We start from the raw sequence: 59,437 nt of genomic DNA on the forward strand, positions 1-59,437 counted from the left end.
TAATGCTATAAGGAATGATTTAGGCCACTCTTGTTTTAGAAAATAATTTAAAAAAAGTTAAAATCCACGCGGACGAACTGCTAGTAACAGCTTAGAATAAAATATTTTACCTCCTATAAGTCAATTATTAAAATTTATTTTTTAAATTCTTAGATTATTCAGACGATGTAATCGCAAAATTTCTACTTGTTTATAAAGATGTATTATAAAATTTTATTACTCGAAAAAGTTTACTTTGCAATTATAGGAGTTATAAAACGGGCTACGCTCCCAATTCTATACATACATGATAAAATCTATAATGAGGAAGTTGGGAGATATCCAAAACACGGTTTAATCTTCATTGCCCCAACAATGTGTAAACCGAACTCAAAATAAAGAAGCGATTACATAAAAACGCCTGTTTTCCTTTGTGGTAGACTGCATGTTTAGAAATTCTGTACAATGAATGTTCTGCGTCACTTTGTCGCATGCTGGGTTTAAACGGATATGTGATGGTAAAATACGATGTTTGCGGGGATGTATGTGGATGGTATAACGAGGAATAAGGGTTGTTACATACGAAGATTTTAATTATATTTTTTCCTTTAAAATAGCTGCTAGATGGTAATTGTCTGAGTTCGCTTTTTAGTTGTGTTATGGAATGTTTGACTGTTTTGAGGCAATGGCATACAGATGATAAGATGTGATAAGTTCATGTCCTTTAGCCCGCTATGACAAATTCACTAATACATTATTAACAAACTTCCTTTGTCTTGACAAACTCACACATAAGGGTGAGAATGGTATTACTATACATATATTGACTGATAAACCCTTTGGTAATAATGTATCATGTCAGCTTGCCCTCCACATGGTTAAAATATTTTAATAAATTTCTAATAATTTGATACAATGGACTAACTGACTTAAGCTTATGTTTATGTTATCATATTTCATTGGTACCCTGTGCCAACGTAAACCATTAGCGCAGGCGGGTGCACTATTTTTTATTAATAATAATAATAGATAGCTACATTGATCAGATTTTTGGCATTTCTTTTTATAAACACTTTATGACAATCTTACTACTTAATGATTTGTTTTTTGCTTTTGTTTTATTAAATATTTTATCTTCGCTTATCACGTGTATTAGATTGAACATTGGATTTCATAGCTGTTTATTTAAAATATTTATGAAAGAAGAGATTTTTTTTTTTTATTTGTAGAATAATCGAGAATCATTCATGCCCTAATATCACTTGTCTTTTAATCAATGAAATAAAAATATAAATACCATTTTAAAATAAATTTGCTATTGTAATATAGTTCTCTAGACGAAGGATTTCGGTACAATGAACATGATCCTTCTTTGAAAGAGAAATTCTTTATACAAAAAGTGCAATCCATCTTGCAGTGGCACTCAAGATTAGTGCCATACAGTCATAAGCGGATGCGCGCTGAATATTTCTGTTTGTGTATCTCGTCTGAGAATACATTTATCTACAGCTCTATAAATAAAATTAAAGTTTATTTTTACTATACTAGCAATTACCCGTAATTTGATTTTTTTGAGATGTATTCACGTAGACCTACTGACCACTTAGGTGTTCTGAAATTTGACATGTTTTATAAATGTCAAATTTCAATAAAGTCAAATACCATTTTGTAGCTTATATATGAAATTGTAACAATCAAACAGATAGACACTGTCATTTATAATACTAGTATGGAATGTTAACCGGACCCAGCTTCAGATGGGATGCATATTAACAGATTAGAAACCTAACGTAGCTTCACAAGAATGGAAATTAACACGTAAAGGAGATACACCTACACAGATGCAAGATAAAAACTCAGAATAATTCCCTGTACCAAATCGATTATCCAGCATAATAACAGTATGCTAAATCTTTCTCTTATAAAAAAAACTCAGAAAACTCTAAATAAACAAATTCTATGCCAAGTCACCTGGTCAGCATAATAATAGTTTGTTAAACCTTTCTGTTATGGAGAAAATTTTTGGTCAGTAATAAAATATTAATGTGCTGTATTTATATATTATATATATTGTTATGATGACAAATCAAAGTTAAGTCAATATTAGATACATATCGAGATTATATTCTATAAAATCTACCACTTAATTATATTTATTACTATTACTATCCATCCTTTTAATACGCAAACAAATGGAAACATGCTAAGCCCAATGCTAGTTTCAAGTGGGACCGAACCGGGACGCCACAGTTTTCAGCACTGAAACGATTCTGACGGCTGCTTCCATAGGCGACGCACGCTTACCCGCATCAGAACTACACGCAAATACGTAGCACTAATACAACTGTAATAAAAGTATAATATATTATAATAAAACTAATTAAATAATACATGAGATAGTGATGTCCCTTTTAGAAAATTTTGTGTAAATGTGAGTTGTAGTGCTGTGTGGATACAATTGTAGTTAATTGACGAGAAAGTTTTCTACAAACTGTACTAGAGGATATTAAAAAACTTCTTCAGCTTTTATGTGAGTATTATTAAATTATTATAAATAATCATTCTTATATCAATAATACAACTGAAAGTTAATATAATCTTATAATGTGGTACTTAAATACATTATCTTCATAAACAATAAATTTAATTTAATTTATCTCACTGTTGTTTTTTAAATTTGGAGTTATATTTACATTGAATATAGGATATGTTAAGAACAAGAAAATAAATAAATCTTTTGTAGAACTTTATAAATTTTTTATAACTTTGCAAAAATCAGTAAAATATACTGAATTAATATAGTACTATTTTTATAGTAGATATCTCAATTATTTACTAAAAATGTTGATAAAATAACATGAATCGTAATATGAAATATTTAACATGATTAAAAATAATATAAATTTTTTAAATCGGTATTACTTTGCTCAACATTATATACCTTATTTTTATTTGAATTATTCGATGCCGTATTCCCATAAAAAATCTTAGACTGTATCATAACTTAATATCAGGTAAGATTGCTGTCAACACGCTTAAGTTTTAGATATATAACTATATGCATATTATTACGTAGTGGTAGATAAAAATCAAATTGTTATGACTATTCAAAAGTGCTTAAATTAAGTTTATTTGAACAAATGATTTTCTATTCTATTCTATGTTTTATATTTCTAGGAATACAATTGACTGATATGAATGAAATTCTAAATTTAAAATGCACGCACATGCAATCAGTCCCACAAAAACTAGTAATTTTAATATATTTTATTCCATTCCGCGTAAGTCCAAGAACCAATAACCCAGTTTTCTACTCATAAGTATCTATATTTGTATCTCAGCACGGGTTGACACAAGAGGATCTTGTTGGGGTTTTTGACTTGCAAAATTGGATCCCTCACGGGATATACTTACATTTGTGCGTCGACAAAGAGGAAAATTATGTTTATTGATACATTTCTTATTGGGTTTCCTATACATTTGGTATTATGATGTTCCGTTTGATTGTCTGCTCGGAAGGGACGGGTTGCAAAAAGAAATTGTTACTAGGAATAGTCCCAGCTGAATTAGATTTTTTTATAAAAGTACGGTTTTATAAATGTACGGACGGGAAAAACTATTTTTCTTTGTGTTTAAATTGTGTGAATATAGGACTGTATATATATGGGGCTGGTAAATATAATTATGCAAACACGGGTTTTAGGAAGCAATAATATAATATTATGTACAAAAGTATAATAATTCGCCGAACAAGAATGACAATGACAAAATATTTATTTTTCTATATAAAATAATAGACAAAATACATAAATAATAAACAAAGAGGTGCGTCGTGCACAAATTGTACAAAAACAAAGTCACTTTAGTCAAATTATTATGTAGGTACTCAGGTTGATTAGAAATGTTTCTTGAATTTAGTATATACTATTGTCCAACTCCACTACTTATGTACTACAATTATTTACAATAGATTATATACTAAATTTAATAAAATTATGTATTATATAAGAAGTATTTGGTAAATTTTTTGTTCCGGTCGATACATTCCGGTTAATTGGATGTAATAAGGTGTAAAAAATATTTTTTGAGTCAGTGCAAATTGTGTTATAAGAAAATAGAACTAACGCACCAATTTGATAAATTCTATCACCAGAGGTACTTTATTTCAGAGTACCATGTATATATATTGTGTTAATAATATATACAAAACACACTGTTATATAAAATCTTTAACCCGTTTTTATGGGTTTCAAGTTATTAATTAACTGATGAAATATAAAAAATAATTAAAAGAAGCTTTATTGTTCTTAGCGAAACACAAAATTACGTTAATAATTGTACACTTATATTTGGCAATATTAATAATAAAACAACTTTTTATTGCGTGCTAAAAAAATAAACACACAAAAAATTTGCATATAAATATCTTAAATAAAAGGCGACCTTATTGCTAAAACTAATTTCTTCAAGACTACTTTTATATTTTTAATAATACATTGCATAAATTTATTTATTTATTACAATCAATGCTGTGAGGATCTGGTGTCTGAAATAGTTATACGGTTAATACAGATCATTTTATATATAGTTTTAACTAATATGTCAACATTGTGTATAATAAAATAATTAACTAAAATAATATTATGTTTAAAACACAGAAGCAACATTTCCATTGGCTTAAGGCTTAAGTTATAATATAAATCGTGTAAATTGTACTTGTAAAAGGGAAATATTAGTCTCCACGCGGCCCATTTAAAGTAACGTTGGGAGTTAAAAATAATGTGTTGGCGCCTTAACAATGAAGACTTAACAAAACCTGCAATTTATATTACACGTTTTATATTTACAGTTTGCACTTATAAAATTATTACTTAATAACTGAGATATTTTTTAATAGTTTTTTATCTATTATTTTACATTCTATAATAAATATCTGTATAATACAGCTATAATGTCCATATAATAAAAATCTAAGCGATAGTCATACATATGAGAGATATATATATATATATATATATATATATGGCAAAACAATATTATTGAGGGATTTTTTGAAGGTGATTAAACCGAAAACAATATTTATTTGTATTATTTTCCTTTATGCGTGCTAATTTCAAAAAGGGCTTAATCGATTCGGGTTTGTAATTTTCCAATTTTGATAAACGTCGTTTAAAATTGTGTGTTTGTTTATACTAATTTGTTTATAACAAAAATAATTATACACATACGAAGTTGTGGGTTCAGCTAGTTTTAATTTTAGCCCTTAAGATTATATAAGATTAAATGAATACATAGACAGTTTCTTAATGTTGTTGAGATATATATCAAATAGCAAAATACTCTTTAAATAAAAAATATATTTTTAAATCTTACTTAAATTCAAATTCAAATTGAAATTCAACAATCATTTATTCATGAAGGACATTTTAGCCACTTATAAACGTCAAGTTTTTACATTATATTTTTTTTCCCTACCGTCCAGTTCGGTATATAGATCCAATTGAGAAGAACTGGCAAGAAACTCAATTGAATTACTTTTTTTTCAAAGCCAGTTTATTTACAATGTATAGGTATTTATGTCTAACATTAAGTGTAAATCCCGTACATGAACAACTATTGCCATGCACGCTCATCATTCAAGTAATCGTTTTTAGTGAGTAATAGGCTTTGCTCAGTAAATATGGTTTAACAGATGTTTTGAATTTATTTAAGGGTAATTCCAATATATCCTTTGGTATGTTATTGTAAATTTAAACAATTAAAAAACTTAAAAATTAATATTCTCCAAAGTTTGTAATTTTTTAATTAATCTATTATTGTATGGTATAATATGTTAATATATTATTCTATTTAAATATTACTATTTAATATGCTTGGTTTTAGTAATAATTTTCATTTATAAGTATATACAGATGAACAGCAGCATCTATATTTTAAGTAAAAATCTATATTTGTTACTAATTAATTGAATATCTTGAAATTTAGGTTCTTACTATAGATATAAAACACTCACTATAAAATATGTCATTTATTCTTTTTGACGTCTTCATAAATCTTTCATATCTTAAAAATCTGCTGAACAACATAATATATACCCATTCTTTTCCAGAATAAAAACTGCACAAATCAATATCATAAAATATGATAGTACGTATATTATTTCAGTAGAATTATTATGTAAGTAAGCAATTTTTTTATTGCGTTTGTGATAACTTTATTATTGCTTGTCTTGATTAAGTCATAACATGATATAAAAGATTTGTTTTACGTACTTACGCCCCATCGCATAAGACTGAGAAAGTCTAGAATAATGTAATGTATAATAACAATAATAAATAAATAATCTAGGACAATCACACAGCGCTATCTAGTCCCAGGGTAAGCAACTACACAACTGATATAAATACTTAGATACTTTCTTGTAAATACATACATCCATCCAGACCGATACAAACAAGCATACTCATAAATGTTTGCACCGTGCAATCAAACCCTCGACCATCCGAAGTAAAGCGGTGTCCTAAACCGCTAGACCACCGAACTCGTTGTATTTAATAAAATATACTATATATTCTTGTAACTGAAGGTGTTAGTGATACTGTTTATGAAAATAAATTATGATATTAACTTACGGTATATTTGAATTACTCTCATGTAACGTACATTTATCTTGAGTTAAGAAAGATCCCAACGTGAGGTGTCCGCAAGCGTATAAAATCTTAGCAATTATTTAGCAGGTTATGATAATGAATACAACATAGGTTAAATCTTACTTACAAATGCGGAAATTTGTGAGTGTGGATGAGTGTGCATGAATGTTTTTAATAAAACCTAAAGGTAATATAGATTACACATCAGAATAATACATAGGCTATAAATTTCACGCAGATGAAATCATGGGCACGGCTAGTAAAGAAAATTCTCTCACGATGAAATGATTCACCTCTACATTTTTTTATTGGTCACAAATTTCGTTACTGATCTGACTGATTATTTTATTTCTAATTTTAATGTTATTGCTCAGAATCAAAATAAGAATAGTAATAATAACAATTTATTAAGTTTTTGCACAATTACATTATTTTATTCGCCTACTGATAATCAGTATAAAAAATAAAAACGCGAAATATAGGTGATCTATTAAATATGTATATATGCCTGCCTAGGTGGTCTAGCGGTTTAACGGTCGTGAGTTCGATTCCTCGTATGGCATAAATATTTGTATTTATTATTATGATTGTTTGTATCGGTCTGGGTTTATGTATAATATGTATGGATTTACAAAAAAAATATGTATTTATATCAGTTATCTAGTACCCATAACACAAGCTTTAGCTAGCTAAACTTGGGTCTAGATAGCGTTGTGTGAATTGTCCTGAAATTATTATTATTATTATTATATATAATACTATTGTAACTCCGTATGATCAAATAATATTAGAATGTATTCACTGCGAAAGTTTTCCTAAGATTCCTAATATCTGTCTACATCACAAATTCCTTACGCAATCTTCTACCGATAGGTATTTGACAATAAGAAATTAATCTTCTAAAATCCTTAAATCGTTTAAAAATAATGCACGACTTTATGCTGCATGCTTTCATTCACTAACTTTATTAGCGTAAACCATTACCAATAAAATTGCGGGATATTTTCTATATAGACTATAAATAGACTTCATTGTACATTTTTAGCATTGAATAAATTAAACGAGAGCTCGCTATAGCTGTTTAAGCCATCAGACGTTTATCACGGAAAAGGATACGAATAGAAAGCAATCAAGACGGAGAATTCAATTTAAGTAGAAGTTGACCCTAAAATTAAGTTTGCTCGACAGCTGAACCCGACTTTGAGTGATAAAGTGTCTTTATCATTGCGCAAGTCTGAGTATTCTATGAGTTGAATGTTCTTTTTGAAGGTGATAATGAAGTAATTGTAATATATAGTTAAAATAAGGTAATTTATATAATTGTCATAGTTGTAACTTGTAATGGTATAAATAACTGTTGTGTGATGATCAACCGTTTGTCGGCTAATAAATGCGATGATGCTATGAAACACCTCTTGCTCAGAAACAAGAGGTGTTTCAATTATTACAATAATGGTCCCGCGTGTAGTAATGATATATCTGCCGGAGTCTCAGTGGAATATCATAGGATGAGAAAGAAGGTAGATCAAAGCAGTTGGTTCACCGTGACAGATTTACAGAAAATGATCATAAGGATTGCTAGGGATATGTTTATTTATTTATTAAAGCTTAATGCACAAATACAAAAATAAAGATGGATAAGGCGGACTTAACACCTTAAATCATTATCTCCCAGTCTACCGTAGGGCAAAGAGATTAGTGGGAGGTGCATTTAAGTAAATAATATAAAATAAAAATTAATGAAAATTGATCTGTGTTAGGCTTAAGTAGTAAATTTCATGGTAGTTTTATATGTTCCTTTATCCACGTTTAAAATAGAAGTGTTTTTTTTACTATTGTATTTATATCAACTTCTGTCAATGCGCTCTGATTCAGTAAACGTCTAAAGGCATATTTCTTTTTTTATCTATTATTACTACTATCATATAAAATAATCAATGAGTTAAACGTTAGATATACAGCCTATACTGTTATATATATTATATAAAAGAAGATAAATAGATCATAATACATTTGGAATTAAAAAGAGTTTTAAATTAAGTTTGAACTAAAAAAAGTTTTGATGTGTCAAACATGTTAGCGAACAACCGAAACCTGAGTGTTTAATGATTAAAATCGCACGACTGTGGGAATTAATTATAATATAATTCCTATAATTAAGTACCTAAGTGTACCTACACGCACAACGGCCCGAATGAGAGGCCAATTGCGGAAAATGGAGTCCAACCTACATCAAGTACCTAAGTGAAATTTCAAATTTTCAAGTCTTTAATAGATAAAATGAACATAGAATGAAACGTGATATAAAAACTTTCATATCAAGTACATATTCTTCAAACAACAAACATTAGATACAGTTCAAGACAATACAAATTCGCCGACAAATCTAAAAAGTCCGCGACAAGCATTTGAAACAACTTTTTCCCCTTCAAATAAACCTCATAACTAAGTTTCACAGATATTATAGCCGCGGCTCAGATATTATGGCATCGCTACCATAGACACAAACTTACTCCCATAACTGGAAACTTACATTAATGTGAATATTGCAGTTTCATAGGAACTTTCGCTCGCCTATGCTTGTGTTAAGGAAATGCCAAATTATCGCAACTGTAACACGATTTTTCTTAAAATTGGCGTAAAAGTGAGCCTAGCAGTTTATCAAAACCAAAATCGTCGGCGCGGCGGTTCGATTCTCACACCATACAAAATAATATATTCATCATTATATATTTGTGACTAGTCTAAATATTTTATATAAATATAGTGAGCGGAAACTAAACCCAAAACAACCCAAGTTAGCTCCTCATAAATAGGTAAAAATGTATCTTCATTCTTCTACACTCAGATGTTTTACAAAACTATATTTTTTAATATCTAACTTTTTTTTAATATCATTATTTCTCTGATATCTTCTGGTATCTGCCTAATTTGGAACAAGGTGGCGAGTACGCCACGGACCTCGAGATTGGGCTTCACATCAAGGAAAGTGTCTTGAAACTGAGGAGATACGATAAATGGAATCTTTTTAGCGGTAATCTAAGGGAACAGACAGATGAAGCGACAGCGTTTTACACCATGTGAAGTGGCTAAAATAGCCTCAGAAAAGCTTGGTGTGCTCAGTAAAGTGAGACGGTATTTCACGGCGGCCCATCGCTTGCAATTATACAAGGCGCAGATCCGGCCGCATATGGAATATTGTTCTCATCTCTGGGCGGGAGCACCACAATACCAGCTACTTCCATTTGACCGCATTCAGAACCGAGCAGCCAGAATCATTGATAATCAACGTCTATGTGACAGACTCGACCCATTGGCATTGCGGCGAGATATTGCATCTCTGTGCATTTTCTACCACATATATCACGGAGAGTGTTCTGAGGAATTGTTCGGATTAATACTAGCTGCTAAGTTTCACCACCGTACCACCCGCCAGAAACTGAAATACCATCCTGATCATCTCGATGAATGGCGGTCTTCCATAGTACGGTTTTCTAGAAACTTTTTGCCACGCACAACCACATTGTAGAATCACCTTCCAGCAATGGTATTTCTGAACCGATACGATATTGAAACCTTCAAGAAAAGAGCTTATTCCTTTTTAAAAGGCCGACAACATACTTGCAATTCCCCTGGTGTTGCGGGTGCTCATGGGCGGCGGTAATCACTTACCATCAGGTGAGCCGCATGCTCGTTTGTGTGTTATAAAAAAAAAGATCTCTTAATCTATGCAACGGATTTTAATGCTGTTTTTAGCAATAGATAGAGTGTTTCAAAAGGAATGTTTATATGTATTACATGTATACCCGTATGAAGCCGGGGAGGATAGCTAGTTAAATAATAAAAAAACAACCCCTAACAGACAATAATCCTCCTATTAAATAATAAATAACAACGAACTCAATGTATAGGACTATTTTAAAATGAACTTTTGGCATTTTACTTCTAATGGCGCTCGAAGCTGCCAAACGATCTGTTTAACGATTATTAACGTTTTGACATTCAAATGTAATATGAAAAATGCTATTGTGATGCACAAAGACAGTCACTGCCCACTACAATTATTATTAGATAAAACATTTCTATATATCACTAACTACGAATATACCTACATACTACCTACTAGCAAAAAAGTCATACTCATAAATACATATAAATGTTTGTGTAGTGCGAGAATAGAATCTACCACCATCGATAATGACATGCTAAACTACTTTAGCACTAAGGCTGAATGTAAGGCTGATTGTAAGTAAATAAAAAAAAAAAGTTCAAAGCTAGCTAATCACAACCAAGATTTGTATAAAAAAAACAAAATGATTATATCTTACGCTATACTTAAGTATGTCTGAATGTTATATACTATGCTATAATATACCTGTTAATTCATATTTCGTGTAATTTATACTTATTAATTATATAATTCAATAAAAACAATAACTTTCACATTTGGTCGAATTATATAGAAGAATAGATTGGAGATCTTTGCTCTGTAATGTTATATTCTCTTATCTGTGCAGTGAGAAGTTACATTTATAAAAAAATTACTAGTTTCTACCTCCATCCATACTCACGAACTTTCGTTCACGTTCACGTTTATGGTATAAATTTTACATAAGATAAAATTATCAATGCGAGTCTTAAGTCTACAAATTATATTATATTGCCTATATGGATACTATACAATCAAAATTCAGAACTATTAATATGTTTTCCGATCCATTCATAAGCTCCGCATCCTAATATTGGCAAAGATCCAGACATTTCCAAATTGTGGAGGTAAGAACAGGCTGTTATATATCCGTGTGAATAGTAAAATGATTAATAGAGAAACTCGGGATGCGAACTCTTTTCATGTTGATTTTAAAATGTTATAATTATACAGTAACGGTCGTGTGGATTAGTTACCCTGTCTATAATTACAATGTGAACATAAAAACGAATTTATTTGTTGAAATAAATACATTTATTTATGTCAAAAATGTTAAACCTTATAGATCTCAGATCGCACTCAGTGCCGATCTATTATCTGTTCCTGTCAGAACAGAAATTTAGATATTGTCTAATCAAATTGTTCAAAAATTTAATATTTCAAATTAATATTTAATATTTTTTGACGTGACTATATCGTATGAGAGAATTATTAATTGAGCAGTTAAAACAAACGCAGTGAAAGGCACCGTCCAGCTAAGTAGAAGGGGTTCTATAATTAGCAGTGGATTGCAAATATTTGAAATTACGATTATGATATTGCGGGAAACTAAAGAACAAACGACAACAGATACAAATATATGAGCTCAGTAAAATATCGAAATATTAATTTAATATATTGGCTGCAAACAAGCATTTCATTTATTTATGCAAATTAAAACAAATGTTCTCAAAATCCAATTTTGTTAGAACTACCAATTTAAAAAAAATGCATTAACTTTTTTAATTGAAATTATAAGAAATATTATTTACGACCAGTAATAACATTAATAAACAAAATAGATTTTAAAAATCGAACGAAAATAACAGGCATAGCTACTACCTATGCTGCTACCCTGCGTGTATTCATTATAGAACTTTTTAGTGATGCCCGGCAAGCCTTTATCCACAAGCATCCAATTAACAGAGATCTCTACATTCTACGTAACTTCATACGCAACCCATCCATCTATTATAAAATTTCACCGAAAAAATGACTTCGTTCATTATATTTTTCATGGGCTGTTACAAAGTAAGCCTTACTATTGTAAGTACGATTATTAGCACATGAGCACTTTTAATATAACATAATTTACCGTAGAATGAGTCATGGACGTCCACAACTAATCTTATAGATATAGGTAGATCATGGTATAACAGAGATTGTGAACAAACAAAAAATGAGAGGGTTTTTAAGAACGGCAGATTTTGCTTCCCATTTTTCAATAGATGAATATGGAATAGAGCGTTATAGAGTTGTGTGTTTCACGAACGAATTAATTCGGAAGCACTCCCAAAGATAAATTTTGCGATATAGTTTGCAGATATTCTGCTCTTTAGATAGTTATTTATAACGCAAAGTGTCTTGGTAATGAGTAAGAAGAACATAAATTTACGCGAAAATCACATATAGAGATTAGCTTACTATCTTTTTCAGATTCAAATAGGGAGCGAACGACCTAAAAGAATGAACTAGTTCGCGAAATAGTATAGAGTAAGCTGCGAACTAAATTCAACAATTACCTAGCGGTACCTAGTTTCAGCAATATATCAGCTACCATGTAATAAAGTATTCTGAATTTGTTTCAACCACTTGACCTAAAAATTCTTTATTTATTTTCTGCATTCAATTGTAATAACTCATCGCGCATGATTGTTCAGCTTAGAAAGTATATCGTAGTTGCAAATCCAATCTCTTTTTATTTGGAATTCGTATCTCACATGACGTATGTAAACTAATATTACGAATAGGGAACCATTCCTGTTTCTGTTGAAATAGATAAAAATAGATGTACTCAAAATTCGATATTGATTTAAAAAATATCTGTAAACAGTAGAAATTTGTTATCATCGTATTACATAAGCTCTATTTTATTTATTTTTGGGCCAAGCCAATTTCAGTAATTTATAATTGAACTATTTTTATTCCTAATTCAAATCTTGTGTTTTAATTTATTTTGAAGATATTGTGACATGACGAAATTTAGAATCCCTCCCAACTGCTGTCTCATAATGTCACACTTTATCGAATTTACGTGACGTAATTCCTGGATGGTCCCTATAAAAGGGCTCAAGCTATTTTTTATGACATATATATTTTTTTCGTACAATACGTTTTAAAATGATTGATTACTCTTTTTAGATTTTTAACGCCTTAGTTCATTAAATTTAGAATATACGTAATATTTCTCATATCTAAGTGTATAATAAATATAGTGTCTAGTGCACATTCTCTTCTTCTCTCTCTATGTAAATATTCTCTGTTAACACCAGGTTGTCTGTAAAAGATGCTAATAGCGATAAAACCGCCTTTTGTAAAACTTTTTTTTTTTCATTTTACTGTACTCATTGTTCTTTATTTATGAGTGTGCAATAAAGTTATTATTATGACGGACATACAAAAAGTATGTCTCTCCTTTTAATTCCGGCCAAATGTAGACATTAGTAGTGCTTAGAAAACAGCTCATAATTTACTTTACATTTAGTGTATATTGTACAAGGGTTTATAGGGTAGACCTTAATTAAATACATATGTATAATATAATTGCTAGATATGTTCATACATTGTTATACAAGTATATACGTACAATCTAACATTTCTTGTTCGAATATCGGAGTTAAGGTACACAGTACCGATAGTACTCGTATTAGGCATTATGTGGCTAAGACAAAACCATAAGTAGCTTAACAATGCTACATTTGAAACGTCTAAATTAGTAAGCAAGTTTCTCAAAGCTCTTTATATGAAACGGTTCATTGTATTAACCGCACACTGCGTAATTTTGTGCGTATGAAATTAGAGTATTATTCTAATTTGTCAGATTTGTATTGAAAATGTAATTATTTACTGTAATTACGTAATAACGAGATTCTAACTTGAATACAGTGTTTTTTTTAAAGACTATATTTATTTAGTGATCACACAAAATTCAAAATATTTTTATTCATGTTGGTCTATTACAGACTCTCATGCTATGTCAAATCTATTATTAGTTCGAAGTGATATTGATATGAAAAGAACTAACAAGAAACACAGTTTACATGAATACAGATTTATTATTAAATTAAAGATTGGGAGAATAGAGTGACCACCAGCATATACTATTGCAATTTTGTTAAGAGCAAATAGTCTCATCAGTGTTTGTAACCCAAACGGACTAGTCCATACAAGCAGCACCCATTCACGAGTATGACGGAGCAAGTTAATATTAGACATTGAACACTATGCGTTAGTACAGAATTAACAATACTTACAGAGACTTTTCTTTAAATACAAAATGAATAAAATTTAAATGCATATACATAATAATAATAATACTAAGTCTACTAAAAAATAATATTATCTTAATCATTTATATGGTCTTCAGTTAAAAGGTATATCCCAACGATGTGGTAAATCCCAAAGTTATTGCATCGTGTATTAACATGCAAAACGAATAACGTAAAATTAAAAACTCAATTTAAAACATGGCTACCGCATCGTATTAAATGCATATCCGTCATACCCTTCATAGATTGTATTTATTAATTTATTTCTTTTACCGAGGTAGACTTGGAAAAAATTGCCTCGTGACACTGAATTTGAAGGGTGAAATTAAGGGATATAGAGGCATCGTATCTTAATTCTCTAGAATGATAATGCTGACTGATATCACGAATGTCACAGGAAAACGTGATGTCACCACAGATGCTGCTGTTGTGATTGTAAGCCATAAGCCAGTTGTCATTACATTTACAAAAAAAAACAATTAGACAAAGTCGCAGGTAAGATTGAAAAACGGCTGAATTCGGTGAGACCGGTCTATTAGACGGGAGCTTAGTCGATATACATGACATTATATACACTCAAATAGCAATTATGGAATATTATTATATTATACATTTTATATTTATATTATCATCAATATCATGGCATGCCGTGTAATATAATATAATATAAATTGTTGTCACAAGTCAGAATATTCGAGCAGTGTCACTCACATAAAGTTCGCATGTTTGTATAGATCGCACTTTGCCGCTTCTGATTGCTCTCGGAGTTTGCCAAATATTTGCGTAACACAATAGTATTTGTTCGAAATCGAATTGCTATTATGTTAGCGTCTGGTTCAGATACCAGACCACACGTGTGACCTTTGGGTCACGTTTGACTCTTAGTAGGTTATATTTACTCTACACCAGAGTATCCGTATTAGACTACCGGATTATAAATATAGGTATGATATTTATACCAGAGTATAAATATAGGTACAGCAGGAAATCGTAAAACAAGCAATAGTCACAACAAAAGGAACTTTCCGAAGTAAAGTTGAAAATAACTTTTAAAACCCTTATATATACATTTCACCTACATGTTCATAACCAACTCTATGAGGAACAAGTTATCATAAGACATCCGTGATACCACTCATGCGTTTACATTCTATAGGACTAAGATGTCATACCTTTAAGGCTGAAATATTTTTTGTTATTATTTGGTGAAATTTTCAGAATATCCTGTTAGTTTTATGTATCCTATTAACTAACTTTGAGTATCCTTTTCCTACTACTACACTACGTCATATTAAAAATACTATTTTAAACGCTAGACTGATCTTAATAGAATTTGACTTAAAATATATAATGTTACCAAGTCATAACGTAGTGTACCAACCACCTCTATGAGGAACAAGTTATCATATGACATCCGTGATACCACTCATGCGTTTCCATTCCATAGGACTAAGATGTCATACCTTTAAGCCTGTAATATTGTTTGTTATTATTTGGTGAAATTTTCAGAATATTCTGTTATTTTAATGTATCCTATTAACTAACTTTGAGTATCCATTTACTACTCTATACTACGTCATATTATAAATACTATACTAAACGCTAAACTGATCTTAATAGAATTTGACTTAAAATATATAGTGTTACCAAGTCATAACGTAGTATAGGCACTATATTTTATCTCAAAAAAGCAAACGTAGTTATTGCTAATAGTTTTATTATAATTATCAATTGCGAAGTAAGAACTTTGCGAAGAAATGAGAGAACGTCTCGATACCTCCTAAAATAGTTCGCATTCACTTTCAGAATAACAATTGCTTATACCACAAGACACGCACATCTGGGCTTAATTTTACCAATAATTGTGTTCAAGCACTATCTATGCTTGAACACAATGTACATAGTATAGGTGATATAATACAGATATTAGAACTGTTAATAATCTTTTATGTAGTTTAGTTTATTGACGACCTCTGTGGTTTAGCTGTTTAGTACAATGCCTCACCTTTCAATATTTGCAGGCTCGATTATCCAATATAAACATTTGTAACCATATATAGGACTTATTGACTGCGTGATTTTTATACCATAATACCATACAATGTAGGTATAAAATGTTAACAACAAATCCATTTCAGTGCACGACCGAAAAATTTCGTTATGTGTAACCCAATTCTAATTTTATCTACGGTAATCTCAAATGTACTATTGTTCGGTACTATGTAAGTACCTAACTCTTTATGTATAGATTACCTTCTATACCTCTTTTTTTTTTGTCTTCACATATAATAAAAACGAAAAATCGTGACAACGCAAAAACATGTTTGTTTATCGGTTAAACTATGCTTAAAATATATGCTTGCTAAATACTAAAGGCGAAAAATTCTGTAAGAATCACAGTAAAATTTTCACATATTATAATACGTCATTGAGCCTAATAAAAGTTGGGAAAAATACCCCATAATTAGCAATATTTGTTGTTGTTAATTTAGTTAGTTATTTGTCACTTTATAATTACAAGCTATCAATAGATGGCGATCTACAAATGTTCACATTTGAGAAGTTGTGAGCATAAGTAAAGAGGCTGAGTCTTAAATGTAATAATTAAATTAGATTGTTACCAAACTCAGTTTCGTTAATATAAGAGTAAGCTTATGAACACGTACACATAATGTAGCTACTAAGTTTATGTAATACAATTCTACCGGTAGCACAAATTTTCCTCCGCAGGGATTAAGGTATTATAAAATATGACTCTGCAAATTGGGATGCCTGCATAATATCGTACCACCACAAATTTTAGCAAATTATTATATAAGGTGCAATCAAAAAGTATATTTATAGAAGTGTAGTCTAAGTTCTAAAATAATTTGAATATAAAAAAGAAAATCGAGTGGAAAATATAAAAATGGTAAAGTATGAATAATAACTTTATTGTAGATAGCAAAACATAGTTATTATGAATGAAACTAAGCACAACTTTCGATAATAGTACGTATTTTCAATATCACAATTTGTATTTTTTACAGAAAGTTGTTCAGATTTTTAATATACTACCGCTGGGTTTCAGACTACTATAACTTTTCTTTCTTTCGAGTCCGATATTTTATCTGTGTGGATTTTAATATAATATATTCTCACAATTGATATCAACATGTACGTAGTATTTACTTGTAGTTGAACGGTTTTATGTTTTTTTTTTATAATAATAAAATCATTAATGGCTATGAGTATTAGAACAATAGGATGAAAATTAACATTTTAATCAATTTTTATGAGTACATTCATGCCATTTTCCTTACTGAATAGACGTATACTATATCTATTGGCTAACCAGAAATGTATTTTTTATTCTAAATTTGTATTTAAATTCCTAATTTCTTTGTTGTACCTATTGTTTACACTTTAATGTTTAGACAATCGTTCCTAATATATTTCCGTATTCCAAGCCTTTTTGTGTATTTTCTTTTACCTACACATAAAATAAAACTGTAACACTTATAGAATAAAGTGCTACTTACCTTATCTTTATACTAATGTTTTAGTGTTTTATTTAACTTCATATCTCGTCTCAGAGACAAAACACCATCTAATTAAAAAAAAACAAATTGTATGTCGCATATCGAAAAAACACAAAATTAATAATTGTTAGACATAATGTACAGTAAAGATAAAGATATTAAAGATTATTATTGAGGAAGTTCCGAACTTCCGTTTATGTTGGTAAGTGGAACTTTCATAATCTTTCCCGTGATGTTTGTTGACACAGCGCTTGAATATTAATATATTTGCTTTCGGTGGTCCGTATTGTTGTCATTACTTATAAATTCTCCTTAATTGGGTTGTCAAAGAAAAACAGAGTCATGAAACTTGTTAATTGAATAGGAACTTTTATTTAAAACTTTATTAATTTAAAGTGTCAAAAACGTATGATGATGGTATTCATATTCCAAATTTATAAATATGGTATAATATAACTAATAAAAATAATATTTATTTAATACAGTGAAATCAGAGAATAACAGAGTACTAACATAGTTCTGAAGTGACATACTAAATAAATTCAAATTAATTAAGAACCTTATAAAATTACTAGCACCCGCCGCGGCTTCGCACGAGTGTACATATATTATACATATAAACCTTCGTCTTGAATCATTCTATTGCTAAAATCTATATGACGCAACTGACATAGTTGCGTAGATTTAAGCGAACAGACAGAAACGACTTTATTATTCTATGTAAAGATTTACATTTCATCTTATCATAAGGATAAATAAGAAGCAGATGATGATAATGATAATGTATCATAATTTTTCAACGAGCTGAAAAAAGAATAAATTTGTAATGATGAAACAATTAGTTCCATTTAGACTACTGACTCAATAAACAGTATTGCTTTGATTGCGCTCAATCTAGCATTCAGAGCTACCCTATTTAATTAAGGTACTCTGAAGGTCTACAGTCTGGGGCACTACACGAACCAAATTAAGTGAATTGATACATTTGATTAACGCTCCATTAATTGTGGCGACATATAATTGGCTGCAAATAGAGAAAGCATTTCCATTTCATTGTCTATTAGATATTCAAGTTGGAACTGCGGATCTGAACGGATATTGATTTATGTTTATTTAAAATACAATATACCTTTAAACTCTAATCCAGTTTTGTACTATGTATGATTTTCTTTAATTTAATTAGAATTTATGATTTTCTGTAGGAATTATCCCCTGTATCGGCGTGAATGTGAAAATTTAGCTTGTGTTCATTTAAAAATGTTATTTACTATTATTTATTACACACAGTTGTATATAGTCAGTGTAACTATTCTTTCAAAATATTCAATCAGGAAGTAAGAGAATTTCGGTTAATTTATACTATAATAAAGTTATATGAACGTATATTGTATAATTCTAGAGTTACAAAAGTCAAGTGTGTTCTACATATATTTAGTTACGATTGTACATTATACTATGTATAGCATATATTTATTATATACTGGTATATTTTAAAGGTATAAGAAGTTAGAAGAAATGACTAATATTTCCTTAAAGTACGAGTAAAGTACGATAAATTCTGTACATACAGTACATCAAACAATTCCAGTCAGCGTTACTTTTTTAAATGAGGAAAAATGCATTTTTCCCGCATGTTTACTTTCTGAGTGTATATACAGCTATGTGGGACTACCCTCTAAAAATTCCATTATGCCCGTCTTTACAATATGGGATGAGTGGAGGACCAAGCTTTTCTTATAAATGTAAAAGCATGGTACGACTGACAGGCATACAAATACCTTAAACTCAAAATTTACTAATACGAGTGAATTATTTATTCAACAGAACAATGTAGTGTGAAAATTATCAATGATGACTAGAAATATGAATGATATATAAAATCAATATATATAATATATATATGTATCTCGATATATAAAAAAATAATGTCTGTTAATCGTGTCATACTGAAGCATTGCGAGTATTATCGAAATAAAGAGTTTATTGTATAGCTAAATGGTCTCAAATATTTTTTTGTCTATATTATACATTTTTGTATTTGTAAAATTAAATATTTAAAAAATTAGATACTTGGACATATGACTTAGTTTTCCTGAATATTTCTTTATAAAGACCAAATAAAGTAGTAAACTAAAGTGAATAGTAAATCAGACCTATCCGGAATTTCTGCTCTAACTAAATTACATATTTAAGGCAGGTAGGTCTATTATCAATACAGTCACTATTATCAAGAAATTATTACATTATTACTCAAATTATTTTGTAACTATTATGCTACAACTTCATTATCGTTCGCTCTATAACCTCTAATTAACCCTTCTTGTGTAGGATCTGTGGGTGTAAGATAATTATGCAGATATTATGCGTGAAATTATAGTTCAAAAGTGCACCAGGCTTGCGTCATATTGCCGTATATAATTATTTTAGTACTGCCCTTATGCAGTGAATTATTTACATGGCTTCGTTTATAACTTCTGTTCCCATGGGCAAGTCTACTTCATTTAAAACAAAGCATTTTTTATTTAAACCCAAGCAGAAGAAGAGAAGCTCTCTCTATTTTATACACATTTTAGATGGTTGCATAGATTTAATTTTGTTTTCGATCTCATAATCACTGTGCTGCGCAGCCGGGTGCACCATACCATTATCATCCATAAAAAAAATAACTGTGCTAACTCTTAAAAAAGGCAGTGTTTATTTATCTCTAAGAGGCTTTTAAACTTGCCCATTGATATTCAAAATTAAAACTTGTCTTTCAAGATGAAGATTCGTACCACGTGGTTTCCAAATTCATACTACGATAACACTCTCAATATCTTTTATAGGTTACATTTTGAAAAGTAATCTAAATTTAATTATTTTTGTGATATAAGATGATTTTTTCTTACGATCAGTATCTATAATTATGAAGCTACACTCGAATTTCTTACCTTTTATTTTAATAATTCTTCAATTAATATATTCTTGCACACAATTGTCTCTGCTTATCCCTTAAACCTCTTGGTGTGATGATAAATAGATAGATACTATATGTTATACTCTACTCTAGTAAAATAATATTTTCTCTATTGTTCTAAAGCTGATGTTTTTCTCATTCTTCCATGGCAATAAATTATAGCAATACTTTTGCCATTGCTTAAGCCTACACACTATAAATGCAAGGTATCCTAATGCTAATTTCCATTGCGGTCAGCATGAACATCTAATATTTTTCAATTAAGGCAACACCAGTGCCCTTCGAAGTCCTTGAACGAGCTTAAAGCCACAGCAGCCACATAAAGGGGCTTACACAAATTGAATTAAGTGTTACGATGGAAAAAGTCCTAGCAATCTCGCTGGAGAGTCGAGACGTCAACCGAGGAACTCCTGCAAATGCCTATCTCGAAACTCCAGAGCATTCTTGTTTGTATTTAATACAAATAAATCTTGTTTGTGGTTTATATTCCGTATAAAATCTTAGGCTTTTATATTATATTCTTTCATGATATACCACGGTAGGTATCTTATATGAAATTCTTAGTGTCACATTGTTAGTACTCCTTCGAAACGGCTTAACTATTTTTTTATGGAATTTATACGTACGGGTATATTCAGTAGCTTTGAGAAACGGCTACTATCCTATTTTCATACTCCTAAGTGATAAGGGTTGTCCACTCCTAAAAAAATTTTAATTTTTTTTATATTGTGGTATTACAAAATACATACAACCCTAAATTTTCACCTTTCTATCACAAGCCCCTATTTTATATTTAGTAGTGATTTTAATTTATGTGGCAAAACAACGTTTGCAAGATCGGCTAATATATAATTATATTTTATCGAATTGGGTATTATTTTGCGTAAATGCATATCATAACCTAATATATTTAATATATATGTATTAAGTTATGAAATAAACTTCCGAATTCCGAATGAATTTTGTTTAATTCTGCTATTAGCAGGTGTGAGGCTACAAATATTCACTTTGACTGTCAGTGACCAAACGTTGTAATCAGGTCGGCGAACAGCCAATACTAGGCTTCCAAGCTATAGTCAAGCTCTATTCATTGCCGGATAATACCCGGTTCAGAGACAAAAAACGTGCTACAATATGCATGTACTTTTATTATAATATAATAACGGTCGAAATTTGATTACTAATAGAGATCACAATGCTTCCAATAGCAGTATAATATACATGTTTTATGTAAATTAATTGAATTACATATATGTCAAAAGGAGTTTTCTCAGAATAGAATAGAATAGAATAGAAAATCATTTATTCAAATAAACTTAATTTAAGCACTTTTGAATAGTCATAACAATTTGTTTTTTATCTACCACTCGTTCGGAAAGCTGTCTCATCACAAGAAGAACGAGCAAGAAACTTGTGTGTTGCTCTTTTAAATAATCCTTGTAAGTTTACATTTACAAGTCGAAACGTGTGAATACAAACTACCAACAAGCACTAATTTTTTGGGTCAAATATAATCATCCAATAAGATTAAATCAGTCGTAGTGATAAGAGCAGACCAGTCCCTACAAGCAGCACTCGTTCACGAGTATGACGGATGAGCCAGCCATCACTGCGCTCGACCATATTTTAGGGAGCCCATTGACCCGGCCCACCACGCCGCCACATGTCTGGACATTTTAGTGAGCATGACTACTCATTCCACACGACCACGTCACAGCTACAAAAATTACTATATGGTAGTTACAGTATTCGCACTTTACATAAGGATGCATGCGGCAATCAATACAAAAGCCGCTACGCTATCATATATCAAGAAAGCAGTATGAAAATTAAAATTATAACGTTGTCCGCAAATAAACTTATTCTTGCTATATATTGCTATCATCTATAAATTCATCTATCTTATAATAGGCTTTTTTACATAACATTTGTTTAATATAAGATTTGAATTGCCTCTCTGTAAGATTTAGCGTAGACTCTGGCAGTTTATTATAGAATCTTACGCAATTACCATAAAATGAATTACTAACTTTGTGTTAACTTTGTGTTAACAGAAAGATATATAATATTGATATTTAAGTTATCATCTAATACAAATTCATCTATAACAAAAATAGAATAGTAATATTCTTACAGAAACAATAGGTAACAATAATATTAGTTCAAAATTGATCTCAGGTATTAATTTTACCTTATAAGGATTATGTGTTACACTTAATATATAAAATTGCAAAAAATGTACAGTTATACTGACAACGAACTTCTTTTTAAGGTTAATCGAAAATAATATCTAGCATACAATAAAAATTCTATGCTCGTTGTAATTCTTCGAATAAATTTAGGTAATATTGATACATAACAATAATTATTTAAATTATTAACTGGGTCTTAACAGGAATAATTTTATAGCAAAAAAAGGTATGTGCCATAAAATTATTCGTGTTAAGACCCGGTTAATAATTTAAATAATGTATATTACACGAAAGTTTAAAAGTAACATAACCATAATATTTAAGACTGTCGGTTTTAGAACAACAATAACCTTGCTTTATTAATTTATTGAAAATAAGTTTATAAATTCGTCTCACTAGACATTACTATGTATATAACCTTGGTGTTCACACAACCTACGGCATGTACGGAATCATTCCCATCTGGAATTTCGTTTTATGGCAATTGCCATTGATTGACAGCCTGATACAGAGAACAATCTGGTTTTATTACAAAGTCTAGTTGAATTTATTTGTAAGCTTCAATAGATACAAATGTACCGCCACACATAAGGGCTAAAATCCTTTTAGTATAGATTACATTTACATGTGAGGCTAGATAATTGTAATTAATAAAATCTTTGTGAAATATGGTTTATATTATATCAACAATCATTTTTATCTAAATTAAACGGGATAGGAATAGCAAGTCTTTGTGATATGTACTATCTTTATTTTAAATTTCAATGACATAAGTTCAGTCGTGTAAAGTAAAAAATCTGATAGACACACTTCTACATTTATTATATATTAAGCATGGAAATTTAATTAAAAATTACAAATTTAACTTTATGACGTATTTTGTATTTTTATTATATAAATGAAAAAAAATATATTTAATCATGAAGCATGAATAACGAAAAATGTTTTAGTAATATGTTATTCATAATTGAAAAATTTAATAATAAAATTGAAGCTGATTTAAGAAATATGGATATCAAATACATGCAGTGTCCTTAACTTCTTTTAATTGAATATTTATCATTTTTTATATTAATTTTATTTATGCCATAACCACAAGCATGGCAAAAATAGATCTCTCAATGTTATATTTTCCACGTAATTAATTGTTAATTGAAATATGTATTCAATTAATTTATGTCAAAGTGCCATTACAGCTTTTAGCACACCGCTTTTCTTCCGATGGTCGCGGGTTCGTTTCCTGGCACGGTGCAAAACATTTGTATTCATGAGTATAATTGTGTGTATTGATCTGAGTGTTTTCTGTGTATATCATGTATGTATTTAATAAAAAAATATCTAAGTATTTATATCAGTGTACAGTACTAGTAATCCAAGAGAAAATTTACTGTTAAAAAATAAACAGGTAGCTGATGTAATAAGGAGTAACTTAAACTATTTTTATTTTAGAAGAATTCTTTTATTTTAGTAAAATAAAGTTAAATTCCACGCGGCCGAAGTCGCGGGAACAGCTAGTTTGCAATATAAATGTGATCTCATGAATGGGAAGTTAGAACTAAATAAACCTTAAGTTAATTATAGACGCTCTAGCTATTTTTATGTTTTACGTTATTTATAAATTATTTATTGAACGGCGTTTCTTCGTACTATCATAAAAAAGATATAAATGAATTTCTTTTAAGGGATGTTTGTAAAATACTTAATCCATAATAAGAAAATCTTAAAATACATATTAGATCGAAAAGTGACTTGAAATATTCTTAGAAATTTCTTCGTACTATAATTAGTCTGTGAACATAAATATCGTAACTCCCAGCATCAAAGGCTCATTTTACACAACATTTATTATCAAATTGCTTTCATAACTTTATCCTTTATAAATAATTACACGTTATATTTAAGATCACTCGTATTTTATCTTGATTTATTAAGACAAGTGTATTATTAAGTTATAGTATCTAGACGACAGAGCTCACTTGGTGTTTTATACGTAGATTGTTAAAAAGAGCATTTTAGTTATTGTTTAAAAGGTCACACATACTTGAAAACACTATAAAAGTACAAATTAATATACAAACATTATATTAAGCATTATGTTAAAAAAGATAAATATCAGAAACAGTATCGTTTATATTGTACAATATTTATAAAATATATATTAGTGACATATTTGAATATCATTTCTCATTTTCGGACAGCTATACAAAAATATTAATCATTAAATAAAATATTTATTTATTGTTAATTATAAGTAATAGATTTATTATTTCAACTAACTATACATCTAAATGTAGCTAAATTATATTAACACTTCCTGGAATTAATAAATTAACCTTTATATTTTAGCATCAAACAATTAGGTAATTGTAAGAAATTAAGTCTACAATAAGACTACGGTCGCCATCGGACAGAAAAATCTACCAGGTTTATCCTTTTGATAAATAATTTCTAGAATATTTCCTTTTGTTATACTGCTCTGTTTAATTTTCATAAAAAGAAACTAGAGTACGCTAGCCTTTTTCTATTTCTCTTTTCTTATTTTTCTGTAATAGAAATGACAAGTAAAGCACGAGTATCATATTACGGGTATTCAAGGTACTATTCCTATATAAATAAATAACCCTGGACAATTAATACAGCACCATCTAGTCCCACGGTAAGTAGAGCTTGTGATATGGGTACTGGACAACTGATATAAATACCTAGATTTTTTTTTCTAAATACATAATATAGATAGAAAACACCCAGATCGATACACACAATTATACTAATGAATACATATGTTTGCGCCGTGCAAGAAATCGAACCCGCGATCATCGGAAGTAAAGCGGTATGCCAAACCGGTGGACCGCCCGCCGTAGCTGTCAAACAGTATGTACTCAGACGTGTATATATACAGACGGTTATCAGTTATCATCGGGTGGTACATCTTACCATTTCAGGCCACTGAAACCTTTATGTTATTGGAATGGTAAACAAGTGCCAACTTGTTTACCATTCCAATAACATAAAAGGTTCGTCGTTAAGTTTGAAAGTGATCGGCATAGTTAGTCGCTTTCCAGATCTAGACATATTTACTTGTAATTTGCTGGAGTTTCGTGGGATGGCAGTAGAATATTTAGGTAGTATGTTAAATTACGATTAGGTATTATTTTCCTTTTGTTTCCTTGTGTAATTAGTGTGTATGTATGTAATTAGTGTTTATAATTGTGTGTATTTATATACAATCTTCCTAAGTGCGCATATTGGGAGACAGTAAAGCTCACGTATTGTGACGTAAATAAATACATAATTTAAAACTTCGATATATAGCTTTTGATACATTTTTTATAAATCCATTAAGGTATATTGGTTTAATTAAACACCGAAACCCTCCATTAAACCCTTTGCCACAAACTCACTAATGGTTTATTTACGAGAAATATATTCCGTTCCTCTCGTTCCAGTTTCCCGCCTAATCGCGGTTTATCCAATGTAGATTTTTTATCCGACTGAAAAGAAAGAGCATTTGTATTGAATTTTTATATTCTTGTTACTGATATATAAATAGATCAGGTTGAAGAATTTTTAGGTATTTTCTTTATTTGAAGATATAATACAATAGTATCATGAGCAGAATAGTATGCTTTATCTAAGGACGTTACGGATAATTAGACAAAAATACAGACAATATAATATGCATTGTAACTTGATTATAAATGGCAATCTTATTATTAATATTGTAAACGCGAAAGTTTGTGTGTATATATGTTTCTTATTCTTTCACGCAAAAACTACTGAACGGATTTTGATGAAAGTTTATACTACTTTACAGTAATATAGGTTATACATCAGAATAACATATAGGCATATAAATTACAAGCGGGTGAAGCCGCGGGTACAGCTAGTAGATAATAAATGAAATGAAACTTAAGCATGTGTACGAGTAGCCATAAATAGATGTAAGTAGGTGTTGTACCTGATGTGTAAATGTATGATAAAATTCAAACTAGCTATTAGACAAGTTTAATGTGTACATACAATTTAGTTTAATGACACATTGTCTGAAAATAAGAACAGTTTTACTGGTGTACCATGTGTTCGTGCGAACACCACTCGCCGATGCCGATGTGTAAAGCACTGCTCCTCATCCTTCCTAATATTATAAATGCGAAAGTAACTCTGTTTGTCTGTCTCAATTTCACGCCTAAACTACTAAACCGATTTAAATGAAATTTAGTACACAAATAGTCTAGACCCTGAGGAAAAACGTAGGTAGCCTACGTTTTTAATGCAAAAAAATGGTTGCAAAGGGTTAAAAAGAGAGATACAAGTTTGTATGGAATAATCATGATTTTTAAAGCTAGAAATATGAAACTTATTTTTTAGGCTATTGAAAAAATGTTATCCTTAAGGGGGTAAAGTGAAAATTTTTATGCAAATTCGTATTTTTTGGAGCTAGAACGATGAAACTTTTTTATTTGGCTTTTATTGTGTTAGATTATTAAATATTTTTTCATTATTTGGTCAAGGTCACTGTTTTACGCGGACGACGTCGCGGGCACTGCCTATTTTAAATATTGTTGGTGACAGTCTACAATTACACCGAAGTTTTGTTTTATCTCAGAGGAGTAAGATCCCGACAAATGGTTCGTTGAGCCGGAATAATGTTAGAATTGATCATCGCCATATATAATGTTCCATAATTATTTAATTAGTAAATAATGATGGAGTATTATTATATGAAATATATATATATATATATATATATATATATATATATATATATATATATATATATAATATTAGTATATTATTTTTAATTCGAGTTTTGCTATTCAAATATACGATAGTAAACCTCTAATAATATTTTTGCATTTATAAATAAAGATATCATCTAGACCGTTAATTCCGATATTGTAGTCAGAGACATTATCATATGTCATAATTATAAAAATAGTATTAAGGTAAGCCTGAAGTAAATAAAATAAGTCGCTTTGTGGTGATAGCAACACATGCCCATATTTCGTTGTTATATTTGAAACCCACATGACAGGATAAAGCCTACAGTCGTCTTTAGACTTAGTTTAGTTTATTACCGGTATTTTCATCACCAAGAACATTAGAATCAGAATCAGAAATATAAATTAACACACTATTTTTTTGTTGAAAACCAGATTTGAAGTCATTATTTCTCAGTCTTATTACTTTATAAATTCTTTTTAATACACTTCAATAATTTTTTTATCTTAAAATGTCAACTTTAAAATTCAAAATATCGATTCTTATGCAGCACCTGGCACCAATTAAATATAGATTTTAATACTCTCGCTCGCTGGTACTAGCGAGATGGAAATTCAATTGTACGTACAGCCAGATGTTAAGTCGATTTTAATTATTAATGTATATGTAAAAGGTATACCAGTTTCTCAATTACATAATGCAGTTGCTAACAATTCTTATTCGAAACACATTAAAATATATTGTTTTGTGATTATATGTGAATCATGTAACAACTATAATTTTCAAATATTTATGCCATTATAAACCTATGAATTTAAACTAAACTACGTTAAAATAACTTATTTTGTTATTTCTTTCATTTATTTTTAAATTTACAACTTAGAGTACCATGTTCTGTATTGTACTTTACCGTTTATAAAGTACAGAGCATGGTACTCTACAAAACTCTACTTTACAGTTCGTTATATGACTTAATAATATTATACTTTAAAAAATGACTTATTTTTTTTTTAGTAGCGGGCAGCTAGCTTTGAATCTGTACTTATATAATATTATAAAAGAGTATCCGTGTGTCTTTTACTCCTAAAATATATTTAAAAAAAAATTACGAAATAAAATTAATTAATATTTTATTTTATCTAAAAATAAATAGAGGTAGTAAGTGCTAATAAGTAAATAAATGTACTAATAAAATTTTAAAAGCAGTAAAATATAAAACAATTCTGTTATATAATACTAAAGGCAATTAAAACTATCTCAAATTCTCAAACTCTTTTCATATATATAAATTAGTCTGTATATTTTACATTAAACCACAATATACTCCAATAGAGGAAAGGCGATAATATGTACATTTACGACAGTGAAAAATATAACTTATTTGCATATTAAATGATATAGTAAATAAACATAAAGAGGACATTGCCAGGCGTAGACAACCATTTTAGACCATTCGGTCCTTTATAGAATACGGTTGGGTATAATTCTTATCGTATATTATTATATTTTGTGTTGTTTAGGAATTTTACCTTTTGTAGATCTGAATAGAGTACACATATTCTGATAAATAGGTATTTTTGTATCAGAATAAAATATAATTAGAGAGTCTAATAAAATCTTTGTAACTCGAGTTCAAACCCTAACGCTTACGGTAATTATAATCAAAATCCATTCCTTATTTATTACACGTGATTTATAATTCTTTTATAGCTACATATATTTATTCCAAAATTGAATATATTTATTCCAAAATTTACAGATTTCTTTTATATCTTCGTAAAATTTCAATTACATGGCACAGAGGCGTGACTTCTTGGTCCTCCGAAATGATAAGTCATCTGGTGCTATTCTCTTACATAGAGACGGTTATCATTTACCATCAATTGAGCCTATAGCTATGGTATTACAGTTACATAAAAATTACTTCGATGATTCTCAAGTACAAGCGTTGATATCAGTTTGTAGTCAAATTCCGCAAATCCAATCGCATTTGGTTACTTTACTGAAACTTCATAATTTCATCATGATATCATAATTTCTCACTATACACGGTATTTGGTAGAGAAATATTTCATTTAATAATAAAAAATGTTCAATTGTTTTGCGCAAATCATGTATTTATTTATTAGAAATCCGTTCAGTTAAAATAACGAATCTTACGAAAAATATATTTGAAATTATTTAACAATTGCATATTATTTATTTATTAATAAATAAAATAACCTGGCAAAATTATAAAAATATACCCCTTCATATAGGACTAGTTCAAAGTCTACAAGCAGTTATCTCTATAAGTTATCAAAAAAATAATGTAAAATAAAATATGACTGTTTCCTCACTAGAGGTACAATTCTCTTCCGCCAACAGATTCCCTCAATAAATATGCTAAGGGCTTGGTGATTGCAAGATAAGAAAAGGGAAAAAAAAATCGTTATTTAAAATGTATATACAACCTTTGCTTAGTTTGGAACTAGATGGCACTGTGTCCCATTTTGTAATATATTGATCTTACGTGAAAATGCTGTATATTGCTACTACATATTCCTATACTATTTGTGAGCTGAGTCTCACAGCATTCAATAGATGCTGAAAAGATATTGCTGTAAGTTCGACGGCCAGAGTTCTCAAGGGGTTACTCATTGCCACCTAGACAGAGCAAGCTCTTGTGTGGCCATAGTGGTAAAATATATATGTACTTGTCTTGACTAAAATGGGAGTCGAGTTCAAATGTAAAGTTTAAATATATTAAACTAATACCTACATGAAATTCTCGACATTCCATGTGATAAAGATAGTGTTTGTATACTATGACAATAGTATTAGAGCTTAATTTTAAGTCCTTACTTTGGGTAAAAAAATTTAGAAGTACTCTAACATTATACTCGAATTAATACTTAAAATTTTATTATTAAAGATATGCCATTAAATAGATATCAAAGAAACGCAAACGGCTCATAGAAAATATTGTTCTACACACTTTGTTATTGTTTGACATGTTTCATTATTAACTGTAAAGTAACAATTCTAATTTGCACGCCTTCTATCGATGTTCAAACAAATAAACAATTTGTCTACTAAAAGTTAGAGTAGAGTATGTCCTTCTTTAAGCACCTAACTATAGATATAGATAGAATTTCATCGAATAAGATTAAGACTGTTAAAAATACTAAACAAATATTTAGTTTTGTACTTATATACTACTTACATATTAGCTGTGCTCGCGATTTTAACTCCGTCAAATTTATAGCCTGTATGTTATTCTGATGGATAAGCTATATTGTTGTAATATTTCATTAAAATCGATTCAGTAGTTTTTACTTGAAAAAAAAAACCTCCATTCATCCATCAATTCATCTACTCTTACAAACTTCCGCGTTTATAATAATAGTAAGGTTTTCTACTGATTTTGTTCTCAGCCAAACTGCTGCACAAGATGTGAATCTTCAGGGTCATGGAGGTGGAGGAGTGTTACAACTGCAGTCTCTATGTGGTCTTCAATGAGAGTCTCCCCTACAACTTCACTGCCAATGTCACCACCATTAACAAATTCTACTTCTATCAGGTAAAATATCATATCGTTTTCCAAATTAGTAACACTATAAATTAAAGTCAAGTGTAAAAGTAAACAAGCTTTTACAAATATTACACATTTATTTATTAATATTTTTTAAACATACCACACTCTGCAGTCAACATTATTTATATATTTAATTATCTTTACATATAAAAAGTAATTACATTTGAATACCATTGGAGCCTATTAAGATTGTATGCAGCATTTTTTTAATAATTGTTAATGGAATGGTGAACGCCTGTGCTAACGGTTTATGATGACGGAAAACCAGTGGAGGATGAGAATAAGGTTCAGAACAATTAGCCAATAGTGGTGACTTCACTAGAAATTACAACAATGCTTTCCAAAAGAGCCAGTGTAAAGATCTAACAGATATGGCACATTGCTAGGATCATTACATACATACGAGGAGGAATACAATTATTAGTAATAGGGACTTAGAACGTACCACCAATTCTCTGCTCCTTCATGGGTAGCATTATACCATTATTCCTACTAAACAATTAACTACATTAATAATAATAATTGTTTATTATGTACACTGGTAACTTTGATGTTAAACTTAAAACTAACACTCGAGGTTAAACACCGTTATTAGCTAATATTATTATTTGAATACTATTAATAGTTTAGGTAAATAGATAGATAGATATGCTTAAATTTGCATTATATGGTAAAAGTTAATAGTTACATTAAAATATCAATCATTACATCTATCTACGGCGGCAATAAGGCGGCCAATTGCTAAAAACCAGAAAAGAAAGATTTGTTTATACCTATGTATACACACATGTGTGTGTATGACGAAGTGCTGACAGAATCACTTGTGCTGCTTATCCATAATACATTACTTAAAATATGTTTTTTATAATATTTTGGTGAGTTTTTTATATGTAGTTTCTAATTGACTCGCACACAAAAGAATAAAAAAACAATTGTCGTTTAAGGTTCTATTACGTTGATCAAGTTATTATTGTTATGTTACTTACTTCCACCTATACACAGCGAACAGTTATATTTTTAATATATATATATATATCGAATGTGCCTTATAAAAGTGTCATACAATAAATCATTCTAAAAGAACTGTGATTATACTAGACGTTTTACAATTTTAGGATCCAAGTTAATTGCGCGCGAGAATCGTACTGAAGTATGGGTCTAGACACGCTCCGTATTCTAATCTCGTTTCAGCATGTAGCCTGAGAAATAAGAAAACAGCGGTTTGTTAAATTACATTCTTCTGTTAAATGAGGCATAATAGTGTATTTTTTCATTGACTTCAGAATTAAAGATAATTTAGGTACGACTATTATTAAAACTTACTTTAAACATGACTATATAGTACAGTTATATAAACTGCAGCACATTATTTCATTGTACTTTATTTCTGCCGAGGTTTTCTCACGAGACTATACGTTTTTTCAAAAAAGGTATATTAAGGTTTCTTAAGGGTCGGCAACGCACACGCTGGTATCTCAGGCGTCCATGGGCTACTGTAACCATTTACCATCAGATAGACTGTATGCTTGTTTGGCACCATCGTAATATAAAAAAACTCATAATTAAAAATCAGGCACAAATTGAAATAAACAGAGTAAAAATTCAATGTATTTTGTACTATCATTATGTTTTTTATATTTTCGATTACTATAATAATAATTGGTATTCTGTAAGTTTATTCGTCAAAAAATGCCATTGCTTATGTCTTGTACACCAGACTCCTGTAGCGCAATTTAGTTATTTAAAACATATACATAGCCGTCTAAATTTATATTATGGATCTCATTAAAAGGGGTTTAGGACGACATTTTAGTTGTAATATGCCCTTTAAATCTCTTGATAAGTTTAAGCAATTCATAACAACACTACATTGGATAACGTTGAGAATGTACAACACAACACAAAAAAAAGAAACTTATATCCGGACCAAGGACTAAATATATATTTTTAAATAGACTTTTCATGTACTAAGACTGTGTTTATTTGATAGAAAGTTGTTATTCAAAAACGAGCATCGAACTCTAGTCAAGTAAGAGACAAGTTGGGCGTCCCCAGGATGTAGCTTTTATGCAAATCATGAAGTATATAAGTAAACTAGTAATCAATACCACGAATAATTTCAATTACACATACCTATTTTGTCCTAAATAATATACTCTTACTAAGCGGAGCTTGTACTACAGTCGACTTTAAGAAAACTTACATGAAAATACATATAAATTACATGAAAATCACTATGATATGTACAGAATTAATATTTATGGCAGTTGAAGATGTTTATCTCAAAAGTTGACGCAGTTAATAGTGTACAATTGAAACGCGATATTAACAAAATGTATTATACGTTCGTGTACATTGTAACAAAGGACTGACTTGTAATATCACTTCCACTTTTCGTTACACCATAATCTAGAAAGCAGGTCGTTTGACGGAAACGTACACATTATCTTGAACCAAATAATAGGAGTCTTCACTTCGTATAATGTTGTATTTTCACGATATTGTTATAGATACTTATATAAAGTAGAACAATAGTTATTTTTGGAAGAGGAAATGGGAAATTTTAATAATAATATTAATGCTTTATTTGTATATCTCACTGATATTATAAACGCAGGTATAGTTGAATGGATGAATGTTTGTTACTCTTTCTTTTGTTACGCAGAAACTAGTGAATAAATTTGAAACCTTACAGTAATATAAATCACAATGACACAGGCTATAATTTCAAAAGGTATATATAAATTGGGCGAAATATAATGATAAATGTCAAGTAAATGTAATGCAGATGAAGTTGCGCAGCAAGTAGGTACAATATAAATTACAACACTTAAAGCAAAAGGAGGAAAATATAACAATAAAAATTAACACTAGATAACTTACTGGTAGAAAGTTGTATAACCTATTGTGAGGACCCTGATAAGCTAAACTAGTTATTAGACCTGTGCTATGGGTTATCAGTGCTATCATGTAATGTGTACTGTAAATTAAATTTGTTACCAGTTTAACTATATAACAATATGGTTTAATTATAGTCTATCTAGTCTCAAGGTAAACAGTGCTTGAGTTACAGGCACTAGACAATTTATATAAACACTTAAATATTTTTTTACAAAAACATAATATAAATAGAAATCAACAATATCAATACGAACAATGGTCAAAGCCGGAATTGTGTCATTGTAAATAAATAGTATTTAAATCACTTAGTCTTTAAAAGTTATTTATAAGAATACCAGTATGAATACTTTGTATACTTATATTTCTAAAGAGAGAATAAATGGAAATTGTTCAATAATTTTAAAACTACTTTTTTGTTAATTGTGTCACTTGAAACAGACTTGCTAAATACTTTCCCATTTGAAAATAATATAGATAAAATAATAACAGTTCAACTGAAAAACGTCACTTGAACTGTTATTATTTTATCTCTATGGTCGGTACGTCCCGTGGTAATAGAATAAGTAAATGCAAATAATGGAATAAAGTGTCGTCAGTTTATTTTATTTTGCAAGCAGTAGCACTTCAGAACGATATAATACATTTTATCACTTATAAGTAGCAAACAGAATATACAAAAATGCACCTCATGCACCGAGGCAGACTTTGTGCGAAGTCGTCTGTGTACCTCTGTCTAACTAATTTCAGTAGCAATTTGCTATGTAACTTGCTTTTTATGCTGTGTTTTGGAGAAGGGATTGGAAGAACATGATTTGGAGTTCGATGACGTAGGCTTTTTTTTTCGAGGGGAAATATTGCATACAGAAAAATCCTGCACCTTGGACGAAATAGTGTACACGAGACTCCAGTGCCGTTATCGCGGCGAGAGGACCACCGAGGGATTTTAGTGGGCAAGAATCCCAGAGTATTGGTACGTACCCTTTCATAAAACGGGGTGCCTTTATGAAGAAGTACGGATGCTGGTATCTCGAGTACAGTGTTTTGTCCGAGACGCCGGTCGTGATCACAGAAGGAACAGCCTCCGATTGTAGGCGCAAGGATAACTCTGCGACCTGGCTGGATTCCTCCACGGACCTTATGAGAACTTTGAAATTTTTATCATCTCAATTATCATGAGACATACAACATACAATATACAATAAGAGATATACAATATTTTTATATTATAAACTGTAATTATTTAAAATAAAAATTTGTTATTACAAAGTAAAAACACCTTTTTTTCCTTTTTTATTTTTGTGCATTATAAAACCACAATCTAAATGCAGTGCAAAAATATCTATGTATACTTATAAAGTTGTTTCTCCAGACTTTAATGGGCAGTCTAGAGAAACAACTTTATAACACATCCAAAAACTGCTAAGACTAGAAATCTGAAATTTAAATCATCATACATTGCGTTTCTGTTTTTGAGTAACAATATCTATGTCCGTTCTCATAATATCGTTTATATATATACATATATCAGATATCATGAAAATCCATTCTGTTGTTTATTTGTGAAAATGTAACCAACAGACAGACACTTCTTAAACGTACACGATTTATCCACTTTAAATTAGATTTAAAAGTGTTGACTCGCAGGGAAATCCGCGGGAAACATCTAGGAATTATGAATTTTAAATCTCTCGTTTAAAATTTGCCGTCTATCATTTTTGTTGACACTGAATGCAAATGAAATTATTGATAATGTTGAAACAATAGGATCAATCATTCGGAAAATGGACTATTGATTGTCTGTCCCATCCTTTTAATAAATAATTGATAAATCTGTGTAATTTATTCATTGTCAAAACTAAAATAGAGTGATACATCAATGTTCGTAAGAATAATTGACTAATTTATCTAATTCACCATTGGTGATTTAAACATAATAGATTTTTTTTCGGACTACTCTAATGCAGTTGCTGCTACAGCTGACCTTTACAGCTTCACCGGACGATGATTGGAATTGTTTATAAGTTAAAGATCAACCTGTTGAAAATTAGCAAAATGCGCATAATTAGAATTTAAACTTGTTATATTAGGTATGTTATACATACGTATAATGAAAGGTCAAATTAGCACTATTATAATTAAATATCTTCACCTAATATTCACCTAATATGGACCCCACCACATTTATTGAAAATAGCACATGAATTAACCTCTAACAAATTTTGAAGTAAAAGGAAATTATACTGTAAATTGTAGTAAATTGTAACAGTTTTTATTACATATTCCTGCTATCAGCTAAGATGTGTATATGTACTGACTATTTTTATATTCAATTTTACTATGATTTGATAGTAATTTGAACGGGTAGGAAATTATACATTTTCTTACATGTTTGCGAGGGCGATGCTCTTCTACCCACCCTCGAAACTGCAGCTGACTTTAACCACAGATAACATAGTATTCTTTAACTAAGCTTCATAACACACCTTAGAAGTTTTCGACAACCAAGAGGAAATATTTGATGAAAAAGGCCTCAGCCTCGAGGATTATTTGGTTGTAGGATTCAATTAAGCAATAAAATTAATGAATAAGAGGCAGGACAACTTAGTCCAATGAAATGGCAACGTAGTATCACAGGTGTAATACAATAACGTGATGTGCTGTTCTTGTATATAGATGACAGTTACCGTTAGCATCAGATGAACTTGATTGTTTTTGTTATTGTGCTATTCCAAATATATATCCCCTTAGGTTTTTAAAGTTACTTATATTTACTCCGTTGTACACGTATTCTGTCAATTTCCATCCACTATCATGTAGTTTCAACCTTATTTAATACTTTTTTTTCAATAAACATACAATGTTTAGAGTATGAGCATCGCAATTTATTTATTCTACATCACATATACATTCGGTCGGGGGCTCGATGTTCTGATAGATGTTAAACCTATTTCTCATAATAATTTATTGTAATAGTAATTTTATGCATTTATTATTTTATGTATTATCAAAAATACTATATGTATTTTTTGTCAGCCATGTTTGTGAGCCATGCTAATGATGTTTATATAATCAGACAGCTCAGGTGGCGGTGCTATGGATCCTGCTGGTGGCGATCGTAGCAGGCAATGCGACCGTGGTGTTGGCACTGCTGCTCACCAAATCCAGAAAAAGCAGGATGAACTTTTTCATCATGCAGTTAGCTATATCTGGTAAATTCGAATAAGTATATTCTTGTACATTTTATTAAGATGTAGACTATTTGTCACGATAATAGAGGCATTGGAATATAATTAATATTTATTGAAATATATTTAATAAATTAATTTTGAATAATAACACTATATTCTTTATTCTACCGCCACATTCTCAATTATTTTAATTAAACCTATAAGAAACTTACTTTGTTTCTTTTAAAAAAACAGTAAAATGTTACTATTATTTAATAAATAAAAATACTTCATTATTTAATAAATATTTTACAAGTTTATTTATACTATCTGTACATGTACTATGTTTAATTAAAAGTTATTAAAATTAACTTTCTTGTGAATGTAATATATTTATAGTTTTTATAGGATTGCATTAAAGTTTATGAGAGTCATATACTATTGATTTTGTTGCATTTTTTATTGTTGTAGCTTTACTTCGTCTCATTTGTATAAATTTACTCATAACTTATTCAGTCAGATGCCTTACTTTTTGTAATAAACAATCGCTTGTTTCAGATTTATTAGTGGGTCTTATAAGTGTACTTCCAGATTTAGTTCAACGTATAACAATCACTTGGCTTGCAGGTTCAATAGCTTGCAAGATGATGAAATATTTACAGGTAAATTTATGATAATTAATTATTATATATTAATATACAATGAGTTTATACATACTACAGAAATAAAGGGATATAAAGGCATTTTATTACTATTATTGAGTTCCCGTATTGCAAAAGAAATTGATAAGCCGCTCGTAGATGGTAGGCAAATATGCCTTCACTTACCTTCACTCCCCATTAGAGTAAGAATAAGTAAGACACTAACTAATCGTGATTTTTATTTAATAAATCTAATCAGTGGATTCCACGTATTAGACAGTGCATAATTTCGTAATCTTTATACTATTTTATCCTCCTCAGGATTCCTTATTATTTCATTGTGTATGTCCAAATAATAACCATGTTAAATTAAGAAATATATACATGACGTGTAATAATCTAAAATAATGAATAATAAGATCCCAAATAAGATTATATTATGTTTTCTTTGTTGCAGGGTGTAGTCACATATTCATCTACATATGTATTGGTAGCGCTGAGTATAGACAGATGTGATGCCATTACGCATCCAATGAATTTTACAGGAAGCTGTAAGTATCATTGTGTCTTCCTTTTAACACCATTAAGGGTATTAAACTAAATCAGATTAGTTTTAATTTGCTCCATTTTCCCACATTTGTATTTTTCCCGTGACCTTTTCTCACAATACTTTTCAAAGTAAATCCCTTAGATTTATTTTACTGTCGAACTTTATGGGTTGGAAATACTTGTAAATGCCTCCATAAATACAGTGACGTAACATTTGTGGATAAGACGAAATTATTCATAAAGATTTTCTTCTTTACAGGGCGACGGGCGCGCGCTCTCATTTTAGTCGCCTGGTTTATTAGTTTTTTATTCTGTGTTCCCATGTTATTCCTGTTTGATGAAGCTGATGTAGGTGAGTATATATATTAAATTTTAATACACATTAGTTAAAATACTAAATCATTATTTAAAAGATATGTATATCTACAAATATAATTGTAAATAGTACTTTTTCAGTATACTTACAAAATTAATGTATAACTTTATGTGCTTTATTAAGTAAGTTAAACTTATCTTTCTATATATATATTTTGTTTGTTGCTGTGTTCTGTATCTTTATATAACCAATGAAGTAACATAACACCGTACCACTACTTAATTATTTAAAAATACTAATTCCTCCTAAAACTTTGTTTAACTAATACATTATTTTCTCTACATAAGCTGTTTATATATATAAAAAAATAACAACACTAAACTGTTATTTTTTTTTACGTTGTCCTCCTCTACTGGTACACCACCACCACCAGTAGAGGATGACAAGATGAACATGAGGTCAGGTCAAAAAGCCTATTGTGACAAATTCACAAGGAATTTATTATAATGGTTTCCACGGGGAACCACGTGGAGGTCAACCATGGTACATTTCTAGCTGTGGGGTCAGGCGACCTCATTACTGACAGTCCTCCAATCTGATTACTGAAAATCCAATATTATCCAAGAGCAGGGACTCTTGCATAATATTATCATGTTAAATGTCTAGTTTCGATGATGTGCATCATTGTAATTTACTATTAATTATATGTGTGTTAGTATGTATTATGTTATGTGTATAATTCTAAATCACAAATATAGGTATTATCCAATGCTGGTCGGGTATAAGTAAGCTGCAATGGCGGATATGGATGACGAGCGTGTTCGTTTCATTATTCGTGGTACCAGCCGTAACCATTGCCGCTTGCTACGGTGTTATTGTGGTCACTATACGACAGAAGAGTAACAGGGTGCTGGGGAGAAGGGCCACTGCCACCAGACAATGTAAGTGGATAAACTTTATATATAAAAATTACGTGTCACATAGTTTATCCGCGATGGACTTCTAAACTACTGAATCGATTGCAAGTTTGATTTACAGATTGCGTGCATGTTTATCCAACTTTAAAGATATTTTTTAAAAAGATCGAGGATTTATTTTTAATAAATCTTTAAGACCGTACCTTTATAAACGATTCCAGAAGAATATCAGAAATATTTTATTTTATCAAAATGGTAAATAAGTCGACGGTCCGCCTGACTACAGACTGTCAATTTCGAGGACAAAGCTGTCATTCCGTACCCACAAATTTCACTGCCATTCTCGTATCTCACTAATGAACCGAAAAAAAACATATACACATAAGTACAATTAAATATTATCTATACAAATCAACAATGACTGTTCAGATGCGTTTTATTATTATGTAGTTTCATATTTTTCGTTAAGATCTATTCAGGCGTTTATTCTTGATGTGGTAAAAAACGAACCCATCCATTTCATATTAGTACGGATTAAATATCTCCAGGTGTATGGATGATAATATTATATAGTAATTCATAATCTCGTATACAAGGATACAAGGAAAATAATATGTGTAAGAAAACATTACAACATTAATAATAGAATAAGAATCTCTCGATTTACTTGTGAATACACGAGTATAAAAACTGAGAATGGTGGGGCATTCGACCAAATTAGGGGGATCGTGACCCGACTGCCGATGTTCGGGTCGAGTGAAATATGGAAACAGGAACTACTGAGATCGTCCGTGATTTTATGCGTTCGCACCACAGAGTAGTACATTATAGACAGAGTGTAAGCCTGTTGGTTTTTGTACTTTTATGTTGTATTGTGCTTATACAAATTATGTTGATTATGTATTTATTAACAACAAAAAAAATCTATTCGTAGTAATTTTATTCAATAGTTTGTGTGATATATAATAGATAAAGTAACCTTACCTTCATACCATTATTTGGGATCGATACCTATGCTACATTTTATGATAATTTATTTCAGAATGGGGCAAAACCGTAAAAAAACATTTAAATTTACTTTAGCATTAATAGTATAACTACTATTTTATTAACTGATAAATCTACTAATTACCTTAGACTTCCCCAGCCCCTGCACAGAATTCATTCATTCGTATGCTATTTTATGGCTTTCTAGATTACTTTTTGCGATAAAATATAGCCTATATCCGTTCTCGCGGTACAATCTATCTTCATGTAAAACTTCATTAAGATCATTTTAACCATGTAGTTATGAAAAGGCAACAAATAGCAAATTAATAAATACTATTTAGCATTTATAGTCCTGGGTATGTATATATTGTATTTCTGTCCAAATTTCCAGAATGAGCTCTGGCTGATAAGCTTCCACTCTGTATGCGTGTAATCCTGTGTACTCTACCCGCCATTGAGATTTGGGTTGTTTTATTAAAATGCCATATTCTATATTACGACGTGTAAATGTCGCAATAAATTGAGAATCTTCAAGTAAAATTTGATAAAATACATAATATTTGCAAGAGCCCATATTGAAAGTTGTCTAAACTAATATTGTAAAGAGGGAAGATTTATTTTTTTATTTGTAATGGATTCTCTTAAAACTGTAATTGATTTTTTAAATGTCGTCTATCTCGTTTTAATAATTGTCTGTGGTCGGTGGTACCTTAGTCTCTCCTATTTCAGCAGCAAAGCAGCTAACATTGCAAGCTGTTTTGGTTAAAGGGTGAAATGAGACCATGAAATTTTAATATAAAAGACATGGCATTTTAACGTTACGAAATAATGACAAGATAACTTGATATTCGTAGCGTTGTTGTCTATAGACGATTCTCACTATTATTACGTGGGCCGTTTGTTTGTCATTAAAATCACATAGAAAATCTTAATACTAATAGTAAATAATAAAGTCTGTAATAAAGTAAAAGACATAATGTTTTAATTAATATTTGGTACAAAATTTTTAATATATCTACCATCTAGTAAGGCTAACTACGATTGAGAACACTGCTAACAAACTCTACTGGTATATTTTTAATTTTCTACTAGTATATGTCTAATATATTTAATACATTGTAAATCCCGTCCCTGAACAACGAACGCCATACACAGTTGTCACCTAAATGATCGTTTTGTAGTAAATTCAATAGATTTTCCTTAGATAATAGGTTTTTTTTAATTAAAAATGTATCCACCGTACAAGGGTATGCTGTATAACCTAACATGATGACATGCAGTATACGAAAACAAAGGATTAAATTAATAATCAAGTACAGTCCAATCAATCAATTAATTATATGATATCCATTAGGCACTACCCACAATAACCTGTCATAAACATATTGAATGTGTTTTCCCGCACAACCGATACATTTATTACCTTATAGAGGTCCCCATTGAAGCAGTGTAGGGGTTAACCGCTCATAAAATGAAAACCTAACCCTATTATTATGTAAAATAGTATTGAAATATAACCCTGTATCTATAAACATGAAATTGGGTCAGTAGGCTTAAATCTGAACAGCGGATCCAAAAATTAAAGCCACTTTTTATCCTCTTTCCATGAAATTAAATAAATAATATTAAAAAATATTCGGCACTACATACTTAATTTGGAAATTTATTTTGTTTTGGACAGCTAATTTAATTAAGAAGGTTATTTATTACTAAATTACGTTACACTACGACCAATAGAAGCGGAACTGCAATTAAGATATACATATAACGTCAAAATAATTATATCAATCTCATATAATTATTTTAATTTTGGAACTGTCATTAAAAATAAAAATATTCTTAGAAAACCTGGTGGTTATATTCACATTTGACCAACTATAGAACTTTGTTCTTTACTGAAGCAGAACTGAAAACTCTTTTAGTTTCTGCTGTTACTGTTGGTATTAATGTTATTTAATAATTTATTAATTTAATAATAATTAGATTTTATGTGTAATAGCCATATATATCTCCCTCTTTCTCTTATAATAAATTGATTTATTAACATATTTGTGATTTCATTAAGAACAGTGAAATCACAAAACATGTGTGAAATAATAATTTCATTCTATAACCAGAACGACCACGAACTGTAAAGAAAGCTGCTTAGCGGCTGAAATAGGTGGAGACAGAGGAACCCAATAAGACCACTCAATACAAACTCACTATAATAGTCATTGTTACTGAAAAAATAACTATTGATATCTAATAAGTATTGCCTTTCAGATAGTGACGATCTGGATAGTAGGCGCGCGAGCAGCCGCGGCATCATACCCAAGGCAAAAATAAAAACTGTGAAGATGACATTTGTTATTGTTTTTGGTAAGTAATATTTAATTATTAGTGTTTAATACTACACTACTACTATTTGACATACGACTACTATTATACTCAAATATTATAAAATAGTAGTAGAATACAATATTTTTATTGCACGCGTTAGGATTTACGACCAAATCTAAGAAAAAAGAAATGAACAGGTTCAGTGAATATTATTTCTCACATAGCCTCTTAATACTCGTATTATTTTGAAAAACAAGTGAAGGACATCCAATGGTTAATGGTTCTATATGATTTCTCTACACAATTTTTTACGACATAAAAATATTTATAAAGCACTTTTAGTTCTTAATAGCAGTGAGTGATTTTAAGATGCTAAATGGTTTGGGACATTTAGCATCTTTCACTAAGAAAAATTACACTGTATTGAATAATTTCAAGTATCTTAAGAATTAGAAATATTAAGATTTACCTATTTCTTTGGTGGCACCTACTGAAATAGTCACATAAATGAATTTTGAACTGTACATAGTATTAAGTTATGAAAGCAGAAAAAAATCTATACTTTATTAAAAAACCTTTGTGCGTCTAATATCTTATATTACAAAAATATACGAATTATTATAGCATGATAAAAGAGCCTTAATGACGTTTCGATCACAGGGAACTAGTAAATGTTATTTCCGAAATGTCGGCCCCGTGCATGCATGTTGTAAGTTTTTCAAAGAATAATATTTTTAATAGCGTGTCAGAACATTCTTGTTAAATCATTCAAACTGTCAACGTAACACGGTAGTACAAACAACACTCTAACTGACATCTCTGTCAACAGAATTGTGGAAAAAAATACAACTAAGCGTTTAAAAGCAAAGCCATTACATGACTCACCCTGTTTTTGTAAATGTACATTAAAATAAAATCGTTGATTATTTTTAACGGGTTCAAGCTTCATTAAACACATAATACAGTAACGATTCTTGGCAGCATCGCTGTCGTCTTTATTTTTAAGACTTGATGGAAAATGTAACCGATTGTGACTTAGTTTTTATCTATATATCGAGGAACTTTATATATTAATTATAAATAATGTTAAGAAAGGAGGACTTATCTCTAAAAGAGCTCTCTTCCAGTCAACACAATATAATTTATATTTATATATTATATAGGTATAAGTATAATGTTTCATAGGAACATCATTTTTTAATAAATACATATATAGTTAGCATAAATTACCAGTATTTTCTCACTGACACGCATTATTCTTCTCACGTTGATATGATAATATAGAGGGCGAAAGTGTCCCGCGACCGGAATGTAAATTTTTCACGATTTTCTATAGTAATTGATATTATGTCTGTCTATTAACCGAACATGAATACACAAAACTGGCTATAGTTCATTATAATTTTATGACTTGAAACTTATACACAAATAAAAGACTGTATACTGTTAGTAAAGCAATATGAAATGTATAATATAAATATGGTCCAAAGAGTCGAATTGTTTTTTTTATTTACCTTCGTCAAATATTATTAAATTTACAATAATAATCACTTAAGAAACCGTCGCGTATCGTAATCATTCTAGCATTCTATTCATTCATTGCTTATTTCTCTCTTACACCAATTCAATTCAATACAAAATTCATACAACATTCATTTAATACAGTCGGTCCATTATAATATATTACATTCCGCACCAATACCACAAATATATATATATATATATATGCAAATAATACACACATACCTTTTAACTTTATGAATGAAAACTTTTAAAATCACTTAAAAGTCATGATTATTTTGTGTAAGTAAGTCAGTATACATATACATATATTTATAATATATATGTATATGTCCATACGTACACCAAACATATGCAATTAGCTTGCACTAACTTTCATAATAATGTTTCAGTTATTTTAACTGTAAATACGGATCTTACACATAATAGGTACGCAATAAAATCTTAAGATATAAGTCGATCTAAGCTCTACCATAACAATAAAATAGAAAGAGGTCAACAAGACTTAAAAGTAGAATTACTAACGTCATAGGACCAAACTCCTTATACAATAAAATAGGTTTACGATCACATCTATCATGTGTAACTGAACGTAATAGTTGTTCTTATTGCTTTCTCACTTTTCACATAAAATCTTCATAAACGATTCGAGAAGTACTTGATGACATAATAATAATTACAATGATAACACAAAATTGTGTCAACGCATAAGTTTTCTACCTAAATAAGATATTATTGTTGCATCTTATATACATTTTCGGACTCGGTAGTTTAGCAGTTTAGAATACCGCCTTACTTCCGATGGTCGTGGTATTGGTTCGATTCCTCGCACAGTACAAACATTTATATTTATGAGTATGATTATTTGTATTCATTTAGGTATTTCCTATGTATAATATATGTAAATGTATTTATAAAAATTTTATTAAAGTTATTGTGTTAGTCGTCTAGTACCCATAACACAAGTTCTGCTTATCTTGGAACTAGATGGCGCTGTATGTATTGTCCATGGATATAGCACACCGTTTTACGTCCGATGGTCGCGGGTTCGATTCCTCGCACGGCATAAACATTTGTATTCATGTTTGTATCGGTCTGGGTGTTTTCTATGTATAATATGTTTGTATTTACGAAAAAAATATATATCTATGTACTTGTATCAGTTATCTAGTACCCGTAACACAAGCTTTAGCTAGCTTAACTTGGGACTAGATGGCGCTGTGTGAATTGTCCTGAGATTATTATTATTATTATATTATATATTGTCTTTCTGAAAAACTAATATATTAAGCCTCTGTGTTCTGTAATTTAACTGTCATGTCTCAGCCTGCAAACCGAAACACAGTTTACAATTCAAGCTGCGTTACTTTATAAAAAGTAAGAAGTAGGTCTATCTCAGTAGGATAATATAGTAATATAGTGTAATAACAATATCGAATAAATTAGTAATGCCCAATATAGATATAGTATCATAACACAAACTCTATGTCTTAATTATGTAGACTTAACTGAATTACTAAGTTTAAAAAAAAAGAAGAATCGCCTTTAATGGTTCTTCATTTGGATTTTCATTATGGACATTAATAAAGGATTCATACTGTAGTATGAATCCTTTATTAATAAAACCTGTAGGTTTGCATAAATAAATTTAAAAGGATAAGGCTCACGTACTTTGTGTATTGTATCTGGTGTTGTGAAATAAACTATTTGTTTACGTGTAATATTAAATCGGCCTTTAAATTAAAAAAATTCTACACATATTAATCCCGTTTGCCATTGCCGATTTAGGCGTTTTTATTTATCGAAATCTTCAACAAGAAAACATCACGAAAGGTTAGGATTAAAATCCTACTTCAAATTGTATTAACACAAATGTAGGGTTAACAAAACTTAAAATCTATATTAAAAAGTTAATATGTCATTACGATAAAGATAGTATATATATAGATTGTTATAGCAAGTATTTATGTACATATATATTATTGTTATGTAAGCATATTACTATTGACATATATACCTAAGTTAAGTAAATACAAATAGTATAACCTTTTCCCATTACTGCCCTTCAATCGCTTTCTGTTTTTACCCAATGTACATTATTTTATATAGTGCAATAAAGGATAAATAAATAAATAAAATAAATAGTAGCAGGTTCTTTGGACTTAGACTGTCCAATTTAGGTAGCAAAACTAAAGCTTTCACGGGTAATTTCCGCTACAAAGCAGCAAAATGGTAGCTAGTACTACATACCCTGAGGCAGTTATACACTACATATTATATTCGGTTATAAAACATTATTTATTACAAAGAAACCACATTTCATTGCTAAGGGCTACTAGTCTATAGTAACCTTACCAAAGTTTTATTTAATAAATAATAATATTATATACTTTTATAATCATATATGATTTTTGTAATAGGAAGTATGAAAGTGGCGCCGGTGTCGGAGAGGTTGAAAAGTAATCGTCTATCGTGGTATGGAGATGTAATGCGTAGGAATGAAGATAATATTTTAAGGAAGGTGTTACATATGAATGTGGACGGTTATAAGGGAGAAAGAAGGCCGAAAAAGAGATGGATGGACTGTGTGAAAGATGATATGGTAAGAAAGGAAGTAAATAACGAGATGACTGCGAACAGGGATGAATGGAAGAGAAAAACATATTACGCCGACCCCAAATAAATGGGATAAGGAAGAAGCAGATGATATGTTTTTTATAAATGACACTTAAAAAATTACAATACATATAGCACACTGTTTTATATATAACGAATTCGCTTCAGTTTTTTATGGAAAATATGTAGAATACATATTATATTAGAGAATTTTTTCTTCCGTTATTTAATAATGAATGAAAAAAAATATGTATTCAGTGTTTATAAATTCAATATTCATTCTATTATAATATGTATTCTACAAATTTACTACATAATTCGCCAAGAAAATTATTTTTTCCTCAAACTTTGCTATCCTACACGTCAGTTTAATTTAAGAATTAAATAGTTGTTTTTGAAAAAAAAGTAATTTATAAGCCTTATACAGCTGGTTTATCAGCGATCACTTATATAGAATTCATTATTTGTTCCTACAATAAATTAAATAAATATATCTCCAAGAACTATAGATGAAGTAAAATACTTTCACCGTAAATTTATTAAGCATTAAAAGACGGCGTTAATGAGGCGATGAAAATTTTAATCATTACATTTCTTGATAATAGTAGACCTTGTTTTATGATAATGAACTTTTCGATAATTATAATTATTATCCCATAATTTTTGCCAAACCATAAAGAACTGTTTATAAACGATTCATCAAAGCGTGCATTCGTTTCTATCGACAACATTATCAAGTCAAGAAGTTTTTATCTCGTCATACAAAATTCGATTTTCTACCATTTTTCTTCGTTGAAGTCGATTTAGCATGTTTATTAGGCATTACCATTTTTATCAAGATTTTGTTATCGGTTTCAGCGTGGTCCAATTTTTGGTGGATACGCTATTAGGTCTCTGAAAGCCGGGAGATTGGATCGGCCTGTAATACCCAAAACACTTTTATGTCTCACCATCTCGGTGAATATTATAAGTTATTACTGCCGCCACAAAGCTTACCGTCTTTATTTTGTCTATTATCCGTAAGTGTAAATTTTTACGGTATTAATACTTAATAAATATGTAATTTTTCGACTGCATGTTATGAATATCTCTACTGTATATACTCGTACAATGGCAGTTCATTAATTCATTACAGTGCCTAACGAATTATACTATGATAAAAGCTGCAACAGCTCATTTCAAAATCCAATTTGCACAGTGCGGAATATATTAAGGAGATTATTTTTATTATTAAACAAAATCTTGACCTTAGGAACACTATATTCCATCAATACTGTAATGTATACATCTAATACAAAGCAATGCGGATAATTTTGTAGCATATTATTTTCTTACGATCCACCTGATGGTAGTAGTATCAGAGACACCCGTGATACCACTCATGCATTGCCATTCCATAGAATTATGATATCATGCCTCCTATTCTGTAATTACACTGTCTAATCTGATTCTACAATCGTAACACACCTTACAGAGTTATATAGCGGCTGAAATAGGTGAAAAATACGATTTTTTACAGTCTATCTCTAATAAGTTCCGAAGTTTGGATATATAACATATTGTATATTTATAAAACGCATATAGGTTGGCTGGCTAATTCCTGGGTCTAAAAGTGTTAAATATATGAACAGAGAAGTAGAAGTAGCATCTCGTATCATTATCGTCAGCATGCACGGGTAATTCATTATCTCGAATTTTAAGCACAGAATACTTTTTTTTAAATATTATTCTATATAATATTTTCAGTATAAACAGTAAATTGTTATACTATCCCACAGCTTCATAGGTCAATACTAGTAGCTCTAAGTGATTTCTCAGAGATGTCCTATACAAATACGTTAAACTAATACGAACTTTTCCCAACATTTTTTGCCCTTCAATTACCAATATCGTCGTTAATATTAGTGAAGCAGCTGGAACTTAGTTAAGTTAGTATAAGAAAAATAAGTAATATTCTAACAAAACTGTACCACGGTTCGTCGAAGATGTTATTTCCTATCCCTATAATGTTTATAAATAAAAGAAAATCATTTTTACTATTCTCACTAATGATACTTACTATAAATCTATCAACGCAGTCTTTACGGAAATTTCTTTTAGGTTCAGTTATTTTTTATACTTTAATATGTTTATTCGTCTTTACTATTCTTCCCAAGCAGAGGGTTTTATGTCTAGGTGTAGCATTACACTTAATCTAATTTAAATTAAAAAATGAATGTGTATTTTTGTAAACATGTAAAAGCTGATTTGAAAAGAATAACAGCAGAGTTTCTTGTCAGTTCTTAGCTCGCATGTACTCTGAACTGACGGTAGATTTTGATATATCATAAGTCTGTCTGTTATATACCTACATAAATAAAAATATTTTGATTTTAGGCATACGGCACCTATTTTTATCAACCACTAGCTGACCAGCGCAACATCGTCAGCATTAAATTTTCTACGTTTTTACTTCACCTTTCAATGCACTTTCGTTCCCATTTCTCGTATTTGATGTTAAATGGGTTATCCAAAATAAAAATCCAGATTTTACCCCCTACAACCTCACAGAGTTAGATACTTTAGCAATATAAAAAAGAAGATATTGAATACTATAGAAGATAGACGACGAAAAATGTTAGGACATTTGATATGAAAAGATTATTGAATGAAAAATAGAAGGAAAGAGGGAGAGGGGAAGACCAAGACATAGCTACATATAGTAATGTCATATCAACGCTTAAAAAGTATGATGGAAGATCGCGGAAAGTCGCAACAGCTCCACCGACAAGAGTGGCTCTTAAATTATGAATTAATTAATATTACGAATTAAGGTGAGTAGAGTTTTAGATGCTAATATATATTTCATTTTCAGTATTCGTCCTCTGCTGGTCACCATACATGATATTCGACCTACTACAAGTGTATGATTTCATCCCTGATACGCAAGTCAACGTGGCCATAGCATCGCTGATACAGAGTTTGGCGCCTCTGAACTCGGCGGCCAATCCTGTCATCTACTTCATATTCTCCAACAGAATATTCATTAGCCTCAGGTATTTTTTTATTGATTATATCTTTTTTATGTAATGGCAAACAAGCAACATGTTAGCCATGGCACAAAGTTTTCTGTTTGTAACAAATAAACTCAAAAACTACTGTTTTTGAGTTTATTTGTTACAAACAGAAAACTTTCACCGTTATAATATTGGTGTAAAAATAGTGTGTATATATATAACTAGAAATCATACTGTCCAGAAAAGCAGTGTCATCTACTGGGTCCAAATATGTACATTAATATATTTTATTAAACTATCCAGAAACTCATAGGAATACCATTAAAGTTTCGGAGAAGTCTTGTGACAACTAAACGAGTTACAGAAGAATTATATATAACATTATATGTGTATATGTTACCTTTAGTTACTTTCCACATTTCCGCGGTTCATGTTTTAATTAATCTATGATTGCACAGCTTGAGCTGTAACGCAGTTGCGTCGCAGTTTCGACTTAATTATAAAGTTGCGGTTAGAATTTACGGGCACAGCGAGTTATCATGCTAATTCTCTGAAAGTGAGTTAGTTTATTTGTTATGTTTTTCAAATGTGTTTTCATTTGAAACGAAGAAGGAAATATTTTGTTATTATTATAAACTTTTTTTAATAATCATCGTTAAATAGTTGTTTTTAAACTTTCGTGTTTAATGTACAATATTTATATTATTAACCGGGTATTATTACGAGAGGTAAATACCTTTATTAGCCATACAATTATTCGTGTTAAAACCCATTTAATAATATAAATAATCATCTAATAAATATCCAAATTTTCAAGTTTTCTTTTTCAATGTTATTTGGAATGAAAAGTTTATATATTTGCAAAAAAAAACTACTCGTCACAGGAAAATCTTAGCACTATAAATTTTTACTGCGTTTTATTCTGTTTTAATCTTGTAACAAAAGATATCTTTCCTCGTGATACAACTAATTTTCAGATTGAATTTCAATGAACCATTCAATCTTAAAAAAATTACAAACAGAAACACAAACGTACAGATAAATAGACACAATTTCTTATTTATAATATAATATAATAAATTTCTCCGCTATTCGCTTACTGCCTGTTCAGATTGCCTGGGTACTATTAGAAATATGGTTTCGCGTATACTTCCAATAATTTACGAGCACAGCGTCAACTTCTCAAATGATTTATTAAAGCAAATTAATTATTAAAGACACTCTCATTTTAACAAAATACAGAAAATCTACTTTCTTGCTAGAAAATTTGGAAACACTCAGCAACTCGGAGTTTCAGTTAATTAAATTTTAATTATTAAAAATTAATAATAAGTTTTAGGTGTGTCAACTGTTAAGATTAATTAATTGTTCACTAATTTACATACACGAACTTATTACCTGTTTTAATTCTGAGGTAGACTGTAAAAAGTCATATGCATGGGTACCTCAGTCTCACCTATTTCAGCTGCCAAGTTTTGTAATTTGTAAGATGTGTTTCAGTTGCCAAGCAGCCTTTTTTGTAAGATGTATTTCAGTTATAGAGTACAGATTAGGCAGTGAAATCACAGGATAAAGGGCTTTTGTCATTTAGTCCTCTGGAATGAGTGGTATCACGTCTGTGATATGATAACGTGATATCCGTAGTGCTGTTCTTATATATAGGCGACGGTTACCGCTTACCATTAGGTAGACCGTCAGCTTGTTTGCCATTCTAATTAAATGAACAAAAATTTCTATAGTTTCCGTTTTTATTGATTACTTTTTATAATATTTCTCACTAATAACTTCTACATAAATAAAATCATTAAATAACTACTGAACTATTTCACGCACGTACTAATTTATTGTGGACTCACCTTCCAGCAATTGTATTTCCGAACAGGTACGGTATTGAAACCTTTAAGAAAACAGCTTATTCTTCCTTAAAAATCCGACAATTCTCCTGTAATTGCCCTTGGGTGTTCAAGGCTGCAGTACTCACTTACCATCAGATGTGCTGCAAGCTTGTATAAATAAATATAATTCCGAAATATTTTGTTTCTCGGTTTTCTCTCATTTGTATATGTTGCCTGATGATCATGTCTTTTTATATATAGAGTATAAAAATTGTTAAGACATAGATACTTAGAATTTCTAAAATACTTTTAATCATATATAGAACAAGATGGTGACTTTGTATAATAGATTGGATGTAATTACGTGAAAGACAGTCATTAAACGATTGCATTAATTTTGATAGTACAGTAATGCTAGCACAGTTCTCGGATCATAAAACGCGAGCGTGCTTTTAAGTGTTTCATACTGTTGCTCCGCTATATTGAAGGCTGAAGAGATTTCCAGAAAGCAAGTACCTACTTTAAGTGGATATTAGTATGCAATTTTCTTGGACGACAAGAAGGAAATAATATAAAGGAGTAAAAATTTCCAAGTTTTTTAAAATTCTTAGCAAGCAATCAGTAGCTTGTTCTAAGGATGAACGTCAATATCAAACTAATTAGTAAATGTTTCTAATTACCTTAATTATTCGATAATCGATTTTTGTAAAGGTAAATATAAAGAAATTAAATAACCCCAAATCAAAAAAGCTCTAAATATATGTAGTTATGAACCATCTCGATCACGTAAACATTCAAACCAACAAAATGTTGTAGGACTATCCAATACGTATTTTGAATTTCCTATCATTTTATGTTTCTAATTATTCATATGTTCATCAGGTAGCCCTATCTGATTTTATGTCATTTGCGTTTCAAATATCCTTTCTTTTTGGTCAACCGTATTGAGTCCTATTTGATTTCATGTCATTTTGCATTTATATCGCCTAACAGTACAAAATATCTTTAAAATACTCCTTTGTTTCGATTCGATATTGTTTAAGTATCGCTTGTAAGTGTAAATGTATTCGATACTAAAAGTGTTTTGTAATATAAGTATCGAGCGCTTACTTACTCGTATCTACCTACTTATATTGTACATTCGTAATTACAACAATATTCTAAATGATAATTGCTAATGCTTATTAATTTTGAGAACAGTTTATAGCCATAATTTATAAAACTAAATGAACATTCCTGCCTCGGAAATGTAAGGAAATGAAACAAAATAATATTCTACATTTAAAGCCGGATAGCGAAAATGAACGTTTCGTTTTTAGTCAAAACATTTGAAATCAAAACCAAACCGCATTTAGCGCTTAAAGGATTATCCTATTGTGTATTTAGAAAAATCTAGTAAAAGTAAATTGGTTATGTTGGTGGTTATAATTACTTAGACTGGAACACACGATCCCACATATAACAATAGGATTATATATATTAGATTATCAATTCTATGAAAGGTGTTGTACCTCTTATTTAATTAAATACAAGACTTTGTTCTTACTCCTGAGACTCATAGTTAAAAACACATTATTACCTATTACTTGGGTTTTAATATTACTAATTTTTAGAACTCACTAATTAGGGACTAAATTAGATTGCATACGAAATCGTCTGCATGAGACATCTTTACCTCACATATTTCAACCGCCAAGCGGAACACAGCTTACAAAGCAAGCTTGCTTTGTAAGCTGTGTTTCGTTTGAAAAGTGAGAAATGGCAGTGTAATTATTGGCTACGGAAGCATGACACCTATTGCGTTAATATTCCTCCAGAATGTTAACGCATAAGGAGTAATTCAATCGCTATGTGATGAAGCGTATACCCACTTTTCTGTACTCATTTTTTGTCATTATTATAGAAGACTTAATATCGATGTATTGAGATTTTTATCGTGATAAATATCGATAATTCCTACCTAACATGTCAACCAACAGGAACATACCCCCATACAAATGGTTGTGGTGCTGGGTGAAAGCCAGTGAAAGTCCAGCAGGCAACGAGTCTCGGGCTCACACCGAATTGCTTACATCTTCGCATCGGAGGACCAGACACGATCTTACTGTCAGGGTACGTATTGCCTACTTCTTACTGTCTACTTATTATATACACTAGCGCCTGTTGTTATAAAGAACGCGAGGTTCACAGATTGTTATTTTGCATACACACTTCCTTGTACGTACGTCTTGTACCTCTATAATATATTCGTACTTATCCGTCTTTTGTTTTATAATCCATCAGTCCATAATATATTAGAGATATAATAATTTATTGGAAGATTTACAATTAAATGAAATATAATAATAAGCTCAATTAAAGAAATCAAGAATCAAACCTCCCATATAATTTGTCTACAGTCGAGAAGTTATAAAATTATATAAATAGTTCAGTAGTATTATTAAGAGAAAACCAACATAGTGCTAATAAATGAAAGTTATAATTGAAGAAAAAATCAGGCGTTTCGTAATTGTTGCTACAAATACTACTTACACCTTTATACTTATCTAGCTCAGTTAAATAATTATGTTGTTACCGATACTATACTTTTTATATAGATTTATTACTTTTATACAATTTAACATATTTTACTTTACTGACTGAACTTTAACTGAACGTAAGTTTAATTCCCAACACACATCAATGGTGTTATTACAAAAAAGGTCATAATAACTACAATTATAAGTATCAAATTAAGACTAAATATTAAATGCAGTTAGTTCCTTCTTTTATATATCTAATTAAGAAATTTCCTGGTTATGTAACACAGTTAACAAATCTTATTCGAAACAGATTGAAATTAACAGTTCTACCCTCTTCAATATGTGTTAACCATTTAATAGCATATAATTAGTAGCTTAATTTGACGATCCGTCACAGACAATTAGTACCTACGTCTATAATTGAAATACCGCTAATTTCTGTTTCAAGTAGAATTGTTCGACAGTGCTTCACATAATTAAGCCTCTAGCGTTAACTTAAGTTAACAACTTTATATTACGAGCTGTTTATAGTAATTTTATCTGCTTTATAATAAAATAATACCATATATAAGTCCGTACATGGTACATCTTGGCGTCAGATTTCATTAAATCTGTTTAGTTCAGCCCTAAAAAAGATAACAAACCAGCATATAGATAGGTATGCTTTCACATTTATAGGTAATAATAGTAATACGGATGGTGTACCGCTTGCGGCCATTACGTGACATTACTAAATTAAATTTAAAAAAATCCTAAAGTTCTAAAATATTCTTCAGTCTCGTCTGATTAGTAATTTTGCCTGTTCGTTTGTAGTTTCTTATATATACTAGCGGCCCCGGCTTCGGACGAGTATAAGGACGCTATATAAATACTATTTTGATATTTATTTCACACGTTGGGTTACATTATCGAAGTTTTCGTAACCTTACCTAATATAATAAATAAAAGAACTTTTTCATATCCTATTGCTATGTTCATCAGAGATATTGTAGGATTAGAACGGTAAAATAATATGTAGAAATAGATCCAGTAGTTTCGAAGCCTATACAGTTTAAACAAATCTTAGCCGTGTATTTTATATCAAAACCTAATAATAATAATAATCTTTATTTAACTCTGAAGGATCATTACGATATCTTATATATAAAATTCTCATGTCACAGTTTTCGTTCCCATACTCCTCCGAAAGGGCTTGACCGATTCTCATGAAAGTTTGTGAGCGTATTGAGTAGGTCTGGGAATCAGCCAACATCTATTTTTCATCCCCCTAAATGTTAGGGGTAGTCCACCCCTAAATTTTTTTTTATATTTTAAGGTAAAACAACGTTTGCCGGGACCGTTAGTTATTTATACAATAGGTACACTTTCAAGACAATATCAATCCTTTTATTATTTCTGTGTAGTCCTGGCTTCTCAACTAGCATTAGCCGTATGATTTTAGATATATAGATATACTCGTGTAAATAGCCATCTTTGTTTAAATGAAATTCAATAATTAATGGCGGATACATGTCAGTGACATACCTGTAAGATAATATTTCGACAGGGAACAATATTCGTGAATTATTTACAGGTGAGTGTACTTAGGTGACGACCGAGACAAAAGGCTTTTGATGTCAGAATCTTAATAGCACCGTGACAATATGAATGAAAACAGCATTGTTAATTTAGGTGTTCCCAAAATAGGCTCTCAAACAAAACATATGGGATATAGTAATTATACACATATTAAAAAAGTCTACTGAATCCTTAAGTCGGTCCTTAACATGAAATCGATAGAATATAATATTAATATTTCAACCTAGCTTGAAATTTTTGCTGCTGATCTTAAATAAATATAATATGTGATATTTATTGAAGACAGTTGATGTTGTCTCTGATTGTGTCATCTGAGATTCTGAAAGTACGTCATTATTCTATTGAAAATTACCAGAGGTAGACTAAAATATAAAAGCCATCATCAGATGGCAGAATATCAATTCTAGCCGACAAGTAGCTTGCTTTATAAGCTTTGTTCTGGTTTTATGTGCTTAGTTCACTGACGAGATAACACCAGTGTAACGTTATTGTTTTTCTAAATTGTTTTTGGGTGATTTAGTTACTGCATATATCTTTTACAATCATAATTAGTTAGTGTTACAAAAATGAGTAGAAAGTAATAATAATATTTAAACAAATTAAAGGGGTTCGATCACTGGATGAGTACAACTTTGTCCTGCTGAATAGCACTCCCCTGTTCTGTGAGGTGGCAGATACGGGAATCTACAGCTGCGGCTGTGAAGGAAGGTCGTGCGCTTCCAAACAGGTCCTACAGGTGCTGGAGAACGTTCGGAAATTCTTATGGGGTTTACTCAACCCCTAATCTTGTACTAACGTGACGTTCACGTCTATAGGCGACGGTCAACGTTTACTATCAGGTTGGCCAGCTTGTTTGCCATTCCCATTTCATGTCATCATATTTTATATTCATGTCATGTCAAATGCATCATCATTTTACTTTCTTAATCAGTAATTATCTTTGATAATCAGGTTAAAGAAGATAGCCTCAAATACTCCAAACCGAGAGTTCATCAGTGCAACAGTACGAGCTCAAGGAAAGTCCGCCTCCACCTTCCAGATGGTCAGAACCAGATCAACAACAATTGTCACCCAGTGCAGAGGAGACGCGACGATACGTTTTTGTAATGTATTTATGTACTTTTTAATTACAGTTGATTCGAGAACATTCTAAATTTTGAAAATGTTACTTTTTAATATTCTGTATTGTTAGACACTACATTCCTATTACTTAATTGATAATGGACTAAGACACGGCGTAAATATATAGCCTCATCTGTTATTTCATACTGAGAATGTTTATAATTTGACGACCTCGGTGGTCTAGCGGTTTAGCTCACCGCTTTACTTCTAATAGTCGTAGGTTCGATTCCTCGTACGGTGCAAATATTTATATTCAAGAGAATGTTTGTATCGGTCAGGGTTATATATGTATTATACTAAGAAACTCCGAGCAGTTCCTGGAACTTATGACACGGGTGTAGGTAGGTATATAAAAATCCGTAAATCAAAATATTTATCAATAACCTAACCAAAATGTTGTCATTATCAAGTAACAGGCGAGAAATATATATTTCTTATGTCGCATCTCCTACTATAATACTTGTCGTAATACATCGTGACTAGGTTGTTGTAAAATTCTCATTAACATTAGAGTATTATTCACGATCCTTTATTTTTATTTTAAGACTTAACGTTTTGGTATACGATTATATTTAGAAAAACGTTTATAGCTTCGATATGAATAATTAAATTTATCATTTATTATTACATAACCATGATTAACTAGAATGTGCTTCTCTATCCTCAAACCTATGTAGTTATATGTCAGAGTTCATAATAGAAATGAAAATATAACAACCAAGCAATCTCACTTTTGGACTTACAATATTGGTTCAGATTTATTAAGATACTATTTAATACTAGCTGTTATCCGTAACTTCGTCTATTTCTGAGATAATATATAGCTGTCATCATGATGAAATCTGTGGACACATCAAATATTAACATCCATTCCGCCATAGGTAGGTAGGTAACAAACAGATAGACATACATTTTGTCGCATTTATATAAATAGATAGACTGCTATATAGAATTATGTAAAAGGGGCTTAATTAAAATTAGTTTTCATTAAATAATAGAGTTATGGATAGAATATTTTGCTCAGTTATTATCAACCCTATTAATATTTAGTGGCTTTAATAAACAGTAAGACAAAATCTGAGATGAAATAGTTGTGTTGCATTTTTTAATTTTTTTTGTCTCCATTCAGTACTGGTCGCATTTGCGCATTTGCAGTGATGTTTGTATATTTTTGTATAAAATTATTACTAATATTTATACATTGTGCATTTTTTAAATACGTATGTTTTCTTTGTCATAAAATCTTAAAAAAATAGTTTTATTATCTATGCTCGCATCACAACTGGAACTTAAAACGTAAATAATTTAAATGTTATAAATAACGTAAAGACTAATTTATTTTTTATATAAATATAAATTAGTCGTTAGGTGTGTACCTATATCGTTGATATAGGTACACAACTAAACACAAATTTATATCAACAGGCTGTATTATGTCCTTCAGAAACAAACAAACCATAACGTTAGGCTATCAAATTAAAATATAAACTAAATGGCAACATAATGTTACATCTTAAATTCAAACGCCTCCTAATTTCACTGCGTTTAATTTAGCTCCAATTATTTGTACAGCACCTGAGTGATGCTGTAATGTAATTGCTTCTGTTCTATGTATATTAGTTTACGGTGTCACACAGCTGGTTTCGACTTTATTTTTAAGCATTATGGTATATTAATTGTTACCTGCGGCTTCGTCTGCATTTTTAAGATAATTGTCTATGAAAATCTGTTCAGCCGTTTAAAGGTAAAACGGAAAACAGACAGATATACATATATAGAGACAGTCATCATTTCGAATTTATACCATTAGTATGCAGTATTTTACAGTAATTGAAATTTAACATTCGTAGATAGAGAAACGTATGTACTATGTTACATCTTAAAGCTTTTA

The 59,437-nt window shown here is 30.1% G+C and overlaps 1 protein-coding gene across 1 annotated transcript; it reads left to right on the forward strand.

Annotated features, from left to right (window-relative positions):
- The first annotated feature begins 2,121 nt into the window (after window positions 1-2,121).
- Window positions 2,122-57,761, forward strand: LOC131843630 (cardioacceleratory peptide receptor-like). Its single transcript, XM_059192301.1, has 11 exons — window positions 2,122-2,509; window positions 31,393-31,538; window positions 37,528-37,663; window positions 38,180-38,283; window positions 38,720-38,813; window positions 39,071-39,163; window positions 39,886-40,068; window positions 43,300-43,395; window positions 50,348-50,528; window positions 54,304-54,436; window positions 57,376-57,761. Exons 2-11 carry the CDS (start codon window positions 31,428-31,430, stop codon window positions 57,529-57,531), a joined length of 1,287 nt encoding a protein of 428 aa, XP_059048284.1. The 5' UTR covers window positions 2,122-2,509; window positions 31,393-31,427; the 3' UTR covers window positions 57,532-57,761.
- The last annotated feature ends 1,676 nt before the right edge of the window (window positions 57,762-59,437 follow it).

This window comes from Achroia grisella, unplaced genomic scaffold (assembly GCF_030625045.1).
Source record: "Achroia grisella isolate CSIRO2021 unplaced genomic scaffold, CSIRO_AGI_Agris_v1 utg327, whole genome shotgun sequence".
NCBI classification, from domain to species: Eukaryota; Metazoa; Arthropoda; class Insecta; order Lepidoptera; family Pyralidae; genus Achroia; species Achroia grisella.

Coding starts and splice junctions, on each gene's coding strand:
- LOC131843630 (XM_059192301.1), top strand. CDS start 31,428: ATGGAGGTGGAGGAGTGTTACAACTGCAGTCTCTATGTGGTCTTCAAT. Junction 40,069..43,299: donor GGCCACTGCCACCAGACAAT/GTAAGTGGATAA, acceptor ATTGCCTTTCAG/ATAGTGACGATCTGGATAGT. Junction 43,396..50,347: donor GACATTTGTTATTGTTTTTG/GTAAGTAATATT, acceptor TTTCATTTTCAG/TATTCGTCCTCTGCTGGTCA.